This window comes from Eretmochelys imbricata, chromosome 3 (assembly GCF_965152235.1).
Source record: "Eretmochelys imbricata isolate rEreImb1 chromosome 3, rEreImb1.hap1, whole genome shotgun sequence".
NCBI lineage: Eukaryota > Metazoa > Chordata > Testudines > Cheloniidae > Eretmochelys > Eretmochelys imbricata.
In genome coordinates, this window is record NC_135574.1 from 184,254,646 (window position 1) to 184,326,734 (window position 72,089).

Consider the following 72,089-nt stretch of genomic DNA (forward strand, 5'->3'; position numbering starts at 1 on the left):
TCCTCCAAATGTCATTCATTCGGAGGCTCTGCTGGTCATTTGGCAGAGATCCGTTCGTGAAAATAGCTCAAGATGAAACATTCCAGATCAAAGCTTGGCACCAATGTCTCCAGGAATCGTCCCCCGAATGTCATTCGGAAGCCCTGCAGGTCATTTGGCAGCGATCCGTTGGTGAAAATATCATGTAGAAAAGCATTCCATGTCCCTGCTAGGGATGACTTTGCCCAAGGCAACTCGGACGCCTTGCTGCGCATTTGGGAGAGATCCATTCATGACAATTGCTAAACGTGAGCCATGAACTCCAGATCCCTACTTGGCACATATTTCTGCTGGAATCGTCCTCCAAATGGCTTTCGGGTGCACCACGGGCCATTTGGCAGAGATCCGTTCGTGAAAATAGCTAAACATGAGACAATCATTCTGGATCTCAGCTAGGACTAATTTCTCCTGGCATCGTCCTCCAAATGCCGTTCGGATGCAGTGCTGGGAAGTTGGCAGCGAACCCTTCTTGAACTTTGCGAAACATGAGCTCTTCAGTCCAGATCACTGCTTGGCAGGAATGTCTCATGGAATCGTCCTCCAAATGTCGTTACGATGCACTGCTTACCATTTCCAGAGATCCAGCCAGGACAATTCCTAAAAATGAACTATTCAGTCCAGGTCACAGCTAGACACGAATATGCCCTGGCATCGTCCTCCAAGAGCCAGTCGGATACGCTGCTGGGCATTGGGCAGCTATCCAGTCCTGAAAAATATTATTCACCTAGAAAAGCATTCCATGTCCCTGCTAGGGACGACTTTGTCCTAGAATCGACCTCCAAGTGCAAATCGGAGGCATTGCTGGTATTTGGCAGAGACCCTTCCTGAAAATTGCTAAACATGAGACATTCACTTCACATCACTGCTAGCCACCAATTTCTCCTGGAAGCATTCTCCAAATGCCTTTCGGATGCACTGCTTGCCATTTGGCAGAGCAGGAAAGAATTTTGCTTGCTTAATCTAGTTCGAGGACCGACCACTCCTAAATAATCAGGATAGTAGCCCAATGGCGCGAATATGAAGAGTCCCTGACAATTTGTCACAAGCACGGGTCACTAAGGATTTTCTCTTTCTTTGTAAGTTCCACGGAACCGATCTTTCCCTAATGCTCAGGACCTCTTTTAAACTGTTTTAAAATGAAAAGGCTCCGAGAAACGAGTCACCCGCAGGCATCACAAACGAGTTTTGTTTTGTTTGTAACGTTCATGATGCCCTCTCTTCCAAATGACCAAGAGAAGCCTAGTGGCTTTTAGATGACGAGTCCGGGACAAAGTTTGTCTCAAGTGCTGTTCATTAATGACTTTCTCTCTAGTTCTCATTTTCCCTAACCGCTCTACTGCAAATGACAGTAAGGACAGACTCCTAAATGCTTTAAAAAAGGAGGCTTTCAGAAGTATTTGCCAAACCCCTAGTGGTCAAGAATGAGTTTAACCTTTCTTTAGGACAGGATCCTAAAAGCTGTAATGTGAAGATTCCGCGACAAATTTGTCCCCCGCTAAGGTGAGCGAAGCGTTTTGCTTTGTTATTCATCTGCACGGAGCGAGCCTTCCAAATGAGGCCAGACTCCAAGCTGTCTTAAGTTGAAGATTCCATAAGAAATGGCTCACAAGCACCGATCAGTAATGAGTTTCGCTTTCTTTTCAATGTCACCATGCGCTCCCTTCCAGATGATCTGGATAGACTCATAATGGCTTGAAGACTTGGATTCCGTGAGAAATTTCACAAAGCACTGATCACTACTGACTTTCTCTTGGTTTATCACTTTCACTGACCGATAAAGCCCATCTCTTCAGGACCCTCTCGTAACGCCTTTTAAATGAGGAGTCACAGATAACTTTTCCTCCGGCAATGATAAGTAATCAGGTTCTCTTTCTTTGCAGCTTTCTATGCCGAAGAATCAGGAGAGTAGTATGATGGCTTTAAGATGAAGGCTGCATGAAACATTTGAGGATGAGAAAAGAGTTTTGCCTTCTTTGTAATTCTCACCAGCCGATCTCTTCTTAACGATGAGGACAGACTCTCAAGGGCTGTAAGATGACGATTAAATGAGAAATTTGTCATAAGCATTCATTAATACTTCCTTTCCCTTTGTTTCTAATTTTCTCCAACCAATCGAGCCCACAAGCTCAGGACAGGATCCGGACAGCTTGAAAATGAAGATTCCATGAGAATTTTGTGCCCAGCCTTGATTAGGGCTGAGTTTTCCTTTCTTTGTACTTTTTACGAGCCCACGTCTTCTAATGGCACAAGACAGTTGGAGTTAAGCTGTGGGTAGGACGCCACGTCCTCAGGGTTATGGCTAGGCCACTTACAAGTGTGGTTCCTGTGTGCAGGCCACATGCAGTTAGAGTTAGGGAAGGGCAGAGCTCCCAGCCCTAGGTTAGCGTTCTCAGCGCTAGGGTTAGGGTTCATACGGGTAGGAATCCCGATCCTAGTGTTTCCTCGACCACAGGAAACGTAAGCCTCCGTGCAAGTGGCCTTCCCGTGGGAACCCTAATCCTAGGGTTCGGGCCTTACCCATAGACACCCTAAGGCAAGGATCCCCATCTGTAGGACCTCTATGCCTAAAGTGAGCTGGCCTAACCATTGGAACCCTTACTTCACCTGGCCTATGCCTAGAACCCTAACCCTAACGCCAAGTGGCCTACCCATAAGCATCCTAATGCTAGGGCGGGAATCCCTTCCCACAGCAAGCCTATTTCAGCGTGGCTAACCCATAGGAACCATAACCCAACTCCCCTTGGTCTAGCAATGGGAACCCTACCCCTTAGTCCAAAGGGCCTAGCTCGGGAAACCCTGACGCTGACGCCAAGTGGGCTAAGGAGCCCTAACGCCTATCCCTAACTCCAACTGACCTACTCAGAGGAACTTTAACCCAATTGGCGGGGAGCCCTACCTTTTGCAAGCCTAACTCTCCCCAAAATTAGCAAATTTCTCCTGCAATCATCCTCCAAATGTAATTCCGATGCACTGCTGGCCATTTGGGAGAGATCCCTTCTTGAAAAATGCTCTCCAGGAGACATTAGTTCCAGGTAACAGCAAGGCACGAATGTCTCCAGGGATCGTTCTCTAAATGCTATCACGATGCACCGCTGGTGATTTGGCAGAGATCCGTTCATGACAAGTCCTAGGCTTGAGACATTCACTCCAGATCACAGCTAGCTACTCATTGCTCCTCAAATCATCTTTCAAAATGCATTCGGATGAAAGCCTGGCATTACCGTTAACGAAAAATGCTGTTCATTTGACATTCCTTCCAGGTTACTGCTAGGGACGAAATTCTCGGGAATCTTCCTCAAGAAGTCAGAGGGATGCACTGCCGGCTACCTGGCAGAGAGCCCTTTCAGAAAATTGCTACAAATGAAAAATGCATTCCAGATCACAGCTAGGTGCAAATTTCTCCCGCAATCATCCTCCAAATGTCATTCATTCGGAGGCTCTGCTGGTCATTTGGCAGAGATCCGTTCGTGAAAATAGCTCAAGATGAAACATTCCAGATCAAAGCTTGGCACCAATGTCTCCAGGAATCGTCCCCCGAATGTCATTCGGAAGCCCTACAGGTCATTTGGCAGCGATCCGTTGGTGAAAATATCATGTAGAAAAGCATTCCATGTCCCTGCTAGGGATGACTTTGCCCAAGGCAACTCGGACGCCTTGCTGCGCATTTGGGAGAGATCCATTCATGACAATTGCTAAACGTGAGCCATGAACTCCAGATCCCTACTTGGCACATATTTCTGCTGGAATCGTCCTCCAAATGGCTTTCGGGTGCACCACGGGCCATTTGGCAGAGATCCGTTCGTGAAAATAGCTAAACATGAGACAATCATTCTGGATCTCAGCTAGGACTAATTTCTCCTGGCATCGTCCTCCAAATGCCGTTCGGATGCAGTGCTGGGAAGTTGGCAGCGAACCCTTCTTGAACGTTGCTAAACATGAGCTCTTCAGTCCAGATCACTGCTTGGCAGGAATGTCTCATGGAATCGTCCTCCAAATGTCGTTACGATGCACTGCTTACCATTTCCAGAGATCCAGCCAGGACAATTCCTAAAAACGAACTATTCAGTCCAGGTCACAGCTAGACACGAATATGCCCTGGCATCGTCCTCCAAGAGCCAGTCGGATACGCTGCTGGGCATTGGGCAGCTATCCATTCCTGAAAAATATTATTCACCTAGAAAAGCATTCCATGTCCCTGCTAGGGACGACTTTGTCCTAGAATCGACCTCCAAGTGCAAATCGGAGGCATTGCTGGTATTTGGCAGAGACCCTTCCTGAAAATTGCTAAACATGAGACATTCACTTCACATCACTGCTAGCCACCAATTTCTCCTGGAAGCATTCTCCAAATGCCTTTCGGATGCACTGCTTGCCATTTGGCAGAGCAGGAAAGAATTTTGCTTGCTTAATCTAGTTCGAGGACCGACCACTCCTAAATAATCAGGATAGTAGCCCAATGGCGCGAATATGAAGAGTCCCTGACAATTTGTCACAAGCACGGGTCACTAAGGATTTTCTCTTTCTTTGTAAGTTCCACGGAACCGATCTTTCCCTAATGCTCAGGACCTCTTTTAAACTGTTTGAAAATGAAAAGGCTCCGAGAAACGAGTCACCCGCAGGGATCACGAACGAGTTTTGTTTTGTTTGTAACGTTCATGATGCCCTCTCTTCCAAATGACCAAGAGAAACCTAGTGGCTTTTAGATGACGAGTCCGGGACAAAGTTTGTCTCAAGTGCTGTTCATTAATGACTTTCTCTCTAGTTCTCATTTTCCCTAACCGCTCTACTGCAAATGACAGTAAGGACAGACTCCTAAATGCTTTAAAAAAGGAGGCTTTCAGAAGTATTTGCCAAACCCCTAGTGGTCAAGAATGAGTTTAACCTTTCTTTAGGACAGGATCCTAAAAGCTGTAATGTGAAGATTCCGCGACAAATTTATCCCCCGCTAAGGTGAGCGAAGCGTTTTGCTTTGTTATTCATCTGCACGGAGCGAGCCTTCCAAATGAGGCCAGACTCCAAACTGTCTGAAGTTGAAGATTCCATAAGAAATGGCTCACAAGCACCGATCAGTAATGAGTTTCGCTTTCTTTTCAATGTCACCATGCGCTCCCTTCCAGATGATCTGGATAGACTCATAATGGCTTGAAGACTTGGATTCCGTGAGAAATTTCACAAAGCACTGATCACTACTGACTTTCTCTTGGTTTATCACTTTCACTGACCGATAAAGCCCATCTCTTCAGGACCCTCTCGTAACGCCTTTTAAATGAAGAGTCACAGATAACTTTTCCTCCAGCAATGATAAGTAATCAGGTTCTCTTTCTTTGCAGCTTTCTATGCCGAAGAATCAGGAGAGTAGTATGATGGCTTTAAGATGAAGGCTGCATGAAACATTTGAGGATGAGAAAAGAGTTTTGCCTTCTTTGTAATTCTCACCAGCCGATCTCTTCTTAACGATGAGGACAGACTCTCAAGGGCTGTAAGATGACGATTAAATGAGAAATTTGTCATAAGCATTCATTAATACTTCCTTTCCCTTTGTTTCTAATTTTCTCCAACCAATCGAGCCCACAAGCTCAGGACAGGATCCGGACAGCTTGAAAATGAAGATTCCATGAGAATTTTGTGCCCAGCCTTGATTAGGGCTGAGTTTTCCTTTCTTTGTACTTTTTACGAGCCCACGTCTTCTAATGGCACAAGACAGTTAGAGTTAAGCTGTGGGTAGGACGCCACGTCCTCAGGGTTATGGCTAGGCCACTTACAAGTGTGGTTCCTGTGTGCAGGCCACATGCAGTTAGAGTTAGGGAAGGGCAGAGCTCCCAGCCCTAGGTTAGCGTTCTCAGCGCTAGGGTTAGGGTTCATACGGGTAGGAATCCCGATCCTAGTGTTTCCTCGACCACAGGAAACGTAAGCCTCCGTGCAAGTGGCCTTCCCGTGGGAACCCTAATCCTAGGGTTCGGGCCTTACCCATAGACACCCTAAGGCAAGGATCCCCATCTGTAGGACCTCTATGCCTAAAGTGAGCTGGCCTAACCATTGGAACCCTTACTTCAACTGGCCTATGCCTAGAACACTAACCCTAACGCCAAGTGGCCTACCCGTAAGCATCCTAATGCTAGGGCGGGAATCCCTTCCCACAGCAAGCCTATTTCAGCGTGGCTAACCCATAGGAACCATAACCCAACTCCCCTTGGTCTAGCAATGGGAACCCTACCCCTCAGTCCAAAGGGCCTAGCTCGGGAAACCCTGACGCTGACGCCAAGTGGGCTAAGGAGCCCTAACGCCTATCCCTAACTCCAACTGACCTACTCAGAGGAACTTTAACCCAATTGGCGGGGAGCCCTACCTTTTGCAAGCCTAACTCTCCCCAAAATTAGCAAATTTCTCCTGCAATCATCCTCCAAATGTAATTCCGATGCACTGCTGGCCATTTGGGAGAGATCCCTTCTTGAAAAATGCTCTCCAGGAGACATTAGTTCCAGGTAACAGCAAGGCACGAATGTCTCCAGGGATCGTTCTCTAAATGCTATCACGATGCACCGCTGGTGATTTGGCAGAGATCCGTTCATGACAAGTCCTAGGCTTGAGACATTCACTCCAGATCACAGCTAGCTACTCATTGCTCCTCAAATCATCTTTCAAAATGCATTCGGATGAAAGCCTGGCATTACCGTTAACGAAAAATGCTGTTCATTTGACATTCCTTCCAGGTTACTGCTAGGGACGAAATTCTCGGGAATCTTCCTCAAGAAGTCAGAGGGATGCACTGCCGGCTACCTGGCAGAGAGCCCTTTCAGAAAATTGCTACAAATGAAAAATGCATTCCAGATCACAGCTAGGTGCAAATTTCTCCCGCAATCATCCTCCAAATGTCATTCATTCGGAGGCTCTGCTGGTCATTTGGCAGAGATCCATTCGTGAAAATAGCTCAAGATGAAACATTCCAGATCAAAGCTTGGCACCAATGTCTCCAGGAATCGTCCCCCGAATGTCATTCGGAAGCCCTGCAGGTCATTTGGCAGCGATCCGTTGGTGAAAATATCATGTAGAAAAGCATTCCATGTCCCTACTAGGGATGACTTTGCCCAAGGCAACTCGGACGCCTTGCTGCGCATTTGGGAGAGATCCATTCATGACAATTGCTAAACGTGAGCCATGAACTCCAGATCCCTACTTGGCACATATTTCTGCTGGAATCGTCCTCCAAATGGCTTTCGGGTGCACCACGGGCCATTTGGCAGAGATCCGTTTGTGAAAATAGCTAAACATGAGACAATCATTCTGGATCTCAGCTAGGACTAATTTCTCCTGGCATCGTCCTCCAAATGCCGTTCGGATGCAGTGCTGGGAAGTTGGCAGCGAACCCTTCTTGAACTTTGCGAAACATGAGCTCTTCAGTCCAGATCACTGCTTGGCAGGAATGTCTCATGGAATCGTCCTCCAAATGTCGTTACGATGCACTGCTTACCATTTCCAGAGATCCAGCCAGGACAATTCCTAAAAACGAACTATTCAGTCCAGGTCACAGCTAGACACGAATATGCCCTGGCATCGTCCTCCAAGAGCCAGTCGGATACGCTGCTGGGCATTGGGCAGCTATCCAGTCCTGAAAAATATTATTCACCTAGAAAAGCATTCCATGTCCCTGCTAGGGACGACTTTGTCCTAGAATCGACCTCCAAGTGCAAATCGGAGGCATTGCTGGTATTTGGCAGAGACCCTTCCTGAAAATTGCTAAACATGAGACATTCACTTCACATCACTGCTAGCCACCAATTTCTCCTGGAAGCATTCTCCAAATGCCTTTCGGATGCACTGCTTGCCATTTGGCAGAGCAGGAAAGAATTTTGCTTGCTTAATCTAGTTCGAGGACCGACCACTCCTAAATAATCAGGATAGTAGCCCAATGGCGCGAATATGAAGAGTCCCTGACAATTTGTCACAAGCACGGGTCACTAAGGATTTTCTCTTTCTTTGTAAGTTCCACGGAACCGATCTTTCCCGAATGCTCAGGACCTCTTTTAAACTGTTTGAAAATGAAAAGGCTCCGAGAAACGAGTCACCCGCAGGGATCACTAACGAGTTTTGTTTTGTTTGTAACGTTCATGATGCCCTCTCTTCCAAATGACCAAGAGAAACCTAGCGGCTTTTAGATGACGAGTCCGGGACAAAGTTTGTCTCAAGTGCTGTTCATTAATGACTTTCTCTCTAGTTCTCATTTTCCCTAACCGCTCTACTGCAAATGACAGTAAGGACAGACTCCTAAATGCTTTAAAAAAGGAGGCTTTCAGAAGTATTTGCCAAACCCCTAGTGGTCAAGAATGAGTTTAACCTTTCTTTAGGACAGGATCCTAAAAGCTGTAATGTGAAGATTCCGCAACAAATTTATCCCCCGCGAAGGTGAGCGAAGCGTTTTGCTTTGTTATTCATCTGCACGGAGCGAGCCTTCCAAATGAGGCCAGACTCCAAACTGTCTTAAGTTGAAGATTCCATAAGAAATGGCTCACAAGCACCGATCAGTAATGAGTTTCGCTTTCTTTTCAATGTCACCATGCGCTCCCTTCCAGATGATCTGGATAGACTCATAATGGCTTGAAGACTTGGATTCTGTGAGAAATTTCACAAAGCACTGATCACTACTGACTTTCTCTTGGTTTATCACTTTCACTGACCGATAAAGCCCATCTCTTCAGGACCCTCTCGTAACGCCTTTTAAATGAGGAGTCACAGATAACTTTTCCTCCAGCAATGATAAGTAATCAGGTTCTCTTTCTTTGCAGCTTTCTATGCCGAAGAATCAGGAGAGTAGTATGATGGCTTTAAGATGAAGGCTGCATGAAACATTTGAGGATGAGAAAAGAGTTTTGCCTTCTTTGTAATTCTCACCAGCCGATCTCTTCTTAACGATGAGGACAGACTCTCAAGGGCTGTAAGATGACGATTAAATGAGAAATTTGTCATAAGCATTCATTAATACTTCCTTTCCCTTTGTTTCTAATTTTCTCCAACCAATCGAGCCCACAAGCTCAGGACAGGATCCGGACAGCTTGAAAATGAAGATTCCATGAGAATTTTGTGCCCAGCCTTGATTAGGGCTGAGTTTTCCTTTCTTTGTACTTTTTACGAGCCCACGTCTTCTAATGGCACAAGACAGTTGGAGTTAAGCTGTGGGTAGGACGCCACGTCCTCAGGGTTATGGCTAGGCCACTTACAAGTGTGGTTCCTGTGTGCAGGCCACATGCAGGTAGAGTTAGGGAAGGGCAGAGCTCCCAGCCCTAGGTTAGCGTTCTCAGTGCTAGGGTTAGGGTTCATACGGGTAGGAATCCCGATCCTAGTGTTTCCTCGACCACAGGAAACGTAAGCCTCCGTGCAAGTGGCCTTCCCGTGGGAACCCTAATCCTAGGGTTCGGGCCTTACCCATAGACACCCTAAGGCAAGGATCCCCATCTGTAGGACCTCTATGCCTAAAGTGAGCTGGCCTAACCATTGGAACCCTTACTTCAACTGGCCTATGCCTAGAACCCTAACCCTAACGCCAAGTGGCCTACCCGTAAGCATCCTAATGCTAGGGCGGGAATCCCTTCCCACAGCAAGCCTATTTCAGCGTGGCTAACCCATAGGAACCATAACCCAACTCCCCTTGGTCTAGCAATGGGAACCCTACCCCTTAGTCCAAAGGGCCTAGCTTGGGAAACCCTGACGCTGACGCGAAGTGGGCTAAGGAGCCCTAACGCCTATCCCTAACTCCAACTGACCTACTCAGAGGAACTTTAACCCAATTGGCGGGGAGCCCTACCTTTTGCAAGCCTAACTCTCCCCAAAATTAGCAAATTTCTCCTGCAATCATCCTCCAAATGTAATTCCGATGCACTGCTGGCCATTTGGGAGACATCCCTTCTTGAAAAATGCTCTCCAGGAGACATTAGTTCCAGGTAACAGCAAGGCACGAATGTCCCCAGGGATCGTTCTCTAAATGCTATCACGATGCACCGCTGCTGATTTGGCAGAGATCCGTTCATGACAAGTCCTAGGCTTGAGACATTCACTCCAGATCACAGCTAGCTACTCATTGCTCCTCAAATCATCTTTCAAAATGCATTCGGGTGAAAGCCTGGCATTACAGTTAACGAAAAATGCTGTTCATTTGACATTCCTTCCAGGTTACTGCTAGGGACGAAATTCTCGGGAATCTTCCTCAAGAAGTCAGAGGGATGCACTGCCGGCTACCTGGCAGAGAGCCCTTTCAGAGAATTGCTACAAATGAAAAATGCATTCCAGATCACAGCTAGGTGCAAATTTCTCCCGCAATCATCCTCCAAATGTCATTCATTCGGAGGCTCTGCTGGTCATTTGGCAGAGATCCGTTCGTGAAAATAGCTCAAGATGAAACATTCCACATCAAAGCTTGGCACCAATGTCTCCAGGAATCGTCCCCCGAATGTCATTCGGAAGCCCTGCAGGTCATTTGGCAGCGATCCGTTGGTGAAAATATCATGTAGAAAAGCATTCCATGTCCCTGCTAGGGATGACTTTGCCCAAGGCAACTCGGACGCCTTGCTGCGCATTTGGGAGAGATCCATTCATGACAATTGCTAAACGTGAGCCATGAACTCCAGATCCCTACTTGGCACATATTTCTGCTGGAATCGTCCTCCAAATGGCTTTCGGGTGCACCACGGGCCATTTGGCAGAGATCCGTTCGTGAAAATAGCTAAACATGAGACAATCATTCTGGATCTCAGCTAGGACTAATTTCTCCTGGCATCGTCCTCCAAATGCCGTTCGGATGCAGTGCTGGGAAGTCGGCAGCGAACTCTTCTTGAACGTTGCTAAACATGAGCTCTTCAGTCCAGATCACTGCTTGGCAGGAATGTCTCATGGAATCGTCCTCCAAATGTCGTTACGATGCACTGCTTACCATTTCCAGAGATCCAGCCAGGACAATTCCTAAAAACGAACTATTCAGTCCAGGTCACAGCTAGACACGAATATGCCCTGGCATCGTCCTCCAAGAGCCAGTCGGATACGCTGCTGGGCATTGGGCAGCTATCCAGTCCTGAAAAATATTATTCACCTAGAAAAGCATTCCATGTCCCTGCTAGGGACGACTTTGTCCTAGAATCGACCTCCAAGTGCAAATCGGAGGCATTGCTGGTATTTGGCAGAGAGCCTTCCTGAAAATTGCTAAACATGAGACATTCACTTCACATCACTGCTAGCCACCAATTTCTCCTGGAATCATTCTCCAAATGCCTTTCGGATGCACTGCTTGCCATTTGGCAGAGCAGGAAAGAATTTTGCTTGCTTAATCTAGTTCGAGGACCGACCACTCCTAAATAATCAGGATAGTAGCCCAATGGCGCGAATATGAAGAGTCCCTGACAATTTGTCACAAGCACGGGTCACTAAGGATTTTCTCTTTCTTTGTAAGTTCCACGGAACCGATCTTTCCCTAATGCTCAGGACCTCTTTTAAACTGTTTGAAAATGAAAAGGCTCCGAGAAACGAGTCACCCGCAGGGATCACTAACGAGTTTTGTTTTGTTTGTAACGTTCATGATGCCCTCTCTTCCAAATGACCAAGAGAAACCTAGTGGCTTTTAGATGACGAGTCCGGGACAAAGTTTGTCTCAAGTGCTGTTCATTAATGACTTTCTCTCTAGTTCTCATTTTCCCTAACCGCTCTACTGCAAATGACAGTAAGGACAGACTCCTAAATGCTTTAAAAAAGGAGGCTTTCAGAAGTATTTGCCAAACCCCTAGTGGTCAAGAATGAGTTTAACCTTTCTTTAGGACAGGATCCTAAAAGCTGTAATGTGAAGATTCCGCGACAAATTTATCCCCCGCTAAGGTGAGCGAAGCGTTTTGCTTTGTTATTCATCTGCACGGAGCGAGCCTTCCAAATGAGGCCAGACTCCAAACTGTCTAAAGTTGAAGATTCCATAAGAAATGGCTCACAAGCACCGATCAGTAATGAGTTTCGCTTTCTTTTCAATGTCACCATGCGCTCCCTTCCAGATGATCTGGATAGACTCATAATGGCTTGAAGACTTGGATTCCGTGAGAAATTTCACAAAGCACTGATCACTACTGACTTTCTCTTGGTTTATCACTTTCACTGACCGATAAAGCCCATCTCTTCAGGACCCTCTCGTAACGCCTTTTAAATGAAGAGTCCCAGATAACTTTTCCTCCAGCAATGATAAGTAATCAGGTTCTCTTTCTTTGCAGCTTTCTATGCCGAAGAATCAGGAGAGTAGTATGATGGCTTTAAGATGAAGGCTGCATGAAACATTTGAGGATGAGAAAAGAGTTTTGCCTTCTTTGTAATTCTCACCAGCCGATCTCTTCTTAACGATGAGGACAGACTCTCAAGGGCTGTAAGATGACGATTAAATGAGAAATTTGTCATAAGCATTCATTAATACTTCCTTTCCCTTTGTTTCTAATTTTCTCCAACCAATCGAGCCCACAAGCTCAGGACAGGATCCGGACAGCTTGAAAATGAAGATTCCATGAGAATTTTGTGCCCAGCCTTGATTAGGGCTGAGTTTTCCTTTCTTTGTACTTTTTACGAGCCCACGTCTTCTAATGGCACAAGACAGTTGGAGTTAAGCTGTGGGTAGGACGCCACGTCCTCAGGGTTATGGCTAGGCCACTTACAAGTGTGGTTCCTGTGTGCAGGCCACATGCAGTTAGAGTTAGGGAAGGGCAGAGCTCCCAGCCCTAGGTTAGCGTTCTCAGCACTAGGGTTAGGGTTCATACGGGTAGGAATCCCGATCCTAGTGTTTCCTCGACCACAGGAAACGTAAGCCTCCGTGCAAGTGGCCTTCCCGTGGGAACCCTAATCCTAGGGTTCGGGCCTTACCCATAGACACCCTAAGGCAAGGATCCCCATCTGTAGGACCTCTATGCCTAAAGTGAGCTGGCCTAACCATTGGAACCCTTACTTCAACTGGCCTATGCCTAGAACCCTAACCCTAACGCCAAGTGGCCTACCCGTAAGCATCCTAATGCTAGGGCGGGAATCCCTTCCCACAGCAAGCCTATTTCAGCGTGGCTAACCCATAGGAACCATAACCCAACTCCCCTTGGTCTAGCAATGGGAACCCTACCCCTTAGTCCAAAGGGCCTAGCTCGGGAAACCCTGACGCTGACGCCAAGTGGGCTAAGGAGCCCTAACGCCTATCCCTAACTCCAACTGACCTACTCAGAGGAACTTTAACCCAATTGGCGGGGAGCCCTACCTTTTGCAAGCCTAACCCTCCCCAAAATTAGCAAATTTCTCCTGCAATCATCCTCCAAATGTAATTCCTATGCACTGCTGGCCATTTGGGAGACATCCCTTCTTGAAAAATGCTCTCCAGGAGACATTAGTTCCAGGTAACAGCAAGGCACGAATGTCTCCAGGGATCGTTCTCTAAATGCTATCACGATGCACCGCTGGTGATTTGGCAGAGATCCGTTCATGACAAGTCCTAGGCTTGAGACATTCACTCCAGATCACAGCTAGCTACTCATTGCTCCTCAAATCATCTTTCAAAATGCATTCGGATGAAAGCCTGGCATTACCGTTAACGAAAAATGCTGTTCATTTGACATTCCTTCCAGGTTACTGCTAGGGACGAAATTCTCGGGAATCTTCCTCAAGAAGTCAGAGGGATGCACTGCCGGCTACCTGGCAGAGAGCCCTTTCAGAAAATTGCTACAAATGAAAAATGCATTCCAGATCACAGCTAGGTGCAAATTTCTCCCGCAATCATCCTCCAAATGTCATTCATTCGGAGGCTCTGCTGGTCATTTGGCAGAGATCCGTTCGTGAAAATAGCTCAAGATGAAACATTCCAGATCAAAGCTTGGCACCAATGTCTCCAGGAATCGTCCCCCGAATGTCATTCGGAAGCCCTGCAGGTCATTTGGCAGCGATCCGTTGGTGAAAATATCATGTAGAAAAGCATTCCATGTCCCTGCTAGGGATGACTTTGCCCAAGGCAACTCGGACGCCTTGCTGCGCATTTGGGAGAGATCCATTCATGACAATTGCTAAACGTGAGCCATGAACTCCAGATCCCTACTTGGCACATATTTCTGCTGGAATCGTCCTCCAAATGGCTTTCGGGTGCACCACGGGCCATTTGGCAGAGATCCGTTCGTGAAAATAGCTAAACATGAGACAATCATTCTGGATCTCAGCTAGGACTAATTTCTCCTGGCATCGTCCTCCAAATGCCGTTCGGATGCAGTGCTGGGAAGTTGGCAGCGAACCCTTCTTGAACGTTGCTAAACATGAGCTCTTCAGTCCAGATCACTGCTTGGCAGGAATGTCTCATGGAATCGTCCTCCAAATGTCATTACGATGCACTGCTTACCATTTCCAGAGATCCAGCCAGGACAATTCCTAAAAACGAACTATTCAGTCCAGGTCACAGCTAGACACGAATATGCCCTGGCATCGTCCTCCAAGAGCCAGTCGGATACGCTGCTGGGCATTGGGCAGCTATCCAGTCCTGAAAAATATTATTCACCTAGAAAAGCATTCCATGTCCCTGCTAGGGACGACTTTGTCCTAGAATCGACCTCCAAGTGCAAATCGGAGGCATTGCTGGTATTTGGCAGAGAGCCTTCCTGAAAATTGCTAAACATGAGACATTCACTTCACATCACTGCTAGCCACCAATTTCTCCTGGAATCATTCTCCAAATGCCTTTCGGATGCACTGCTTGCCATTTGGCAGAGCAGGAAAGAATTTTGCTTGCTTAATCTAGTTCGAGGACCGACCACTCCTAAATAATCAGGATAGTAGCCCAATGGCGCGAATATGAAGAGTCCCTGACAATTTGTCACAAGCACGGGTCACTAAGGATTTTCTCTTTCTTTGTAAGTTCCACGGAACCGATCTTTCCCAAATGCTCAGGACCTCTTTTAAACTGTTTGAAAATGAAAAGGCTCCGAGAAACGAGTCACCCGCAGGGATCACTAACGAGTTTTGTTTTGTTTGTAACGTTCATGATCCCCTCTCTTCCAAATGACCAAGAGAAACCTAGTGGCTTTTAGATGACGAGTCCGGGACAAAGTTTGTCTCAAGTGCTGTTCATTAATGACTTTCTCTCTAGTTCTCATTTTCCCTAACCGCTCTACTGCAAATGACAGTAAGGACAGACTCCTAAATGCTTTAAAAAAGGAGGCTTTCAGAAGTATTTGCCAAACCCCTAGTGGTCAAGAATGAGTTTAACCTTTCTTTAGGACAGGATCCTAAAAGCTGTAATGTGAAGATTCCGCGACAAATTGATCCCCCGCTAAGGTGAGCGAAGCGTTCTGCTTTGTTATTCATCTGCACGGAGCGAGCCTTCCAAATGAGGCCAGACTCCAAACTGTCTAAAGTTGAAGATTCCATAAGAAATGGCTCACAAGCACCGATCAGTAATGAGTTTCGCTTTCTTTTCAATGTCACCATGCGCTCCCTTCCAGATGATCTGGATAGACTCATAATGGCTTGAAGACTTGGATTCCGTGAGAAATTTCACAAAGCACTGATCACTACTGACTTTCTCTTGGTTTATCACTTTCACTGACCGATAAAGCCCATCTCTTCAGGACCCTCTCGTAACGCCTTTTAAATGAAGAGTCACAGATAACTTTTCCTCCAGCAATGATAAGTAATCAGGTTCTCTTTCTTTTCAGCTTTCTATGCCGAAGAATCAGGAGAGTAGTATGATGGCTTTAAGATGAAGCCTGCATGAAACATTTGAGGATGAGAAAAGAGTTTTGCCTTCTTTGTAATTCTCACCAGCCGATCTCTTCTTAACGATGAGGACAGACTCTCAAGGGCTGTAAGATGACGATTAAATGAGAAATTTGTCATAAGCATTCATTAATACTTCCTTTCCCTTTGTTTCTAATTTTCTCCAACCAATCGAGCCCACAAGCTCAGGACAGGATCCGGACAGCTTGAAAATGAAGATTCCATGAGAATTTTGTGCCCAGCCTTGATTAGGGCTGAGTTTTCCTTTCTTTGTACTTTTTACGAGCCCACGTCTTCTAATGGCACAAGACAGTTGGAGTTAAGCTGTGGGTAGGACGCCACGTCCTCAGGGTTATGGCTAGGCCACTTACAAGTGTGGTTCCTGTGTGCAGGCCACATGCAGTTAGAGTTAGGGAAGGGCAGAGCTCCCAGCCCTAGGTTAGCGTTCTCAGCGCTAGGGTTAGGGTTCATACGGGTAGGAATCCCGATCCTAGTGTTTCCTCGACCACAGGAAACGTAAGCCTCCGTGCAAGTGGCCTTCCCGTGGGAACCCTAATCCTAGGGTTCGGGCCTTACCCATAGACACCCTAAGGCAAGGATCCCCATCTGTAGGACCTCTATGCCTAAAGTGAGCTGGCCTAACCATTGGAACCCTTACTTCAACTGGCCTATGCCTAGAACCCTAACCCTAACGCCAAGTGGCCTACCCGTAAGCATCCTAATGCTAGGGCGGGAATCCCTTCCCACAGCAAGCCTATTTCAGCGTGGCTAACCCATAGGAACCATAACCCAACTCCCCTTGCTCTAGCAATGGGAACCCTTCCCCTTAGTCCAAACGGCCTAGCTTGGGAAACCCTGACGCTGACGCCAAGTGGGCTAAGGAGCCCTAACGCCTATCCCTAACTCCAACTGACCTACTCAGAGGAACTTTAACCCAATTGGCGGGGAGCCCTACCTTTTGCAAGCCTAACTCTCCCCAAAATTAGCAAATTTCTCCTGCAATCATCCTCCAAATGTAATTCCGATGCACTGCTGGCCATTTGGGAGAGATCCCTTCTTGAAAAATGCTCTCCAGGAGACATTAGTTCCAGGTAACAGCAAGGCACGAATGTCTCCAGGGATCGTTCTCTAAATGCTATCACGATGCACCGCTGGTGATTTGGCAGAGATCCGTTCATGACAAGTCCTAGGCTTGAGACATTCACTCCAGATCACAGCTAGCTACTCATTGCTCCTCAAATCATCTTTCAAAATGCATTCGGATGAAAGCCTGGCATTACCGTTAACGAAAAATGCTGTTCATTTGACATTCCTTCCAGGTTACTGCTAGGGACGAAATTCTCGGGAATCTTCCTCAAGAAGTCAGAGGGATGCACTGCCGGCTACCTGGCAGAGAGCCCTTTCAGAAAATTGCTACAAATGAAAAATGCATTCCAGATCACAGCTAGGTGCAAATTTCTCCCGCAATCATCCTCCAAATGTCATTCATTCGGAGGCTCTGCTGGTCATTTGGCAGAGATCCGTTCGTGAAAATAGCTCAAGATGAAACATTCCAGATCAAAGCTTGGCACCAATGTCTCCAGGAATCGTCCCCCGAATGTCATTCGGAAGCCCTGCAGGTCATTTGGCAGCGATCCGTTGGTGAAAATATCATGTAGAAAAGCATTCCATGTCCCTGCTAGGGATGACTTTGCCCAAGGCAACTCGGACGCCTTGCTGCGCATTTGGGAGAGATCCATTCATGACAATTGCTAAACGTGAGCCATGAACTCCAGATCCCTACTTGGCACATATTTCTGCTGGAATCGTCCTCCAAATGGCTTTCGGGTGCACCACGGGCCATTTGGCAGAGATCCGTTCGTGAAAATAGCTAAACATGAGACAATCATTCTGGATCTCAGCTAGGACTAATTTCTCCTGGCATCGTCCTCCAAATGCCGTTCGGATGCAGTGCTGGGAAGTTGGCAGCGAACCCTTCTTGAACGTTGCTAAACATGAGCTCTTCAGTCCAGATCACTGCTTGGCAGGAATGTCTCATGGAATCGTCCTCCAAATGTCGTTACGATGCACTGCTTACCATTTCCAGAGATCCAGCCAGGACAATTCCTAAAAACGAACTATTCAGTCCAGGTCACAGCTAGACACGAATATGCCCTGGCATCGTCCTCCAAGAGCCAGTCAGATACGCTGCTGGGCATTGGGCAGCTATCCATTCCTGAAAAATATTATTCACCTAGAAAAGCATTCCATGTCCCTGCTAGGGACGACTTTGTCCTAGAATCGACCTCCAAGTGCAAATCGGAGGCATTGCTGGTATTTGGCAGAGAGCCTTCCTGAAAATTGCTAAACATGAGACATTCACTTCACATCACTGCTAGCCACCAATTTCTCCTGGAATCATTCTCCAAATGCCTTTCGGATGCACTGCTTGCCATTTGGCAGAGCAGGAAAGAATTTTGCTTGCTTAATCTAGTTCGAGGACCGACCACTCCTAAATAATCAGGATAGTAGCCCAATGGCGCGAATATGAAGAGTCCCTGACAATTTGTCACAAGCACGGGTCACTAAGGATTTTCTCTTTCTTTGTAAGTTCCACGGAACCGATCTTTCCCTAATGCTCAGGACCTCTTTTAAACTGTTTGAAAATGAAAAGGCTCCGAGAAACGAGTCACCCGCAGGGATCACTAACGAGTTTTGTTTTGTTTGTAACGTTCATGATGCCCTCTCTTCCAAATGACCAAGAGAAACCTAGTGGCTTTTAGATGACGAGTCCGGGACAAAGTTTGTCTCAAGTGCTGTTCATTAATGACTTTCTCTCTAGTTCTCATTTTCCCTAACCGCTCTACTGCAAATGACAGTAAGGACAGACTCCTAAATGCTTTAAAAAAGGAGGCTTTCAGAAGTATTTGCCAAACCCCTAGTGGTCAAGAATGAGTTTAACCTTTCTTTAGGACAGGATCCTAAAAGCTGTAATGTGAAGATTCCGCGACAAATTTATCCCCCGCTAAGGTGAGCGAAGCGTTTTGCTTTGTTATTCATCTGCACGGAGCGAGCCTTCCAAATGAGGCCAGACTCCAAACTGTCTTCAGTTGAAGATTCCATAAGAAATGGCTCACAAGCACCGATCAGTAATGAGTTTCGCTTTCTTTTCAATGTCACCATGCGCTCCCTTCCAGATGATCTGGATAGACTCATAATGGCTTGAAGACTTGGATTCCGTGAGAAATTTCACAAAGCACTGATCACTACTGACTTTCTCTTGGTTTATCACTTTCACTGACCGATAAAGCCCATCTCTTCAGGACCCTCTCGTAACGCCTTTTAAATGAAGAGTCACAGATAACTTTTCCTCCAGCAATGATAAGTAATCAGGTTCTCTTTCTTTGCAGCTTTCTATGCCGAAGAATCAGGAGAGTAGTATGATGGCTTTAAGATGAAGCCTGCATGAAACACTTGAGGATGAGAAAAGAGTTTTGCCTTCTTTGTAATTCTCACCAGCCGATCTCTTCTTAACGATGAGGACAGACTCTCAAGGGCTGTAAGATGACGATTAAATGAGAAATTTGTCATAAGCATTCATTAATACTTCCTTTCCCTTTGTTTCTAATTTTCTCCAACCAATCGAGCCCACAAGCTCAGGACAGGATCCGGACAGCTTGAAAATGAAGATTCCATGAGAATTTTGTGCCCAGCCTTGATTAGGGCTGAGTTTTCCTTTCTTTGGACTTTTTACGAGCCCACGTCTTCTAATGGCACAAGACAGTTGGAGTTAAGCTGTGGGTAGGACGCCACGTCCTCAGGGTTATGGCTAGGCCACTTACAAGTGTGGTTCCTGTGTGCAGGCCACATGCAGTTAGAGTTAGGGAAGGGCAGAGCTCCCAGCCCTAGGTTAGCGTTCTCAGCGCTAGGGTTAGGGTTCATACGGGTAGGAATCCCGATCCTAGTGTTTCCTCGACCACAGGAAACGTAAGCCTCCGTGCAAGTGGCCTTCCCGTGGGAACCCTAATCCTAGGGTTCGGGCCTTACCCATAGACACCCTAAGGCAAGGATCCCCATCTGTAGGACCTCTATGCCTAAAGTGAGCTGGCCTAACCATTGGAACCCTTACTTCAACTGGCCTATGCCTAGAACCCTAACCCTAACGCCAAGTGGCCTACCCGTAAGCATCCTAATGCTAGGGCGGGAATCCCTTCCCACAGCAAGCCTATTTCAGCGTGGCTAACCCATAGGAACCATAACCCAACTCCCCTTGGTCTAGCAATGGGAACCCTACCCCTTAGTCCAAAGGGCCTAGCTTGGGAAACCCTGACGCTGACGCCAAGTGGGCTAAGGAGCCCTAACGCCTATCCCTAACTCCAACTGACCTACTCAGAAGAACTTTAACCCAATTGGCGGGGAGCCCTACCTTTTGCAAGCCTAACTCTCCCCAAAATTAGCAAATTTCTCCTGCAATCATCCTCCAAATGTAATTCCGATGCACTGCTGGCCATTTGGGAGAGATCCCTTCTTGAAAAATGCTCTCCAGGAGACATTAGTTCCAGGTAACAGCAAGGCACGAATGTCTCCAGGGATCGTTCTCTAAATGCTATCACGATGCACCGCTGGTGATTTGGCAGAGATCCGTTCATGACAAGTCCTAGGCTTGAGACATTCACTCCAGATCACAGCTAGCTACTCATTGCTCCTCAAATCATCTTTCAAAATGCATTCGGATGAAAGCCTGGCATTACCGTTAACGAAAAATGCTGTTCATTTGACATTCCTTCCAGGTTACTGCTAGGGACGGAATTCTCGGGAATCTTCCTCAAGAAGTCAGAGGGATGCACTGCCAGCTACCTGGCAGAGAGCCCTTTCAGAAAATTGCTACAAATGAAAAATGCATTCCAGATCACAGCTAGGTGCAAATTTCTCCCGCAATCATCCTCCAAATGTCATTCATTCGGAGGCTCTGCTGGTCATTTGGCAGAGATCCGTTCGTGAAAATAGCTCAAGATGAAACATTCCAGATCAAAGCTTGGCACCAATGTCTCCAGGAATCGTCCCCCGAATGTCATTCGGAAGCCCTGCAGGTCATTTGGCAGCGATCCGTTGGTGAAAATATCATGTAGAAAAGCATTCCATGTCCCTGCTAGGGATGACTTTGCCCAAGGCAACTCGGACGCCTTGCTGCGCATTTGGGAGAGATCCATTCATGACAATTGCTAAACGTGAGCCATGAACTCCAGATCCCTACTTGGCACATATTTCTGCTGGAATCGTCCTCCAAATGGCTTTCGGGTGCACCACGGGCCATTTGGCAGAGATCCGTTCGTGAAAATAGCTAAACATGAGACAATCATTCTGGATCTCAGCTAGGACTAATTTCTCCTGGCATCGTCCTCCAAATGCCGTTCGGATGCAGTGCTGGGAAGTTGGCAGCGAACCCTTCTTGAACGTTGCTAAACATGAGCTCTTCAGTCCAGATCACTGCTTGGCAGGAATGTCTCATGGAATCGTCCTCCAAATGTCGTTACGATGCACTGCTTACCATTTCCAGAGATCCAGCCAGGACAATTCCTAAAAACGAACTATTCAGTCCAGGTCACAGCTAGACACGAATATGCCCTGGCATCGTCCTCCAAGAGCCAGTCGGATACGCTGCTGGGCATTGGGCAGCTATCCATTCCTGAAAAATATTATTCACCTAGAAAAGCATTCCATGTCCCTGCTAGGGACGACTTTGTCCTAGAATCGACCTCCAAGTGCAAATCGGAGGCATTGCTGGTATTTGGCAGAGAGCCTTCCTGAAAATTGCTAAACATGAGACATTCACTTCACATCACTGCTAGCCACCAATTTCTCCTGGAATCATTCTCCAAATGCCTTTCGGATGCACTGCTTGCCATTTGGCAGAGCAGGAAAGAATTTTGCTTGCTTAATCTAGTTCGAGGACCGACCACTCCTAAATAATCAGGATAGTAGCCCAATGGCGCGAATATGAAGAGTCCCTGACAATTTGTCACAAGCACGGGTCACTAAGGATTTTCTCTTTCTTTGTAAGTTCCACGGAACCGATCTTTCCCTAATGCTCAGGACCTCTTTTAAACTGTTTGAAAATGAAAAGGCTCCGAGAAACGAGTCACCCGCAGGGATCACTAACGAGTTTTGTTTTGTTTGTAACGTTCATGATGCCCTCTCTTCCAAATGACCAAGAGAAACCTAGTGGCTTTTAGATGACGAGTCCGGGACAAAGTTTGTCTCAAGTGCTGTTCATTAATGACTTTCTCTCTAGTTCTCATTTTCCCTAACCGCTCTACTGCAAATGACAGTAAGGACAGACTCCTAAATGCTTTAAAAAAGGAGGCTTTCAGAAGTATTTGCCAAACCCCTAGTGGTCAAGAATGAGTTTAACCTTTCTTTAGGACAGGATCCTAAAAGCTGTAATGTGAAGATTCCGCGACAAATTTATCCCCCGCTAAGGTGAGCGAAGCGTTTTGCTTTGTTATTCATCTGCACGGAGCGAGCCTTCCAAATGAGGCCAGACTCCAAACTGTCTTAAGTTGAAGATTCCATAAGAAATGGCTCACAAGCACCGATCAGTAATGAGTTTCGCTTTCTTTTCAATGTCACCATGCGCTCCCTTCCAGATGATCTGGATAGACTCATAATGGCTTGAAGACTTGGATTCCGTGAGAAATTTCACAAAGCACTGATCACTACTGACTTTCTCTTGGTTTATCACTTTCACTGACCGATAAAGCCCATCTCTTCAGGACCCTCTCATAACGCCTTTTAAATGAAGGCTGAGGGGAGGTATGATTGCTCTCTATAAATATATCAGAGGGATAAATACCAGAGAGGGAGAGGAATTATTTAAACTCAGTACCAATGTGGACACAAGAACAAATGGATATAAACTGGCCACTAGGAAATTTAGATTAGAAATTAGACGAAGGTTTCTAACCATCAGAGGAGTGAAGTTTTGGAATAGCCTTCCGAGGGAAGTAGTGGGGGCAAAAGATCTATCTTGCTTTAAGATTAAACTCGATAAGTTTATGGAGGAGATGGTATGATGGGATAACATGGTTTTGGTAATTAAATATTCATGGTAAATAGGCCCAATGGCCTGTGACGGGTTTTAGATGGGGTAAGATCCAAGTTACCTGGGAAAGAATTTTCTGGGAAAGAATTTTCTGTAGTATCTGGCTGATGAATCTTGCCCATATGCTCAGGGTTTAGCTGATCGCCATATTTGGGGTCGGGAAGGAATTTTCCTCCAGGGCAGATTGGAAGAGGCCCTGGAGGTTTTTCGCCTTCCTCTGTAGCATAGGGCACTGGTCACTTGCTGGAGGATTCTCTGCTCCTTGAGGTCTTTAAACTACAATTTGAGGACTTCAATAGCACAGATATAGGTGTGAGGTTTTTTTTGTAGGAGTGGTGGGTGAAATTCTGTGGCCTGCGTTGTGCAGGAGGTCAGACTAGATGATCATAATGGTCCCTTCTGACCTAAATAACTATGAACTATAAGAGTCACAGATAACTTTTCCTCCAGCAATGATAAGTAATCAGGTTCTCTTTCTTTGCAGCTTTCTATGCCGAAGAATCAGGAGAGTAGTATGATGGCTTTAAGATGAAGCCTGCATGAAACACTTGAGGATGAGAAAAGAGTTTTGCCTTCTTTGTAATTCTCACCAGCCGATCTCTTCTTAACGATGAGGACAGACTCTCAAGGGCTGTAAGATGACGATTAAATGAGAAATTTGTCATAAGCATTCATTAATACTTCCTTTCCCTTTGTTTCTAATTTTCTCCAACCAATCGAGCCCACAAGCTCAGGACAGGATCCGGACAGCTTGAAAATGAAGATTCCCTGAGAATTTTGTGCCCAGCCTTGATTAGGGCTGAGTTTTCCTTTCTTTGTACTTTTTACGAGCCCACGTCTTCTAATGGCACAAGACAGTTGGAGTTAAGCTGTGGGTAGGACGCCACGTCCTCAGGGTTATGGCTAGGCCACTTACAAGTGTGGTTCCTGTGTGCAGGCCACATGCAGTTAGAGTTAGGGAAGGGCAGAGCTCCCAGCCCTAGGTTAGCGTTCTCAGCGCTAGGGTTAGGGTTCATACGGGTAGGAATCCCGATCCTAGTGTTTCCTCGACCACAGGAAACGTAAGCCTCCGTGCAAGTGGCCTTCCCGTGGGAACCCTAATCCTAGGGTTCGGGCCTTACCCATAGACACCCTAAGGCAAGGATCCCCATCTGTAGGACCTCTATGCCTAAAGTGAGCTGGCCTAACCATTGGAACCCTTACTTCAACTGGCCTATGCCTAGAACCCTAACCCTAACGCCAAGTGGCCTACCCGTAAGCATCCTAATGCTAGGGCGGGAATCCCTTCCCACAGCAAGCCTATTTCAGCGTGGCTAACCCATAGGAACCATAACCCAACTCCCCTTGGTCTAGCAATGGGAACCCTACCCCTTAGTCCAAAGGGCCTAGCTTGGGAAACCCTGACGCTGACGCCAAGTGGGCTAAGGAGCCCTAACGCCTATCCCTAACTCCAACTGACCTACTCAGAAGAACTTTAACCCAATTGGCGGGGAGCCCTACCTTTTGCAAGCCTAACTCTCCCCAAAATTAGCAAATTTCTCCTGCAATCATCCTCCAAATGTAATTCCGATGCACTGCTGGCCATTTGGGAGAGATCCCTTCTTGAAAAATGCTCTCCAGGAGACATTAGTTCCAGGTAACAGCAAGGCACGAATGTCTCCAGGGATCGTTCTCTAAATGCTATCACGATGCACCGCTGGTGATTTGGCAGAGATCCGTTCATGACAAGTCCTAGGCTTGAGACATTCACTCCAGATCACAGCTAGCTACTCATTGCTCCTCAAATCATCTTTCAAAATGCATTCGGATGAAAGCCTGGCATTACCGTTAACGAAAAATGCTGTTCATTTGACATTCCTTCCAGGTTACTGCTAGGGACGGAATTCTCGGGAATCTTCCTCAAGAAGTCAGAGGGATGCACTGCCAGCTACCTGGCAGAGAGCCCTTTCAGAAAATTGCTACAAATGAAAAATGCATTCCAGATCACAGCTAGGTGCAAATTTCTCCCGCAATCATCCTCCAAATGTCATTCATTCGGAGGCTCTGCTGGTCATTTGGCAGAGATCCGTTCGTGAAAATAGCTCAAGATGAAACATTCCAGATCAAAGCTTGGCACCAATGTCTCCAGGAATCGTCCCCCGAATGTCATTCGGAAGCCCTGCAGGTCATTTGGCAGCGATCCGTTGGTGAAAATATCATGTAGAAAAGCATTCCATGTCCCTGCTAGGGATGACTTTGCCCAAGGCAACTCGGACGCCTTGCTGCGCATTTGGGAGAGATCCATTCATGACAATTGCTAAACGTGAGCCATGAACTCCAGATCCCTACTTGGCACATATTTCTGCTGGAATCGTCCTCCAAATGGCTTTCGGGTGCACCACGGGCCATTTGGCAGAGATCCGTTCGTGAAAATAGCTAAACATGAGACAATCATTCTGGATCTCAGCTAGGACTAATTTCTCCTGGCATCGTCCTCCAAATGCCGTTCGGATGCAGTGCTGGGAAGTTGGCAGCGAACCCTTCTTGAACGTTGCTAAACATGAGCTCTTCAGTCCAGATCACTGCTTGGCAGGAATGTCTCATGGAATCGTCCTCCAAATGTCGTTACGATGCACTGCTTACCATTTCCAGAGATCCAGCCAGGACAATTCCTAAAAACGAACTATTCAGTCCAGGTCACAGCTAGACACGAATATGCCCTGGCATCGTCCTCCAAGAGCCAGTCGGATACGCTGCTGGGCATTGGGCAGCTATCCAGTCCTGAAAAATATTATTCACCTAGAAAAGCATTCCATGTCCCTGCTAGGGACGACTTTGTCCTAGAATCGACCTCCAAGTGCAAATCGGAGGCATTGCTGGTATTTGGCAGAGAGCCTTCCTGAAAATTGCTAAACATGAGACATTCACTTCACATCACTGCTAGCCACCAATTTCTCCTGGAATCATTCTCCAAATGCCTTTCGGATGCACTGCTTGCCATTTGGCAGAGCAGGAAAGAATTTTGCTTGCTTAATCTAGTTCGAGGACCGACCACTCCTAAATAATCAGGATAGTAGCCCAATGGCGCGAATATGAAGAGTCCCTGACAATTTGTCACAAGCACGGGTCACTAAGGATTTTCTCTTTCTTTGTAAGTTCCACGGAACCGATCTTTCCCTAATGCTCAGGACCTCTTTTAAACTGTTTGAAAATGAAAAGGCTCCGAGAAACGAGTCACCCGCAGGGATCACTAACGAGTTTTGTTTTGTTTGTAACGTTCATGATGCCCTCTCTTCCAAATGACCAAGAGAAACCTAGTGGCTTTTAGATGACGAGTCCGGGACAAAGTTTGTCTCAAGTGCTGTTCATTAATGACTTTCTCTCTAGTTCTCATTTTCCCTAACCGCTCTACTGCAAATGACAGTAAGGACAGACTCCTAAATGCTTTAAAAAAGGAGGCTTTCAGAAGTATTTGCCAAACCCCTAGTGGTCAAGAATGAGTTTAACCTTTCTTTAGGACAGGATCCTAAAAGCTGTAATGTGAAGATTCCGCGACAAATTTATCCCCCGCTAAGGTGAGCGAAGCGTTTTGCTTTGTTATTCATCTGCACGGAGCGAGCCTTCCAAATGAGGCCAGACTCCAAACTGTCTTAAGTTGAAGATTCCATAAGAAATGGCTCACAAGCACCGATCAGTAATGAGTTTCGCTTTCTTTTCAATGTCACCATGCGCTCCCTTCCAGATGATCTGGATAGACTCATAATGGCTTGAAGACTTGGATTCCGTGAGAAATTTCACAAAGCACTGATCACTACTGACTTTCTCTTGGTTTATCACTTTCACTGACCGATAAAGCCCATCTCTTCAGGACCCTCTCATAACGCCTTTTAAATGAAGGCTGAGGGGAGGTATGATTGCTCTCTATAAATATATCAGAGGGATAAATACCAGAGAGGGAGAGGAATTATTTAAACTCAGTACCAATGTGGACACAAGAACAAATGGATATAAACTGGCCACTAGGAAATTTAGATTAGAAATTAGACGAAGGTTTCTAACCATCAGAGGAGTGAAGTTTTGGAATAGCCTTCCGAGGGAAGTAGTGGGGGCAAAAGATCTATCTTGCTTTAAGATTAAACTCGATAAGTTTATGGAGGAGATGGTATGATGGGATAACATGGTTTTGGTAATTAAATATTCATGGTAAATAGGCCCAATGGCCTGTGACGGGTTTTAGATGGGGTAAGATCCAAGTTACCTGGGAAAGAATTTTCTGGGAAAGAATTTTCTGTAGTATCTGGCTGATGAATCTTGCCCATATGCTCAGGGTTTAGCTGATCGCCATATTTGGGGTCGGGAAGGAATTTTCCTCCAGGGCAGATTGGAAGAGGCCCTGGAGGTTTTTCGCCTTCCTCTGTAGCATAGGGCACTGGTCACTTGCTGGAGGATTCTCTGCTCCTTGAGGTCTTTAAACTACAATTTGAGGACTTCAATAGCACAGATATAGGTGTGAGGTTTTTTTTGTAGGAGTGGTGGGTGAAATTCTGTGGCCTGCGTTGTGCAGGAGGTCAGACTAGATGATCATAATGGTCCCTTCTGACCTAAATAACTATGAACTATAAGAGTCACAGATAACTTTTCCTCCAGCAATGATAAGTAATCAGGTTCTCTTTCTTTGCAGCTTTCTATGCCGAAGAATCAGGAGAGTAGTATGATGGCTTTAAGATGAAGCCTGCATGAAACACTTGAGGATGAGAAAAGAGTTTTGCCTTCTTTGTAATTCTCACCAGCCGATCTCTTCTTAACGATGAGGACAGACTCTCAAGGGCTGTAAGATGACGATTAAATGAGAAATTTGTCATAAGCATTCATTAATACTTCCTTTCCCTTTGTTTCTAATTTTCTCCAACCAATCGAGCCCACAAGCTCAGGACAGGATCCGGACAGCTTGAAAATGAAGATTCCCTGAGAATTTTGTGCCCAGCCTTGATTAGGGCTGAGTTTTCCTTTCTTTGTACTTTTTACGAGCCCACGTCTTCTAATGGCACAAGACAGTTGGAGTTAAGCTGTGGGTAGGACGCCACGTCCTCAGGGTTATGGCTAGGCCACTTACAAGTGTGGTTCCTGTGTGCAGGCCACATGCAGTTAGAGTTAGGGAAGGGCAGAGCTCCCAGCCCTAGGTTAGCGTTCTCAGCGCTAGGGTTAGGGTTCATACGGGTAGGAATCCCGATCCTAGTGTTTCCTCGACCACAGGAAACGTAAGCCTCCGTGCAAGTGGCCTTCCCGTGGGAACCCTAATCCTAGGGTTCGGGCCTTACCCATAGACACCCTAAGGCAAGGATCCCCATCTGTAGGACCTCTATGCCTAAAGTGAGCTGGCCTAACCATTGGAACCCTTACTTCAACTGGCCTATGCCTAGAACCCTAACCCTAACGCCAAGTGGCCTACCCGTAAGCATCCTAATGCTAGGGCGGGAATCCCTTCCCACAGCAAGCCTATTTCAGCGTGGCTAACCCATAGGAACCATAACCCAACTCCCCTTGGTCTAGCAATGGGAACCCTACCCCTTAGTCCAAAGGGCCTAGCTTGGGAAACCCTGACGCTGACGCCAAGTGGGCTAAGGAGCCCTAACGCCTATCCCTAACTCCAACTGACCTACTCAGAAGAACTTTAACCCAATTGGCGGGGAGCCCTACCTTTTGCAAGCCTAACTCTCCCCAAAATTAGCAAATTTCTCCTGCAATCATCCTCCAAATGTAATTCCGATGCACTGCTGGCCATTTGGGAGAGATCCCTTCTTGAAAAATGCTCTCCAGGAGACATTAGTTCCAGGTAACAGCAAGGCACGAATGTCTCCAGGGATCGTTCTCTAAATGCTATCACGATGCACCGCTGGTGATTTGGCAGAGATCCGTTCATGACAAGTCCTAGGCTTGAGACATTCACTCCAGATCACAGCTAGCTACTCATTGCTCCTCAAATCATCTTTCAAAATGCATTCGGATGAAAGCCTGGCATTACCGTTAACGAAAAATGCTGTTCATTTGACATTCCTTCCAGGTTACTGCTAGGGACGGAATTCTCGGGAATCTTCCTCAAGAAGTCAGAGGGATGCACTGCCAGCTACCTGGCAGAGAGCCCTTTCAGAAAATTGCTACAAATGAAAAATGCATTCCAGATCACAGCTAGGTGCAAATTTCTCCCGCAATCATCCTCCAAATGTCATTCATTCGGAGGCTCTGCTGGTCATTTGGCAGAGATCCGTTCGTGAAAATAGCTCAAGATGAAACATTCCAGATCAAAGCTTGGCACCAATGTCTCCAGGAATCGTCCCCCGAATGTCATTCGGAAGCCCTGCAGGTCATTTGGCAGCGATCCGTTGGTGAAAATATCATGTAGAAAAGCATTCCATGTCCCTGCTAGGGATGACTTTGCCCAAGGCAACTCGGACGCCTTGCTGCGCATTTGGGAGAGATCCATTCATGACAATTGCTAAACGTGAGCCATGAACTCCAGATCCCTACTTGGCACATATTTCTGCTGGAATCGTCCTCCAAATGGCTTTCGGGTGCACCACGGGCCATTTGGCAGAGATCCGTTCGTGAAAATAGCTAAACATGAGACAATCATTCTGGATCTCAGCTAGGACTAATTTCTCCTGGCATCGTCCTCCAAATGCCGTTCGGATGCAGTGCTGGGAAGTTGGCAGCGAACCCTTCTTGAACGTTGCTAAACATGAGCTCTTCAGTCCAGATCACTGCTTGGCAGGAATGTCTCATGGAATCGTCCTCCAAATGTCGTTACGATGCACTGCTTACCATTTCCAGAGATCCAGCCAGGACAATTCCTAAAAACGAACTATTCACTCCAGGTCACAGCTAGACACGAATATGCCCTGGCATCGTCCTCCAAGAGCCAGTCGGATACGCTGCTGGGCATTGGGCAGCTATCCATTCCTGAAAAATATTATTCACCTAGAAAAGCATTCCATGTCCCTGCTAGGGACGACTTTGTCCTAGAATCGACCTCCAAGTGCAAATCGGAGGCATTGCTGGTATTTGGCAGAGAGCCTTCCTGAAAATTGCTAAACATGAGACATTCACTTCACATCACTGCTAGCCACCAATTTCTCCTGGAATCATTCTCCAAATGCCTTTCGGATGCACTGCTTGCCATTTGGCAGAGCAGGAAAGAATTTTGCTTGCTTAATCTAGTTCGAGGACCGACCACTCCTAAATAATCAGGATAGTAGCCCAATGGCGCGAATATGAAGAGTCCCTGACAATTTGTCACAAGCACGGGTCACTAAGGATTTTCTCTTTCTTTGTAAGTTCCACGGAACCGATCTTTCCCTAATGCTCAGGACCTCTTTTAAACTGTTTGAAAATGAAAAGGCTCCGAGAAACGAGTCACCCGCAGGGATCACTAACGAGTTTTGTTTTGTTTGTAACGTTCATGATGCCCTCTCTTCCAAATGACCAAGAGAAACCTAGTGGCTTTTAGATGACGAGTCCGGGACAAAGTTTGTCTCAAGTGCTGTTCATTAATGACTTTCTCTCTAGTTCTCATTTTCCCTAACCGCTCTACTGCAAATGACAGTAAGGACAGACTCCTAAATGCTTTAAAAAAGGAGGCTTTCAGAAGTATTTGCCAAACCCCTAGTGGTCAAGAATGAGTTTAACCTTTCTTTAGGACAGGATCCTAAAAGCTGTAATGTGAAGATTCCGTGACAAATTTATCCCCCGCTAAGGTGAGCGAAGCGTTTTGCTTTGTTATTCATCTGCACGGAGCGAGCCTTCCAAATGAGGCCAGACTCCAAACTGTCTTAAGTTGAAGATTCCATAAGAAATGGCTCACAAGCACCGATCAGTAATGAGTTTCGCTTTCTTTTCAATGTCACCATGCGCTCCCTTCCAGATGATCTGGATAGACTCATAATGGCTTGAAGACTTGGATTCCGTGAGAAATTTCACAAAGCACTGATCACTACTGACTTTCTCTTGGTTTATCACTTTCACTGACCGATAAAGCCCATCTCTTCAGGACCCTCTCATAACGCCTTTTAAATGAAGGCTGAGGGGAGGTATGATTGCTCTCTATAAATATATCAGAGGGATAAATACCAGAGAGGGAGAGGAATTATTTAAACTCAGTACCAATGTGGACACAAGAACAAATGGATATAAACTGGCCACTAGGAAATTTAGATTAGAAATTAGACGAAGGTTTCTAACCATCAGAGGAGTGAAGTTTTGGAATAGCCTTCCGAGGGAAGTAGTGGGGGCAAAAGATCTATCTTGCTTTAAGATTAAACTCGATAAGTTTATGGAGGAGATGGTATGATGGGATAACATGGTTTTGGTAATTAAATATTCATGGTAAATAGGCCCAATGGCCTGTGACGGGTTTTAGATGGGGTAAGATCCAAGTTACCTGGGAAAGAATTTTCTGGGAAAGAATTTTCTGTAGTATCTGGCTGATGAATCTTGCCCATATGCTCAGGGTTTAGCTGATCGCCATATTTGGGGTCGGGAAGGAATTTTCCTCCAGGGCAGATTGGAAGAGGCCCTGGAGGTTTTTCGCCTTCCTCTGTAGCATAGGGCACTGGTCACTTGCTGGAGGATTCTCTGCTCCTTGAGGTCTTTAAACTACAATTTGAGGACTTCAATAGCACAGATATAGGTGTGAGGTTTTTTTTGTAGGAGTGGTGGGTGAAATTCTGTGGCCTGCGTTGTGCAGGAGGTCAGACTAGATGATCATAATGGTCCCTTCTGACCTAAATAACTATGAACTATAAGAGTCACAGATAACTTTTCCTCCAGCAATGATAAGTAATCAGGTTCTCTTTCTTTGCAGCTTTCTATGCCGAAGAATCAGGAGAGTAGTATGATGGCTTTAAGATGAAGCCTGCATGAAACACTTGAGGATGAGAAAAGAGTTTTGCCTTCTTTGTAATTCTCACCAGCCGATCTCTTCTTAACGATGAGGACAGACTCTCAAGGGCTGTAAGATGACGATTAAATGAGAAATTTGTCATAAGCATTCATTAATACTTCCTTTCCCTTTGTTTCTAATTTTCTCCAACCAATCGAGCCCACAAGCTCAGGACAGGATCCGGACAGCTTGAAAATGAAGATTCCATGAGAATTTTGTGCCCAGCCTTGATTAGGGCTGAGTTTTCCTTTCTTTGTACTTTTTACGAGCCCACGTCTTCTAATGGCACAAGACAGTTGGAGTTAAGCTGTGGGTAGGACGCCACGTCCTCAGGGTTATGGCTAGGCCACTTACAAGTGTGGTTCCTGTGTGCAGGCCACATGCAGTTAGAGTTAGGGAAGGGCAGAGCTCCCAGCCCTAGGTTAGCGTTCTCAGCGCTAGGGTTAGGGTTCATACGGGTAGGAATCCCGATCCTAGTGTTTCCTCGACCACAGGAAACGTAAGCCTCCGTGCAAGTGGCCTTCCCGTGGGAACCCTAATCCTAGGGTTCGGGCCTTACCCATAGACACCCTAAGGCAAGGATCCCCATCTGTAGGACCTCTATGCCTAAAGTGAGCTGGCCTAACCATTGGAACCCTTACTTCAACAGGCCTATGCCTAGAACCCTAACCCTAACGCCAAGTGGCCTACCCGTAAGCATCCTAATGCTAGGGCGGGAATCCCTTCCCACAGCAAGCCTATTTCAGCGTGGCTAACCCATAGGAACCATAACCCAACTCCCCTTGGTCTAGCAATGGGAACCCTACCCCTTAGTCCAAAGGGCCTAGCTCGGGAAACCCTGACGCTGACGCCAAGTGGGCTAAGGAGCCCTAACGCCTATCCCTAACTCCAACTGACCTACTCAGAGGAACTTTAACCCAATTGGCGGGGAGCCCTACCTTTTGCAAGCCTAACTCTCCCCAAAATTAGCAAATTTCTCCTGCAATCATCCTCCAAATGTAATTCCGATGCACTGCTGGCCATTTGGGAGAGATCCCTTCTTGAAAAATGCTCTCCAGGAGACATTAGTTCCAGGTAACAGCAAGGCAGGAATGTCTCCAGGGATCGTTCTCTAAATGCTATCACGATGCACCGCTGGTGATTTGGCAGAGATCCGTTCATGACAAGTCCTAGGCTTGAGACATTCACTCCAGATCACAGCTAGCTACTCATTGCTCCTCAAATCATCTTTAAAAATGCATTCGGATGAAAGCCTGGCATTACCGTTAACGAAAAATGCTGTTCATTTGACATTCCTTCCAGGTTACTGCTAGGGACGAAATTCTCGGGAATCTTCCTCAAGAAGTCAGAGGGATGCACTGCCAGCTACCTGGCAGAGAGCCCTTTCAGAAAATTGCTACAAATGAAAAATGCATTCCAGATCACAGCTAGGTGCAAATTCCTCCCGCAATCATCCTCCAAATGTCATTCATTCGGAGGCTCTGCTGGTCATTTGGCAGAGATCCGTTCGTGAAAATAGCTCAAGATGAAACATTCCACATCAAAGCTTGGCACCAATGTCTCCAGGAATCGTCCCCCGAATGTCATTCGGAAGCCCTGCAGGTCATTTGGCAGCGATCCGTTGGTGAAAATATCATGTAGAAAAGCATTCCATGTCCCTGCTAGGGATGACTTTGCCCAAGGCAACTCGGACGCCTTGCTGCGCATTTGGGAGAGATCCATTCATGACAATTGCTAAACGTGAGCCATGAACTCCAGCTCCCTACTTGGCACATATTTCTGCTGGAATCGTCCTCCAAATGGCTTTCGGGTGCACCACGGGCCATTTGGCAGAGATCCGTTCGTGAAAATAGCTAAACATGAGACAATCATTCTGGATCTCAGCTAGGACTAATTTCTCCTGGCATCGTCCTCCAAATGCCGTTCGGATGCAGTGCTGGGAAGTTGGCAGCGAACCCTTCTTGAACGTTGCTAAACATGAGCTCTTCAGTCCAGATCACTGCTTGGCAGGAATGTCTCATGGAATCGTCCTCCAAATGTCGTTACGATGCACTGCTTACCATTTCCAGAGATCCAGCCAGGACAATTCCTAAAAACGAACTATTCAGTCCAGGTCACAGCTAGACACGAATATGCCCTGGCATCGTCCTCCAAGAGCCAGTCGGATACGCTGCTGGGCATTGGGCAGCTATCCATTCCTGAAAAATATTATTCACCTAGAAAAGCATTCCATGTCCCTGCTAGGGACGACTTTGTCCTAGAATCGACCTCCAAGTGCAAATCGGAGGCATTGCTGGTATTTGGCAGAGAGCCTTCCTGAAAATTGCTAAACATGAGACATTCACTTCACATCACTGCTAGCCACCAATTTCTCCTGGAATCATTCTCCAAATGCCTTTCGGATGCACTGCTTGCCATTTGGCAGAGCAGGAAAGAATTTTGCTTGCTTAATCTAGTTCGAGGACCGACCACTCCTAAATAATCAGGATAGTAGCCCAATGGCGCGAATATGAAGAGTCCCTGACAATTTGTCACAAGCACGGGTCACTAAGGATTTTCTCTTTCTTTGTAAGTTCCACGGAACCGATCTTTCCCTAATGCTCAGGACCTCTTTTAAACTGTTTGAAAATGAAAAGGCTCCGAGAAATGAGTCACCCGCAGGGATCACGAACGAGTTTTGTTTTGTTTGTAACGTTCATGATGCCCTCTCTTCCAAATGACCAAGAGAAACCTAGTGGCTTTTAGATGACGAGTCCGGGACAAAGTTTGTCTCAAGTGCTGTTCATTAATGACTTTCTCTCTAGTTCTCATTTTCCCTAACCGCTCTACTGCAAATGACAGTAAGGACAGACTCCTAAATGCGTTAAAAAAGGAGGTTTTCAGAAGTATTTGCCAAACCCCTAGTGGTCAAGAATGAGTTTAACCTTTCTTTAGGACAGGATCCTAAAAGCTGTAATGTGAAGATTCCGCGACAAATTTATCCCCCGCTAAGGTGAGCGAAGCGTTTTGCTTTGTTATTCATCTGCACGGAGCGAGCCTTCCAAATGAGGCCAGACTCCAAACTGTCTGAAGTTGAAGATTCCATAAGAAATGGCTCACAAGCACCGATCAGTAATGAGTTTCGCTTTCTTTTCAATGTCACCATGCGCTCCCTTCCAGATGATCTGGATAGACTCATAATGGCTTGAAGACTTGGATTCCGTGAGAAATTTCACAAAGCACTGATCACTACTGACTTTCTCTCGGTTTATTAGTGTCACTGACCGATAAAGCCCATCTCTTCAGGACCCTCCCGTAACGCCTTTTAAATGAAGAGTCACAGATAACTTTTCCTCCAGCAATGATAAGTAATCAGGTTCTCTTTCTTTGCAGCTTTCTATGCCGAAGAATCAGGAGAGTAGTATGATGGCTTTAAGATGAAGCTTGCATGAAACATTTGAGGATGAGAAAAGAGTTTTGCCTTCTTTGTAATTCTCACCAGCCGATCTCTTCTTAACGATGAGGACAGACTCTCAAGGGCTGTAAGATGACGATTAAATGAGAAATTTGTCATAAGCATTCATTAATACTTCCTTTCCCTTTGTTTCTAATTTTCTCCAACCAATCGAGCCCACAAGCTCAGGACAGGATCCGGACAGCTTGAAAATGAAGATTCCATGAGAATTTTGTGCCCAGCCTTGATTAGGGCTGAGTTTTCCTTTCTTTGTACTTTTTACGAGCCCACGTCTTCTAATGGCACAAGACAGTTGGAGTTAAGCTGTGGGTAGGACGCCACGTCCTCAGGGTTATGGCTAGGCCACTTACAAGTGTGGTTCCTGTGTGCAGGCCACATGCAGTTAGAGTTAGGGAAGGGCAGAGCTCCCAGCCCTAGGTTAGCGTTCTCAGCGCTAGGGTTAGGGTTCATACGGGTAGGAATCCCGATCCTAGTGTTTCCTCGACCACAGGAAACGTAAGCCTCCGTGCAAGTGGCCTTCCCGTGGGAACCCTAATCCTAGGGTTCGGGCCTTACCCATAGACACCCTAAGGCAAGGATCCCCATCTGTAGGACCTCTATGCCTAAAGTGAGCTGGCCTAACCATTGGAACCCTTACTTCAACAGGCCTATGCCTAGAACCCTAACCCTAACGCCAAGTGGCCTACCCGTAAGCATCCTAATGCTAGGGCGGGAATCCCTTCCCACAGCAAGCCTATTTCAGCGTGGCTAACCCATAGGAACCATAACCCAACTCCCCTTGGTCTAGCAATGGGAACCCTACCCCTTAGTCCAAAGGGCCTAGCTCGGGAAACCCTGACGCTGACGCCAAGTGGGCTAAGGAGCCCTAACGCCTATCCCTAACTCCAACTGACCTACTCAGAGGAACTTTAACCCAATTGGCGGGGAGCCCTACCTTTTGCAAGCCTAACTCTCCCCAAAATTAGCAAATTTCTCCTGCAATCATCCTCCAAATGTAATTCCGATGCACTGCTGGCCATTTGGGAGAGATCCCTTCTTGAAAAATGCTCTCCAGGAGACATTAGTTCCAGGTAACAGCAAGGCAGGAATGTCTCCAGGGATCGTTCTCTAAATGCTATCACGATGCACCGCTGGTGATTTGGCAGAGATCCGTTCATGACAAGTCCTAGGCTTGAGACATTCACTCCAGATCACAGCTAGCTACTCATTGCTCCTCAAATCATCTTTCAAAATGCATTCGGATGAAAGCCTGGCATTACCGTTAACGAAAAATGCTGTTCATTTGACATTCCTTCCAGGTTACTGCTAGGGACGAAATTCTCGGGAATCTTCCTCAAGAAGTCAGAGGGATGCACTGCCAGCTACCTGGCAGAGAGCCCTTTCAGAAAATTGCTACAAATGAAAAATGCATTCCAGATCACAGCTAGGTGCAAATTCCTCCCGCAATCATCCTCCAAATGTCATTCATTCGGAGGCTCTGCTGGTCATTTGGCAGAGATCCGTTCGTGAAAATAGCTCAAGATGAAACATTCCAGATCAAAGCTTGGCACCAATGTCTCCAGGAATCGTCCCCCGAATGTCATTCGGAAGCCCTGCAGGTCATTTGGCAGCGATCCGTTGGTGAAAATATCATGTAGAAAAGCATTCCATGTCCCTGCTAGGGATGACTTTGCCCAAGGCAACTCGGACGCCTTGCTGCGCATTTGGGAGAGATCCATTCATGACAATTGCTAAACGTGAGCCATGAACTCCAGCTCCCTACTTGGCACATATTTCTGCTGGAATCGTCCTCCAAATGGCTTTCGGGTGCACCACGGGCCATTTGGCAGAGATCCGTTCGTGAAAATAGCTAAACATGAGACAATCATTCTGGATCTCAGCTAGGACTAATTTCTCCTGGCATCGTCCTCCAAATGCCGTTCGGATGCAGTGCTGGGAAGTTGGCAGCGAACCCTTCTTGAACGTTGCTAAACATGAGCTCTTCAGTCCAGATCACTGCTTGGCAGGAATGTCTCATGGAATCGTCCTCCAAATGTCGTTACGATGCACTGCTTACCATTTCCAGAGATCCAGCCAGGACAATTCCTAAAAACGAACTATTCAGTCCAGGTCACAGCTAGACACGAATATGCCCTGGCATCGTCCTCCAAGAGCCAGTCGGATACGCTGCTGGGCATTGGGCAGCTATCCAGTCCTGAAAAATATTATTCACCTAGAAAAGCATTCCATGTCCCTGCTAGGGACGACTTTGTCCTAGAATCGACCTCCAAGTGCAAATCGGAGGCATTGCTGGTATTTGGCAGAGAGCCTTCCTGAAAATTGCTAAACATGAGACATTCACTTCACATCACTGCTAGCCACCAATTTCTCCTGGAATCATTCTCCAAATGCCTTTCGGATGCACTGCTTGCCATTTGGCAGAGCAGGAAAGAATTTTGCTTGCTTAATCTAGTTCGAGGACCGACCACTCCTAAATAATCAGGATAGTAGCCCAATGGCGCGAATATGAAGAGTCCCTGACAATTTGTCACAAGCACGGGTCACTAAGGATTTTCTCTTTCTTTGTAAGTTCCACGGAACCGATCTTTCCCTAATGCTCAGGACCTCTTTTAAACTGTTTGAAAATGAAAAGGCTCCGAGAAACGAGTCACCCGCAGGGATCACGAACGAGTTTTGTTTTGTTTGTAACGTTCATGATGCCCTCTCTTCCAAATGACCAAGAGAAACCTAGTGGCTTTTAGATGACGAGTCCGGGACAAAGTTTGTCTCAAGTGCTGTTCATTAATGACTTTCTCTCTAGTTCTCATTTTCCCTAACCGCTCTACTGCAAATGACAGTAAGGACAGACTCCTAAATGCGTTAAAAAAGGAGGTTTTCAGAAGTATTTGCCAAACCCCTAGTGGTCAAGAATGAGTTTAACCTTTCTTTAGGACAGGATCCTAAAAGCTGTAATGTGAAGATTCCGCCACAAATTTATCCCCCGCTAAGGTGAGCGAAGCGTTTTGCTTTGTTATTCATCTGCACGGAGCGAGCCTTCCAAATGAGGCCAGACTCCAACTGTCTGAAGTTGAAGATTCCATAAGAAATGGCTCACAAGCACCGATCAGTAATGAGTTTCGCTTTCTTTTCAATGTCACCATGCGCTCCCTTCCAGATGATCTGGATAGACTCATAATGGCTTGAAGACTTGGATTCCGTGAGAAATTTCACAAAGCACTGATCACTACTGACTTTCTCTCGGTTTATTAGTGTCACTGACCGATAAAGCCCATCTCTTCAGGACCCTCCCGTAACGCCTTTTAAATGAAGAGTCACAGATAACTTTTCCTCCAGCAATGATAAGTAATCAGGTTCTCTTTCTTTGCAGCTTTCTATGCCGAAGAATCAGGAGAGTAGTATGATGGCTTTAAGATGAAGCTTGCATGAAACATTTGAGGATGAGAAAAGAGTTTTGCCTTCTTTGTAATTCTCACCAGCCGATCTCTTCTTAACGATGAGGACAGACTCTCAAGGGCTGTAAGATGACGATTAAATGAGAAATTTGTCATAAGCATTCATTAATACTTCCTTTCCCTTTGTTTCTAATTTTCTCCAACCAATCGAGCCCACAAGCTCAGGACAGGATCCGGACAGCTTGAAAATGAAGATTCCATGAGAATTTTGTGCCCAGCCTTGATTAGGGCTGAGTTTTCCTTTCTTTGTACTTTTTACGAGCCCACGTCTTCTAATGGCACAAGACAGTTGGAGTTAAGCTGTGGGTAGGACGCCACGTCCTCAGGGTTATGGCTAGGCCACTTACAAGTGTGGTTCCTGTGTGCAGGCCACATGCAGTTAGAGTTAGGGAAGGGCAGAGCTCCCAGCCCTAGGTTAGCGTTCTCAGCGCTAGGGTTAGGGTTCATACGGGTAGGAATCCCGATCCTAGTGTTTCCTCGACCACAGGAAACGTAAGCCTCCGTGCAAGTGGCCTTCCTGTGGGAACCCTAATCCTAGGGTTCGGGCCTTACCCATAGACACCCTAAGGCAAGGATCCCCATCTGTAGGACCTCTATGCCTAAAGTGAGCTGGCCTAACCATTGGAACCCTTACTTCAACTGGCCTATGCCTAGAACCCTAACCCTAACGCCAAGTGGCCTACCCGTAAGCATCCTAATGCTAGGGCGGGAATCCCTTCCCACAGCAAGCCTATTTCAGCGTGGCTAACCCATAGGAACCATAACCCAACTCCCCTTGGTCTAGCAATGGGAACCCTACCCCTTAGTCCAAAGGGCCTAGCTTGGGAAACCCTGACGCTGACGCCAAGTGGGCTAAGGAGCCCTAACGCCTATCCCTAACTCCAACTGACCTACTCAGAGGAACTTTAACCCAATTGGCGGGGAGCCCTACCTTTTGAAGCCTAACTCTCCCCAAAATTAGCAAATTTCTCCTGCAATCATCCTCCAAATGTAATTCCGATGCACTGCTGGCCATTTGGGAGAGATCCCTTCTTGAAAAATGCTCTCCAGGAGACATTAGTTCCAGGTAACAGCAAGGCACGAATGTCTCCAGGGATCGTTCTCTAAATGCTATCACGATGCACCGCTGGTGATTTGGCAGAGATCCGTTCATGACAAGTCCTAGGCTTGAGACATTCACTCCAGATCACAGCTAGCTACTCATTGCTCCTCAAATCATCTTTCAAAATGCATTCGGATGAAAGCCTGGCATTACCGTTAACGAAAAATGCTGTTCATTTGACATTCCTTCCAGGTTACTGCTAGGGACGAAATTCTCGGGAATCTTCCTCAAGAAGTCAGAGGGATGCACTGCCAGCTACCTGGCAGAGAGCCCTTTCAGAAAATTGCTACAAATGAAAAATGCATTCCAGATCACAGCTAGGTGCAAATTTCTCCCGCAATCATCCTCCAAATGTCATTCATTCGGAGGCTCTGCTGGTCATTTGGCAGAGATCCGTTTGTGAAAATAGCTCAAGATGAAACATTCCAGATCAAAGCTTGGCACCAATGTCTCCAGGAATCGTCCCCCGAATGTCATTCGGAAGCCCTGCAGGTCATTTGGCAGCGATCCGTTGGTGAAAATATCATGTAGAAAAGCATTCCATGTCCCTGCTAGGGATGACTTTGCCCAAGGCAACTCGGACGCCTTGCTGCGCATTTGGGAGAGATCCATTCATGACAATTGCTAAACGTGAGCCATGAACTCCAGCTCCCTACTTGGCACATATTTCTGCTGGAATCGTCCTCCAAATGGCTTTCGGGTGCACCACGGGCCATTTGGCAGAGATCCGTTCGTGAAAATAGCTAAACATGAGACAATCATTCTGGATCTCAGCTAGGACTAATTTCTCCTGGCATCGTCCTCCAAATGCCGTTCGGATGCAGTGCTGGGAAGTTGGCAGCGAACCCTTCTTGAACGTTGCTAAACATGAGCTCTTCAGTCCAGATCACTGCTTGGCAGGAATGTCTCATGGAATCGTCCTCCAAATGTCGTTACGATGCACTGCTTACCATTTCCAGAGATCCAGCCAGGACAATTCCTAAAAACGAACTATTCAGTCCAGGTCACAGCTAGACACGAATATGCCCTGGCATCGTCCTCCAAGAGCCAGTCGGATACGCTGCTGGGCATTGGGCAGCTATCCAGTCCTGAAAAATATTATTCACCTAGAAAAGCATTCCATGTCCCTGCTAGGGACGACTTTGTCCTAGAATCGACCTCCAAGTGCAAATCGGAGGCATTGCTGGTATTTGGCAGAGAGCCTTCCTGAAAATTGCTAAACATGAGACATTCACTTCACATCACTGCTAGCCACCAATTTCTCCTGGAATCATTCTCCAAATGCCTTTCGGATGCACTGCTTGCCATTTGGCAGAGCAGGAAAGAATTTTGCTTGCTTAATCTAGTTCGAGGACCGACCACTCCTAAATAATCAGGATAGTAGCCCAATGGCGCGAATATGAAGAGTCCCTGACAATTTGTCACAAGCACGGGTCACTAAGGATTTTCTCTTTCTTTGTAAGTTCCACGGAACCGATCTTTCCCTAATGCTCAGGACCTCTTTTAAACTGTTTGAAAATGAAAAGGCTCCGAGAAACGAGTCACCCGCAGGGATCACGAACGAGTTTTGTTTTGTTTGTAACGTTCATGATGCCCTCTCTTCCAAATGACCAAGAGAAACCTAGTGGCTTTTAGATGACGAGTCCGGGACAAAGTTTGTCTCAAGTGCTGTTCATTAATGACTTTCTCTCTAGTTCTCATTTTCCCTAACCGCTCTACTGCAAATGACAGTAAGGACAGACTCCTAAATGCTTTAAAAAAGGAGGCTTTCAGAAGTATTTGCCAAACCCCTAGTGGTCAAGAATGAGTTTAACCTTTCTTTAGGACAGGATCCTAAAAGCTGTAATGTGAAGATTCCGCGACAAATTTATCCCCCGCTAAGGTGAGCGAAGCGTTTTGCTTTGTTATTCATCTGCACGGAGCGAGCCTTCCAAATGAGGCCAGACTCCAAACTGTCTTAAGTTGAAGATTCCATAAGAAATGGCTCACAAGCACCAATCAGTAATGAGTTTCGCTTTCTTTTCAATGTCACCATGCGCTCCCTTCCAGATGATCTGGATAGACTCATAATGGCTTGAAGACTTGGATTCCGTGAGAAATTTCACAAAGCACTGATCACTACTGACTTTCTCTTGGTTTATCACTTTCACTGACCGATAAAGCCCATCTCTTCAGGACCCTCTCGTAACGCCTTTTAAATGAAGAGTCACAGATAACTTTTCCTCCGGCAATGATAAGTAATCAGGTTCTCTTTCTTTGCAGCTTTCTATGCCGAAGAATCAGGAGAGTAGTATGATGGCTTTAAGATGAAGGCTGCATGAAACATTTGAGGATGAGAAAAGAGTTTTGCCTTCTTTGTAATTCTCACCAGCCGATCTCTTCTTAACGATGAGGACAGACTCTCAAGGGCTGTAAGATGACGATTAAATGAGAAATTTGTCATAAGCATTCATTAATACTTCCTTTCCCTTTGTTTCTAATTTTCTCCAACCAATCGAGCCCACAAGCTCAGGACAGGATCCGGACAGCTTGAAAATGAAGATTCCATGAGAATTTTGTGCCCAGCCTTGATTAGGGCTGAGTTTTCCTTTCTTTGTACTTTTTACGAGCCCACGTCTTCTAATGGCACAAGACAGTTGGAGTTAAGCTGTGGGTAGGACGCCACGTCCTCAGGGTTATGGCTAGGCCACTTACAAGTGTGGTTCCTGTGTGCAGGCCACATGCAGTTAGAGTTAGGGAAGGGCAGAGCTCCCAGCCCTAGGTTAGCGTTCTCAGCGCTAGGGTTAGGGTTCATACGGGTAGGAATCCCGATCCTAGTGTTTCCTCGACCACAGGAAACGTAAGCCTCCGTGCAAGTGGCCTTCCCGTGGGAACCCTAATCCTAGGGTTCGGGCCTTACCCATAGACACCCTAAGGCAAGGATCCCCATCTGTAGGACCTCTATGCCTAAAGTGAGCTGGCCTAACCATTGGAACCCTTACTTCACCTGGCCTATGCCTAGAACCCTAACCCTAACGCCAAGTGGCCTACCCATAAGCATCCTAATGCTAGGGCGGGAATCCCTTCCCACAGCAAGCCTATTTCAGCGTGGCTAACCCATAGGAACCATAACCCAACTCCCCTTGGTCTAGCAATGGGAACCCTACCCCTTAGTCCAAAGGGCCTAGCTCGGGAAACCCTGACGCTGACGCCAAGTGGGTTAAGGAGCCCTAACGCCTATCCCTAACTCCAACTGACCTACTCAGAGGAACTTTAACCCAATTGGCGGGGAGCCCTACCTTTTGCAAGCCTAACTCTCCCCAAAATTAGCAAATTTCTCCTGCAATCATCCTCCAAATGTAATTCCGATGCACTGCTGGCCATTTGGGAGAGATCCCTTCTTGAAAAATGCTCTCCAGGAGACATTAGTTCCAGGTAACAGCAAGGCACGAATGTCTCCAGGGATCGTTCTCTAAATGCTATCACGATGCACCGCTGGTGATTTGGCAGAGATCCGTTCATGACAAGTCCTAGGCTTGAGACATTCACTCCAGATCACAGCTAGCTACTCATTGCTCCTCAAATCATCTTTCAAAATGCATTCGGATGAAAGCCTGGCATTACCGTTAACGAAAAATGCTGTTCATTTGACATTCCTTCCAGGTTACTGCTAGGGACGAAATTCTCGGGAATCTTCCTGAAGAAGTCAGAGGGATGCACTGCCGGCTACCTGGCAGAGAGCCCTTTCAGAAAATTGCTACAAATGAAAAATGCATTCCAGATCACAGCTAGGTGCAAATTTCTCCCGCAATCATCCTCCAAATGTCATTCATTCGGAGGCTCTGCTGGTCATTTGGCAGAGATCCGTTCGTGAAAATAGCTCAAGATGAAACATTCCAGATCAAAGCTTGGCACCAATGTCTCCAGGAATCGTCCCCCGAATGTCATTCGGAAGCCCTGCAGGTCATTTGGCAGCGATCCGTTGGTGAAAATATCATGTAGAAAAGCATTCCATGTCCCTGCTAGGGATGACTTTGCCCAAGGCAACTCGGACGCCTTGCTGCGCATTTGGGAGAGATCCATTCATGACAATTGCTAAACGTGAGCCATGAACTCCAGATCCCTACTTGGCACATATTTCTGCTGGAATCGTCCTCCAAATGGCTTTCGGGTGCACCACGGGCCATTTGGCAGAGATCCGTTCGTGAAAATAGCTAAACATGAGACAATCATTCTGGATCTCAGCTAGGACTAATTTCTCCTGGCATCGTCCTCCAAATGCCGTTCGGATGCAGTGCTGGGAAGTTGGCAGCGAACCCTTCTTGAACGTTGCTAAACATGAGCTCTTCAGTCCAGATCACTGCTTGGCAGGAATGTCTCATGGAATCGTCCTCCAAATGTCGTTACGATGCACTGCTTACCATTTCCAGAGATCCAGCCAGGACAATTCCTAAAAACGAACTATTCACTCCAGGTCACAGCTAGACACGAATATGCCCTGGCATCGTCCTCCAAGAGCCAGTCGGATACGCTGCTGGGCATTGGGCAGCTATCCAGTCCTGAAAAATATTATTCACCTAGAAAAGCATTCCATGTCCCTGCTAGGGACGACTTTGTCCTAGAATCGACCTCCAAGTGCAAATCGGAGGCATTGCTGGTATTTGGCAGAGAGCCTTCCTGAAAATTGCTAAACATGAGACATTCACTTCACATCACTGCTAGCCACCAATTTCTCCTGGAAGCATTCTCCAAATGCCTTTCGGATGCACTGCTTGCCATTTGGCAGAGCAGGAAAGAATTTTGCTTGCTTAATCTAGTTCGAGGACCGACCACTCCTAAATAATCAGGATAGTAGCCCAATGGCGCGAATATGAAGAGTCCCTGACAATTTGTCACAAGCACGGGTCACTAAGGATTTTCTCTTTCTTTGTAAGTTCCACGGAACCGATCTTTCCCTAATGCTCAGGACCTCTTTTAAACTGTTTGAAAATGAAAAGGCTCCGAGAAACGAGTCACCCGCAGGGATCACGAACGAGTTTTGTTTTGTTTGTAACGTTCATGATGCCCTCTCTTCCAAATGACCAAGAGAAACCTAGTGGCTTTTAGATGACGAGTCCGGGACAAAGTTTGTCTCAAGTGCTGTTCATTAATGACTTTCTCTCTAGTTCTCATTTTCCCTAACCGCTCTACTGCAAATGACAGTAAGGACAGACTCCTAAATGCTTTAAAAAAGGAGGCTTTCAGAAGTATTTGCCAAACCCCTAGTGGTCAAGAATGAGTTTAACCTTTCTTTAGGACAGGATCCTAAAAGCTGTAATGTGAAGATTCCGCGACAAATTTATCCCCCGCTAAGGTGAGCGAAGCGTTTTGCTTTGTTATTCATCTGCACGGAGCGAGCCTTCCAAATGAGGCCAGACTCCAAACTGTCTTCAGTTGAAGATTCCATAAGAAATGGCTCACAAGCACCGATCAGTAATGAGTTTCGCTTTCTTTTCAATGTCACCATGCGCTCCCTTCCAGATGATCTGGATAGACTCATAATGGCTTGAAGACTTGGATTCCGTGAGAAATTTCACAAAGCACTGATCACTACTGACTTTCTCTTGGTTTATCACTTTCACTGACCGATAAAGCCCATCTCTTCAGGACCCTCTCGTAACGCCTTTTAAATGAAGAGTCACAGATAACTTTTCCTCCAGCAATGATAAGTAATCAGGTTCTCTTTCTTTGCAGCTTTCTATGCCGAAGAATCAGGAGAGTAGTATGATGGCTTTAAGATGAAGGCTGCATGAAACATTTGAGGATGAGAAAAGAGTTTTGCCTTCTTTGTAATTCTCACCAGCCGATCTCTTCTTAACGATGAGGACAGACTCTCAAGGGCTGTAAGATGACGATTAAATGAGAAATTTGTCATAAGCATTCATTAATACTTCCTTTCCCTTTGTTTCTAATTTTCTCCAACCAATCGAGCCCACAAGCTCAGGACAGGATCCGGACAGCTTGAAAATGAAGATTCCATGAGAATTTTGTGCCCAGCCTTGATTAGGGCTGAGTTTTCCTTTCTTTGTACTTTTTACGAGCCCACGTCTTCTAATGGCACAAGACAGTTGGAGTTAAGCTGTGGGTAGGACGCCACGTCCTCAGGGTTATGGCTAGGCCACTTACAAGTGTGGTTCCTGTGTGCAGGCCACATGCAGTTAGAGTTAGGGAAGGGCAGAGCTCCCAGCCCTAGGTTAGCGTTCTCAGCGCTAGGGTTAGGGTTCATACGGGTAGGAATCCCGATCCTAGTGTTTCCTCGACCACAGGAAACGTAAGCCTCCGTGCAAGTGGCCTTCCCGTGGGAACCCTAATCCTAGGGTTCGGGCCTTACCCATAGACACCCTAAGGCAAGGATCCCCATCTGTAGGACCTCTATGCCTAAAGTGAGCTGGCCTAACCATTGGAACCCTTACTTCAACTGGCCTATGCCTAGAACCCTAACCCTAACGCCAAGTGGCCTACCCGTAAGCATCCTAATGCTAGGGCGGGAATCCCTTCCCACAGCAAGCCTATTTCAGCGTGGCTAACCCATAGGAACCATAACCCAACTCCCCTTGGTCTAGCAATGGGAACCCTACCCCTTAGTCCAAAGGGCCTAGCTCGGGAAACCCTGACGCTGACGCCAAGTGGGCTAAGGAGCCCTAACGCCTATCCCTAACTCCAACTGACCTACTCAGAGGAATTTTAACCCAATTGGCGGGGAGCCCTACCTTTTGCAAGCCTAACTCTCCCCAAATTTAGCAAATTTCTCCTGCAATCATCCTCCAAATGTAATTCCGATGCACTGCTGGCCATTTGGGAGAGATCCCTTCTTGAAAAATGCTCTCCAGGAGACATTAGTTCCAGGTAACAGCAAGGCACGAATGTCTCCAGGGATCGTTCTCTAAATGCTATCACGATGCACCGCTGGTGATTTGGCAGAGATCCGTTCATGACAAGTCCTAGGCTTGAGACATTCACTCCAGATCACAGCTAGCTACTCATTGCTCCTCAAATCATCTTTCAAAATGCATTCGGATGAAAGCCTGGCATTACCGTTAACGAAAAATGCTGTTCATTTGACATTCCTTCCAGGTTACTGCTAGGGACGAAATTCTCGGGAATCTTCCTCAAGAAGTCAGAGGGATGCACTGCCGGCTACCTGGCAGAGAGCCCTTTCAGAAAATTGCTACAAATGAAAAATGCATTCCAGATCACAGCTAGGTGCAAATTTCTCCCGCAATCATCCTCCAAATGTCATTCATTCGGAGGCTCTGCTGGTCATTTGGCAGAGATCCGTTCGTGAAAATAGCTCAAGATGAAACATTCCAGATCAAAGCTTGGCACCAATGTCTCCAGGAATCGTCCCCCGAATGTCATTCGGAAGCCCTGCAGGTCATTTGGCAGCGATCCGTTGGTGAAAATATCATGTAGAAAAGCATTCCATGTCCCTGCTAGGGATGACTTTGCCCAAGGCAACTCGGACGCCTTGCTGCGCATTTGGGAGAGATCCATTCATGACAATTGCTAAACGTGAGCCATGAACTCCAGATCCCTACTTGGCACATATTTCTGCTGGAATCGTCCTCCAAATGGCTTTCGGGTGCACCACGGGCCATTTGGCAGAGATCCGTTCGTGAAAATAGCTAAACATGAGACAATCATTCTGGATCTCAGCTAGGACTAATTTCTCCTGGCATCGTCCTCCAAATGCCGTTCGGATGCAGTGCTGGGAAGTTGGCAGCGAACCCTTCTTGAACTTTGCGAAACATGAGCTCTTCAGTCCAGATCACTGCTTGGCAGGAATGTCTCATGGAATCGTCCTCCAAATGTCGTTACGATGCACTGCTTACCATTTCCAGAGATCCAGCCAGGACAATTCCTAAAAACGAACTATTCACTCCAGGTCACAGCTAGACACGAATATGCCCTGGCATCGTCCTCCAAGAGCCAGTCGGATACGCTGCTGGGCATTGGGCAGCTATCCAGTCCTGAAAAATATTATTCACCTAGAAAAGCATTCCATGTCCCTGCTAGGGACGACTTTGTCCTAGAATCGACCTCCAAGTGCAAATCGGAGGCATTGCTGGTATTTGGCAGAGAGCCTTCCTGAAAATTGCTAAACATGAGACATTCACTTCACATCACTGCTAGCCACCAATTTCTCCTGGAAGCATTCTCCAAATGCCTTTCGGATGCACTGCTTGCCATTTGGCAGAGCAGGAAAGAATTTTGCTTGCTTAATCTAGTTCGAGGACCGACCACTCCTAAATAATCAGGATAGTAGCCCAATGGCGCGAATATGAAGAGTCCCTGACAATTTGTCACAAGCACGGGTCACTAAGGATTTTCTCTTTCTTTGTAAGTTCCACGGAACCGATCTTTCCCTAATGCTCAGGACCTCTTTTAAACTGTTTGAAAATGAAAAGGCTCCGAGAAACGAGTCACCCGCAGGGATCACGAACGAGTTTTGTTTTGTTTGTAACGTTCATGATGCCCTCTCTTCCAAATGACCAAGAGAAACCTAGTGGCTTTTAGATGACGAGTCCGGGACAAAGTTTGTCTCAAGTGCTGTTCATTAATGACTTTCTCTCTAGTTCTCATTTTCCCTAACCGCTCTACTGCAAATGACAGTAAGGACAGACTCCTAAATGCTTTAAAAAAGGAGGCTTTCAGAAGTATTTGCCAAACCCCTAGTGGTCAAGAATGAGTTTAACCTTTCTTTAGGACAGGATCCTAAAAGCTGTAATGTGAAGATTCCGCGACAAATTTATCCCCCGCTAAGGTGAGCGAAGCGTTTTGCTTTGTTATTCATCTGCACGGAGCGAGCCTTCCAAATGAGGCCAGACTCCAAACTGTCTTCAGTTGAAGATTCCATAAGAAATGGCTCACAAGCACCGATCAGTAATGAGTTTCGCTTTCTTTTCAATGTCACCATGCGCTCCCTTCCAGATGATCTGGATAGACTCATAATGGCTTGAAGACTTGGATTCCGTGAGAAATTTCACAAAGCACTGATCACTACTGACTTTCTCTTGGTTTATCACTTTCACTGACCGATAAAGCCCATCTCTTCAGGACCCTCTCGTAACGCCTTTTAAATGAAGAGTCACAGATAACTTTTCCTCCAGCAATGATAAGTAATCAGGTTCTCTTTCTTTGCAGCTTTCTATGCCGAAGAATCAGGAGAGTAGTATGATGGCTTTAAGATGAAGGCTGCATGAAACATTTGAGGATGAGAAAAGAGTTTTGCCTTCTTTGTAATTCTCACCAGCCGATCTCTTCTTAACGATGAGGACAGACTCTCAAGGGCTGTAAGATGACGATTAAATGAGAAATTTGTCATAAGCATTCATTAATACTTCCTTTCCCTTTGTTTCTAATTTTCTCCAACCAATCGAGCCCACAAGCTCAGGACAGGATCCGGACAGCTTGAAAATGAAGATTCCATGAGAATTTTGTGCCCAGCCTTGATTAGGGCTGAGTTTTCCTTTCTTTGTACTTTTTACGAGCCCACGTCTTCTAATGGCACAAGACAGTTGGAGTTAAGCTGTGGGTAGGACGCCACGTCCTCAGGGTTATGGCTAGGCCACTTACAAGTGTGGTTCCTGTGTGCAGGCCACATGCAGTTAGAGTTAGGGAAGGGCAGAGCTCCCAGCCCTAGGTTAGCGTTCTCAGCGCTAGGGTTAGGGTTCATACGGGTAGGAATCCCGATCCTAGTGTTTCCTCGACCACAGGAAACGTAAGCCTCCGTGCAAGTGGCCTTCCCGTGGGAACCCTAATCCTAGGGTTCGGGCCTTACCCATAGACACCCTAAGGCAAGGATCCCCATCTGTAGGACCTCTATGCCTAAAGTGAGCTGGCCTAACCATTGGAACCCTTACTTCAACTGGCCTATGCCTAGAACCCTAACCCTAACGCCAAGTGGCCTACCCGTAAGCATCCTAATGCTAGGGCGGGAATCCCTTCCCACAGCAAGCCTATTTCAGCGTGGCTAACCCATAGGAACCATAACCCAACTCCCCTTGGTCTAGCAATGGGAACCCTACCCCTTAGTCCAAAGGGCCTAGCTCGGGAAACCCTGACGCTGACGCCAAGTGGGCTAAGGAGCCCTAACGCCTATCCCTAACTCCAACTGACCTACTCAGAGGAATTTTAACCCAATTGGCGGGGAGCCCTACCTTTTGCAAGCCTAACTCTCCCCAAATTTAGCAAATTTCTCCTGCAATCATCCTCCAAATGTAATTCCGATGCACTGCTGGCCATTTGGGAGAGATCCCTTCTTGAAAAATGCTCTCCAGGAGACATTAGTTCCAGGTAACAGCAAGGCACGAATGTCTCCAGGGATCGTTCTCTAAATGCTATCACGATGCACCGCTGGTGATTTGGCAGAGATCCGTTCATGACAAGTCCTAGGCTTGAGACATTCACTCCAGATCACAGCTAGCTACTCATTGCTCCTCAAATCATCTTTCAAAATGCATTCGGATGAAAGCCTGGCATTACCGTTAACGAAAAATGCTGTTCATTTGACATTCCTTCCAGGTTACTGCTAGGGACGAAATTCTCGGGAATCTTCCTCAAGAAGTCAGAGGGATGCACTGCCGGCTACCTGGCAGAGAGCCCTTTCAGAAAATTGCTACAAATGAAAAATGCATTCCAGATCACAGCTAGGTGCAAATTTCTCCCGCAATCATCCTCCAAATGTCATTCATTCGGAGGCTCTGCTGGTCATTTGGCAGAGATCCGTTCGTGAAAATAGCTCAAGATGAAACATTCCAGATCAAAGCTTGGCACCAATGTCTCCAGGAATCGTCCCCCGAATGTCATTCGGAAGCCCTGCAGGTCATTTGGCAGCGATCCGTTGGTGAAAATATCATGTAGAAAAGCATTCCATGTCCCTGCTAGGGATGACTTTGCCCAAGGCAACTCGGACGCCTTGCTGCGCATTTGGGAGAGATCCATTCATGACAATTGCTAAACGTGAGCCATGAACTCCAGATCCCTACTTGGCACATATTTCTGCTGGAATCGTCCTCCAAATGGCTTTCGGGTGCACCACGGGCCATTTGGCAGAGATCCGTTCGTGAAAATAGCTAAACATGAGACAATCATTCTGGATCTCAGCTAGGACTAATTTCTCCTGGCATCGTCCTCCAAATGCCGTTCGGATGCAGTGCTGGGAAGTTGGCAGCGAACCCTTCTTGAACTTTGCGAAACATGAGCTCTTCAGTCCAGATCACTGCTTGGCAGGAATGTCTCATGGAATCGTCCTCCAAATGTCGTTACGATGCACTGCTTACCATTTCCAGAGATCCAGCCAGGACAATTCCTAAAAACGAACTATTCACTCCAGGTCACAGCTAGACACGAATATGCCCTGGCATCGTCCTCCAAGAGCCAGTCGGATACGCTGCTGGGCATTGGGCAGCTATCCAGTCCTGAAAAATATTATTCACCTAGAAAAGCATTCCATGTCCCTGCTAGGGACGACTTTGTCCTAGAATCGACCTCCAAGTGCAAATCGGAGGCATTGCTGGTATTTGGCAGAGAGCCTTCCTGAAAATTGCTAAACATGAGACATTCACTTCACATCACTGCTAGCCACCAATTTCTCCTGGAAGCATTCTCCAAATGCCTTTCGGATGCACTGCTTGCCATTTGGCAGAGCAGGAAAGAATTTTGCTTGCTTAATCTAGTTCGAGGACCGACCACTCCTAAATAATCAGGATAGTAGCCCAATGGCGCGAATATGAAGAGTCCCTGACAATTTGTCACAAGCACGGGTCACTAAGGATTTTCTCTTTCTTTGTAAGTTCCACGGAACCGATCTTTCCCTAATGCTCAGGACCTCTTTTAAACTGTTTGAAAATGAAAAGGCTCCGAGAAACGAGTCACCCGCAGGGATCACGAACGAGTTTTGTTTTGTTTGTAACGTTCATGATGCCCTCTCTTCCAAATGACCAAGAGAAACCTAGTGGCTTTTAGATGACGAGTCCGGGACAAAGTTTGTCTCAAGTGCTGTTCATTAATGACTTTCTCTCTAGTTCTCATTTTCCCTAACCGCTCTACTGCAAATGACAGTAAGGACAGACTCCTAAATGCTTTAAAAAAGGAGGCTTTCAGAAGTATTTGCCAAACCCCTAGTGGTCAAGAATGAGTTTAACCTTTCTTTAGGACAGGATCCTAAAAGCTGTAATGTGAAGATTCCGCGACAAATTTATCCCCCGCTAAGGTGAGCGAAGCGTTTTGCTTTGTTATTCATCTGCACGGAGCGAGCCTTCCAAATGAGGCCAGACTCCAAACTGTCTTCAGTTGAAGATTCCATAAGAAATGGCTCACAAGCACCGATCAGTAATGAGTTTCGCTTTCTTTTCAATGTCACCATGCGCTCCCTTCCAGATGATCTGGATAGACTCATAATGGCTTGAAGACTTGGATTCCGTGAGAAATTTCACAAAGCACTGATCACTACTGACTTTCTCTTGGTTTATCACTTTCACTGACCGATAAAGCCCATCTCTTCAGGACCCTCTCGTAACGCCTTTTAAATGAAGAGTCACAGATAACTTTTCCTCCAGCAATGATAAGTAATCAGGTTCTCTTTCTTTGCAGCTTTCTATGCCGAAGAATCAGGAGAGTAGTATGATGGCTTTAAGATGAAGCTTGCATGAAACATTTGAGGATGAGAAAAGAGTTTTGCCTTCTTTGTAATTCTCACCAGCCGATCTCTTCTTAACGATGAGGACAGACTCTCAAGGGCTGTAAGATGACGATTAAATGAGAAATTTGTCATAAGCATTCATTAATACTTCCTTTCCCTTTGTTTCTAATTTTCTCCAACCAATCGAGCCCACAAGCTCAGGACAGGATCCGGACAGCTTGAAAATGAAGATTCCATGAGAATTTTGTGCCCAGCCTTGATTAGGGCTGAGTTTTCCTTTCTTTGTACTTTTTACGAGCCCACGTCTTCTAATGGCACAAGACAGTTGGAGTTAAGCTGTGGGTAGGACGCCACGTCCTCAGGGTTATGGCTAGGCCACTTACAAGTGTGGTTCCTGTGTGCAGGCCACATGCAGTTAGAGTTAGGGAAGGGCAGAGCTCCCAGCCCTAGGTTAGCGTTCTCAGCGCTAGGGTTAGGGTTCATACGGGTAGGAATCCCGATCCTAGTGTTTCCTCGACCACAGGAAACGTAAGCCTCCGTGCAAGTGGCCTTCCCGTGGGAACCCTAATCCTAGGGTTCGGGCCTTACCCATAGACACCCTAAGGAAAGGATCCCCATCTGTAGGACCTCTATGCCTAAAGTGAGCTGGCCTAACCATTGGAACCCTTACTTCAACTGGCCTATGCCTAGAACCCTAACCCTAACGCCAAGTGGCCTACCCGTAAGCATCCTAATGCTAGGGCGGGAATCCCTTCCCACAGCAAGCCTATTTCAGCGTGGCTAACCCATAGGAACCATAACCCAACTCCCCTTGGTCTAGCAATGGGAACCCTACCCCTCAGTCCAAAGGGCCTAGCTCGGGAAACCCTGACGCTGACGCCAAGTGGGCTAAGGAGCCCTAACGCCTATCCCTAACTCCAACTGACCTACTCAGAGGAACTTTAACCCAATTGGCGGGGAGCCCTACCTTTTGCAAGCCTAACTCTCCCCAAAATTAGCAAATTTCTCCTGCAATCATCCTCCAAATGTAATTCCGATGCACTGCTGGCCATTTGGGAGAGATCCCTTCTTGAAAAATGCTCTCCAGGAGACATTAGTTCCAGGTAACAGCAAGGCACGAATGTCTCCAGGGATCGTTCTCTAAATGCTATCACGATGCACCGCTGGTGATTTGGCAGAGATCCGTTCATGACAAGTCCTAGGCTTGAGACATTCACTCCAGATCACAGCTAGCTACTCATTGCTCCTCAAATCATCTTTCAAAATGCATTCGGATGAAAGCCTGGCATTACCGTTAACGAAAAATGCTGTTCATTTGACATTCCTTCCAGGTTACTGCTAGGGACGAAATTCTCGGGAATCTTCCTCAAGAAGTCAGAGGGATGCACTGCCGGCTACCTGGCAGAGAGCCCTTTCAGAAAATTGCTACAAATGAAAAATGCATTCCAGATCACAGCTAGGTGCAAATTTCTCCCGCAATCATCCTCCAAATGTCATTCATTCGGAGGCTCTGCTGGTCATTTGGCAGAGATCCATTCGTGAAAATAGCTCAAGATGAAACATTCCAGATCAAAGCTTGGCACCAATGTCTCCAGGAATCGTCCCCCGAATGTCATTCGGAAGCCCTGCAGGTCATTTGGCAGCGATCCGTTGGTGAAAATATCATGTAGAAAAGCATTCCATGTCCCTACTAGGGATGACTTTGCCCAAGGCAACTCGGACGCCTTGCTGCGCATTTGGGAGAGATCCATTCATGACAATTGCTAAACGTGAGCCATGAACTCCAGATCCCTACTTGGCACATATTTCTGCTGGAATCGTCCTCCAAATGGCTTTCGGGTGCACCACGGGCCATTTGGCAGAGATCCGTTTGTGAAAATAGCTAAACATGAGACAATCATTCTGGATCTCAGCTAGGACTAATTTCTCCTGGCATCGTCCTCCAAATGCCGTTCGGATGCAGTGCTGGGAAGTTGGCAGCGAACCCTTCTTGAACTTTGCGAAACATGAGCTCTTCAGTCCAGATCACTGCTTGGCAGGAATGTCTCATGGAATCGTCCTCCAAATGTCGTTACGATGCACTGCTTACCATTTCCAGAGATCCAGCCAGGACAATTCCTAAAAACGAACTATTCACTCCAGGTCACAGCTAGACACGAATATGCCCTGGCATCGTCCTCCAAGAGCCAGTCGGATACGCTGCTGGGCATTGGGCAGCTATCCAGTCCTGAAAAATATTATTCACCTAGAAAAGCATTCCATGTCCCTGCTAGGGACGACTTTGTCCTAGAATCGACCTCCAAGTGCAAATCGGAGGCATTGCTGGTATTTGGCAGAGACCCTTCCTGAAAATTGCTAAACATGAGACATTCACTTCACATCACTGCTAGCCACCAATTTCTCCTGGAAGCATTCTCCAAATGCCTTTCGGATGCACTGCTTGCCATTTGGCAGAGCAGGAAAGAATTTTGCTTGCTTAATCTAGTTCGAGGACCGACCACTCCTAAATAATCAGGATAGTAGCCCAATGGCGCGAATATGAAGAGTCCCTGACAATTTGTCACAAGCACGGGTCACTAAGGATTTTCTCTTTCTTTGTAAGTTCCACGGAACCGATCTTTCCCTAATGCTCAGGACCTCTTTTAAACTGTTTGAAAATGAAAAGGCTCCGAGAAACGAGTCACCCGCAGGGATCACTAACGAGTTTTGTTTTGTTTGTAACGTTCATGATGCCCTCTCTTCCAAATGACCAAGAGAAACCTAGTGGCTTTTAGATGACGAGTCCGGGACAAAGTTTGTCTCAAGTGCTGTTCATTAATGACTTTCTCTCTAGTTCTCATTTTCCCTAACCGCTCTACTGCAAATGACAGTAAGGACAGACTCCTAAATGCTTTAAAAAAGGAGGCTTTCAGAAGTATTTGCCAAACCCCTAGTGGTCAAGAATGAGTTTAACCTTTCTTTAGGACAGGATCCTAAAAGCTGTAATGTGAAGATTCCGCGACAAATTTATCCCCCGCTAAGGTGAGCGAAGCGTTTTGCTTTGTTATTCATCTGCACGGAGCGAGCCTTCCAAATGAGGCCAGACTCCAAACTGTCTTCAGTTGAAGATTCCATAAGAAATGGCTCACAAGCACCGATCAGTAATGAGTTTCGCTTTCTTTTCAATGTCACCATGCGCTCCCTTCCAGATGATCTGGATAGACTCATAATGGCTTGAAGACTTGGATTCCATGAGAAATTTCACAAAGCACTGATCACTACTGACTTTCTCTTGGTTTATCACTTTCACTGACCGATAAAGCCCATCTCTTCAGGACCCTCTCGTAACGCCTTTTAAATGAAGAGTCACAGATAACTTTTCCTCCAGCAATGATAAGTAATCAGGTTCTCTTTCTTTGCAGCTTTCTATGCCGAAGAATCAGGAGAGTAGTATGATGGCTTTAAGATGAAGGCTGCATGAAACATTTGAGGATGAGAAAAGAGTTTTGCCTTCTTTGTAATTCTCACCAGCCGATCTCTTCTTAACGATGAGGACAGACTCTCAAGGGCTGTAAGATGACGATTAAATGAGAAATTTGTCATAAGCATTCATTAATACTTCCTTTCCCTTTGTTTCTAATTTTCTCCAACCAATCGAGCCCACAAGCTCAGGACAGGATCCGGACAGCTTGAAAATGAAGATTCCATGAGAATTTTGTGCCCAGCCTTGATTAGGGCTGAGTTTTCCTTTCTTTGTACTTTTTACGAGCCCACGTCTTCTAATGGCACAAGACAGTTGGAGTTAAGCTGTGGGTAGGACGCCACGTCCTCAGGGTTATGGCTAGGCCACTTACAAGTGTGGTTCCTGTGTGCAGGCCACATGCAGTTAGAGTTAGGGAAGGGCAGAGCTCCCAGCCCTAGGTTAGCGTTCTCAGCGCTAGGGTTAGGGTTCATACGGGTAGGAATCCCGATCCTAGTGTTTCCTCGACCACAGGAAACGTAAGCCTCCGTGCAAGTGGCCTTCCCGTGGGAACCCTAATCCTAGGGTTCGGGCCTTACCCATAGACACCCTAAGGCAAGGATCCCCATCTGTAGGACCTCTATGCCTAAAGTGAGCTGGCCTAACCATTGGAACCCTTACTTCAACTGGCCTATGCCTAGAACCCTAACCCTAACGCCAAGTGGCCTACCCGTAAGCATCCTAATGCTAGGGCGGGAATCCCTTCCCACAGCAAGCCTATTTCAGCGTGGCTAACCCATAGGAACCATAACCCAACTCCCCTTGGTCTAGCAATGGGAACCCTACCCCTTAGTCCAAAGGGCCTAGCTCGGGAAACCCTGACGCTGACGCCAAGTGGGCTAAGGAGCCCTAACGCCTATCCCTAACTCCAACTGACCTACTCAGAGGAACTTTAACCCAATTGGCGGGGAGCCCTACCTTTTGCAAGCCTAACTCTCCCCAAATTTAGCAAATTTCTCCTGCAATCATCCTCCAAATGTAATTCCGATGCACTGCTGGCCATTTGGGAGAGATCCCTTCTTGAAAAATGCTCTCCAGGAGACATTAGTTCCAGGTAACAGCAAGGCACGAATGTCTCCAGGGATCGTTCTCTAAATGCTATCACGATGCACCGCTGGTGATTTGGCAGAGATCCGTTCATGACAAGTCCTAGGCTTGAGACATTCACTCCAGATCACAGCTAGCTACTCATTGCTCCTCAAATCATCTTTCAAAATGCATTCGGATGAAAGCCTGGCATTACCGTTAACGAAAAATGCTGTTCATTTGACATTCCTTCCAGGTTACTGCTAGGGACGAAATTCTCGGGAATCTTCCTCAAGAAGTCAGAGGGATGCACTGCCGGCTACCTGGCAGAGAGCCCTTTCAGAAAATTGCTACAAATGAAAAATGCATTCCAGATCACAGCTAGGTGCAAATTTCTCCCGCAATCATCCTCCAAATGTCATTCATTCGGAGGCTCTGCTGGTCATTTGGCAGAGATCCATTCGTGAAAATAGCTCAAGATGAAACATTCCAGATCAAAGCTTGGCACCAATGTCTCCAGGAATCGTCCCCCGAATGTCATTCGGAAGCCCTGCAGGTCATTTGGCAGCGATCCGTTGGTGAAAATATCATGTAGAAAAGCATTCCATGTCCCTACTAGGGATGACTTTGCCCAAGGCAACTCGGACGCCTTGCTGCGCATTTGGGAGAGATCCATTCATGACAATTGCTAAACGTGAGCCATGAACTCCAGATCCCTACTTGGCACATATTTCTGCTGGAATCGTCCTCCAAATGGCTTTCGGGTGCACCACGGGCCATTTGGCAGAGATCCGTTTGTGAAAATAGCTAAACATGAGACAATCATTCTGGATCTCAGCTAGGACTAATTTCTCCTGGCATCGTCCTCCAAATGCCGTTCGGATGCAGTGCTGGGAAGTTGGCAGCGAACCCTTCTTGAACGTTGCGAAACATGAGCTCTTCAGTCCAGATCACTGCTTGGCAGGAATGTCTCATGGAATCGTCCTCCAAATGTCGTTACGATGCACTGCTTACCATTTCCAGAGATCCAGCCAGGACAATTCCTAAAAACGAACTATTCAGTCCAGGTCACAGCTAGACACGAATATGCCCTGGCATCGTCCTCCAAGAGCCAGTCGGATACGCTGCTGGGCATTGGGCAGCTATCCAGTCCTGAAAAATATTATTCACCTAGAAAAGCATTCCATGTCCCTGCTAGGGACGACTTTGTCCTAGAATCGACCTCCAAGTGCAAATCGGAGGCATTGCTGGTATTTGGCAGAGACCCTTCCTGAAAATTGCTAAACATGAGACATTCACTTCACATCACTGCTAGCCACCAATTTCTCCTGGAAGCATTCTCCAAATGCCTTTCGGATGCACTGCTTGCCATTTGGCAGAGCAGGAAAGAATTTTGCTTGCTTAATCTAGTTCGAGGACCGACCACTCCTAAATAATCAGGATAGTAGCCCAATGGCGCGAATATGAAGAGTCCCTGACAATTTGTCACAAGCACGGGTCACTAAGGATTTTCTCTTTCTTTGTAAGTTCCACGGAACCGATCTTTCCCTAATGCTCAGGACCTCTTTTAAACTGTTTGAAAATGAAAAGGCTCCGAGAAACGAGTCACCCGCAGGGATCACGAACGAGTTTTGTTTTGTTTGTAACGTTCATGATGCCCTCTCTTCCAAATGACCAAGAGAAACCTAGTGGCTTTTAGATGACGAGTCCGGGACAAAGTTTGTCTCAAGTGCTGTTCATTAATGACTTTCTCTCTAGTTCTCATTTTCCCTAACCGCTCTACTGCAAATGACAGTAAGGACAGACTCCTAAATGCTTTAAAAAAGGAGGCTTTCAGAAGTATTTGCCAAACCCCTAGTGGTCAAGAATGAGTTTAACCTTTCTTTAGGACAGGATCCTAAAAGCTGTAATGTGAAGATTCCGCGACAAATTTATCCCCCGCTAAGGTGAGCGAAGCGTTTTGCTTTGTTATTCATCTGCACGGAGCGAGCCTTCCAAATGAGGCCAGACTCCAAACTGTCTTCAGTTGAAGATTCCATAAGAAATGGCTCACAAGCACCGATCAGTAATGAGTTTCGCTTTCTTTTCAATGTCACCATGCGCTCCCTTCCAGATGATCTGGATAGACTCATAATGGCTTGAAGACTTGGATTCCATGAGAAATTTCACAAAGCACTGATCACTACTGACTTTCTCTTGGTTTATCACTTTCACTGACCGATAAAGCCCATCTCTTCAGGACCCTCTCGTAACGCCTTTTAAATGAAGAGTCACAGATAACTTTTCCTCCAGCAATGATAAGTAATCAGGTTCTCTTTCTTTGCAGCTTTCTATGCCGAAGAATCAGGAGAGTAGTATGATGGCTTTAAGATGAAGGCTGCATGAAACATTTGAGGATGAGAAAAGAGTTTTGCCTTCTTTGTAATTCTCACCAGCCGATCTCTTCTTAACGATGAGGACAGACTCTCAAGGGCTGTAAGATGACGATTAAATGAGAAATTTGTCATAAGCATTCATTAATACTTCCTTTCCCTTTGTTTCTAATTTTCTCCAACCAATCGAGCCCACAAGCTCAGGACAGGATCCGGACAGCTTGAAAATGAAGATTCCATGAGAATTTTGTGCCCAGCCTTGATTAGGGCTGAGTTTTCCTTTCTTTGTACTTTTTACGAGCCCACGTCTTCTAATGGCACAAGACAGTTGGAGTTAAGCTGTGGGTAGGACGCCACGTCCTCAGGGTTATGGCTAGGCCACTTACAAGTGTGGTTCCTGTGTGCAGGCCACATGCAGTTAGAGTTAGGGAAGGGCAGAGCTCCCAGCCCTAGGTTAGCGTTCTCAGCGCTAGGGTTAGGGTTCATACGGGTAGGAATCCCGATCCTAGTGTTTCCTCGACCACAGGAAACGTAAGCCTCCGTGCAAGTGGCCTTCCCGTGGGAACCCTAATCCTAGGGTTCGGGCCTTACCCATAGACACCCTAAGGCAAGGATCCCCATCTGTAGGACCTCTATGCCTAAAGTGAGCTGGCCTAACCATTGGAACCCTTACTTCAACTGGCCTATGCCTAGAACCCTAACCCTAACGCCAAGTGGCCTACCCGTAAGCATCCTAATGCTAGGGCGGGAATCCCTTCCCACAGCAAGCCTATTTCAGCGTGGCTAACCCATAGGAACCATAACCCAACTCCCCTTGGTCTAGCAATGGGAACCCTACCCCTCAGTCCAAAGGGCCTAGCTCGGGAAACCCTGACGCTGACGCCAAGTGGGCTAAGGAGCCCTAACGCCTATCCCTAACTCCAACTGACCTACTCAGAGGAACTTTAACCCAATTGGCGGGGAGCCCTACCTTTTGCAAGCCTAACTCTCCCCAAAATTAGCAAATTTCTCCTGCAATCATCCTCCAAATGTAATTCCGATGCACTGCTGGCCATTTGGGAGAGATCCCTTCTTGAAAAATGCTCTCCAGGAGACATTAGTTCCAGGTAACAGCAAGGCACGAATGTCTCCAGGGATCGTTCTCTAAATGCTATCACGATGCACCGCTGGTGATTTGGCAGAGATCCGTTCATGACAAGTCCTAGGCTTGAGACATTCACTCCAGATCACAGCTAGCTACTCATTGCTCCTCAAATCATCTTTCAAAATGCATTCGGATGAAAGCCTGGCATTACCGTTAACGAAAAATGCTGTTCATTTGACATTCCTTCCAGGTTACTGCTAGGGACGAAATTCTCGGGAATCTTCCTCAAGAAGTCAGAGGGATGCACTGCCGGCTACCTGGCAGAGAGCCCTTTCAGAGAATTGCTACAAATGAAAAATGCATTCCAGATCACAGCTAGGTGCAAATTTCTCCCGCAATCATCCTCCAAATGTCATTCATTCGGAGGCTCTGCTGGTCATTTGGCAGAGATCCATTCGTGAAAATAGCTCAAGATGAAACATTCCAGATCAAAGCTTGGCACCAATGTCTCCAGGAATCGTCCCCCGAATGTCATTCGGAAGCCCTGCAGGTCATTTGGCAGCGATCCGTTGGTGAAAATATCATGTAGAAAAGCATTCCATGTCCCTACTAGGGATGACTTTGCCCAAGGCAACTCGGACGCCTTGCTGCGCATTTGGGAGAGATCCATTCATGACAATTGCTAAACGTGAGCCATGAACTCCAGATCCCTACTTGGCACATATTTCTGCTGGAATCGTCCTCCAAATGGCTTTCGGGTGCACCACGGGCCATTTGGCAGAGATCCGTTTGTGAAAATAGCTAAACATGAGACAATCATTCTGGATCTCAGCTAGGACTAATTTCTCCTGGCATCGTCCTCCAAATGCCGTTCGGATGCAGTGCTGGGAAGTTGGCAGCGAACCCTTCTTGAACGTTGCGAAACATGAGCTCTTCAGTCCAGATCACTGCTTGGCAGGAATGTCTCATGGAATCGTCCTCCAAATGTCGTTACGATGCACTGCTTACCATTTCCAGAGATCCAGCCAGGACAATTCCTAAAAACGAACTATTCAGTCCAGGTCACAGCTAGACACGAATATGCCCTGGCATCGTCCTCCAAGAGCCAGTCGGATACGCTGCTGGGCATTGGGCAGCTATCCAGTCCTGAAAAATATTATTCACCTAGAAAAGCATTCCATGTCCCTGCTAGGGACGACTTTCTCCTAGAATCGACCTCCAAGTGCAAATCGGAGGCATTGCTGGTATTTGGCAGAGACCCTTCCTGAAAATTGCTAAACATGAGACATTCACTTCACATCACTGCTAGCCACCAATTTCTCCTGGAAGCATTCTCCAAATGCCTTTCGGATGCACTGCTTGCCATTTGGCAGAGCAGGAAAGAATTTTGCTTGCTTAATCTAGTTCGAGGACCGACCACTCCTAAATAATCAGGATAGTAGCCCAATGGCGCGAATATGAAGAGTCCCTGACAATTTGTCACAAGCACGGGTCACTAAGGATTTTCTCTTTCTTTGTAAGTTCCACGGAACCGATCTTTCCCTAATGCTCAGGACCTCTTTTAAACTGTTTGAAAATGAAAAGGCTCCGAGAAACGAGTCACCCGCAGGGATCACGAACGAGTTTTGTTTTGTTTGTAACGTTCATGATGCCCTCTCTTCCAAATGACCAAGAGAAACCTAGTGGCTTTTAGATGACGAGTCCGGGACAAAGTTTGTCTCAAGTGCTGTTCATTAATGACTTTCTCTCTAGTTCTCATTTTCCCTAACCGCTCTACTGCAAATGACAGTAAGGACAGACTCCTAAATGCTTTAAAAAAGGAGGCTTTCAGAAGTATTTGCCAAACCCCTAGTGGTCAAGAATGAGTTTAACCCTTCTTTAGGACAGGATCCTAAAAGCTGTAATGTGAAGATTCCGCGACAAATTTATCCCCCGCTAAGGTGAGCGAAGCGTTTTGCTTTGTTATTCATCTGCACGGAGCGAGCCTTCCAAATGAGGCCAGACTCCAAACTGTCTTCAGTTGAAGATTCCATAAGAAATGGCTCACAAGCACCGATCAGTAATGAGTTTCGCTTTCTTTTCAATGTCACCATGCGCTCCCTTCCAGATGATCTGGATAGACTCATAATGGCTTGAAGACTTGGATTCCGTGAGAAATTTCACAAAGCACTGATCACTACTGACTTTCTCTTGGTTTATCACTTTCACTGACCGATAAAGCCCATCTCTTCAGGACCCTCTCGTAACACCTTTTAAATGAAGAGTCACAGATAACTTTTCCTCCCGCAATGATAAGTAATCAGGTTCTCTTTCTTTGCAGCTTTCTATGCCGAAGAATCAGGAGAGTAGTATGATGGCTTTAAGATGAAGGCTGCATGAAACATTTGAGGATGAGAAAAGAGTTTTGCCTTCTTTGTAATTCTCACCAGCCGATCTCTTCTTAACGATGAGGACAGACTCTCAAGGGCTGTAAGATGACGATTAAATGAGAAATTTGTCATAAGCATTCATTAACACTTCCTTTCCCTTTGTTTCTAATTTTCTCCAACCAATCGAGCCCACAAGCTCAGGACAGGATCCGGACAGCTTGAAAATGAAGATTCCATGAGAATTTTGTGCCCAGCCCTGATTAGGGCTGAGTTTTCCTTTCTTTGTACTTTTTACGAGCCCACGTCTTCTAATGGCACAAGACAGTTGGAGTTAAGCTGTGGGTAGGACGCCACGTCCTCAGGGTTATGGCTAGGCCACTTACAAGTGTGGTTCCTGTGTGCAGGCCACATGCAGTTAGAGTTAGGGAAGGGCAGAGCTCCCAGCCCTAGGTTAGCGTTCTCAGCGCTAGGGTTAGGGTTCATACGGGTAGGAATCCCGATCCTAGTGTTTCCTCGACCACAGGAAACGTAAGCCTCCGTGCAAGTGGCCTTCCCGTGGGAACCCTAATCCTAGGGTTCGGGCCTTACCCATAGACACCCTAAGGCAAGGATCCCCATCTGTAGGACCTCTATGCCTAAAGTGAGCTGGCCTAAGCATTGGAACCCTTACTTCAACTGGCCTATGCCTAGAACCCTAACCCTAACGCCAAGTGGCCTACCCGTAAGCATCCTAATGCTAGGGCGGGAATCCCTTCCCACAGCAAGCCTATTTCAGCGTGGCTAACCCATAGGAACCATAACCCAACTCCCCTTGGTCTAGCAATGGGAACCCTACCCCTTAGTCCAAAGGGCCTAGCTCGGGAAACCCTGACGCTGACGCCAAGTGGGCTAAGGAGCCCTAACGCCTATCCCTAACTCCAACTGACCTACTCAGAGGAACTTTAACCCAATTGGCGGGGAGCCCTACCTTTTGCAAGCCTAACTCTCCCCAAAATTAGCAAATTTCTCCTGCAATCATCCTCCAAATGTAATTCCGATGCACTGCTGGCCATTTGGGAGACATCCCTTCTTGAAAAATGCTCTCCAGGAGACATTAGTTCCAGGTAACAGCAAGGCACGAATGTCTCCAGGGATCGTTCTCTAAATGCTATCACGATGCACCGCTGGTGATTTGGCAGAGATCTGTTCATGACAAGTCCTAGGCTTGAGACATTCACTCCAGATCACAGCTAGCTACTCATTGCTCCTCAAATCATCTTTCAAAATGCATTCGGATGAAAGCCTGGCATTACCGTTAACGAAAAATGCTGTTCATTTGACATTCCTTCCAGGTTACTGCTAGGGACGAAATTCTCGGGAATCTTCCTCAAGAAGTCAGAGGGATGCACTGCCGGCTACCTGGCAGAGAGCCCTTTCAGAGAATTGCTACAAATGAAAAATGCATTCCAGATCACAGCTAGGTGCAAATTTCTCCCGCAATCATCCTCCAAATGTCATTCATTCGGAGGCTCTGCTGGTCATTTGGCAGAGATCCATTCGTGAAAATAGCTCAAGATGAAACATTCCAGATCAAAGCTTGGCACCACTGTCTCCAGGAATCGTCCCCCGAATGTCATTCGGAAGCCCTGCAGGTCATTTGGCAGCGATCCGTTGGTGAAAATATCATGTAGAAAAGCATTCCATGTCCCTGCTAGGGATGACTTTGCCCAAGGCAACTCGGACGCCTTGCTGCGCATTTGGGAGAGATCCATTCATGACAATTGCTAAACGTGAGCCATGAACTCCAGATCCCTACTTGGCACATATTTCTGCTGGAATCGTCCTCCAAATGGCTTTCGGGTGCACCACGGGCCATTTGGCAGAGATCCGTTCGTGAAAATAGCTAAACATGAGACAATCATTCTGGATCTCAGCTAGGACTAATTTCTCCTGGCATCGTCCTCCAAATGCCGTTCGGATGCAGTGCTGGGAAGTTGGCAGCGAACCCTTCTTGAACGTTGCGAAACATGAGCTCTTCAGTCCAGATCACTGCTTGGCAGGAATGTCTCATGGAATCGTCCTCCAAATGTCGTTACGATGCACTGCTTACCATTTCCAGAGATCCAGCCAGGACAATTCCTAAAAACGAACTATTCAGTCCAGGTCACAGCTAGACACGAATATGCCCTGGCATCGTCCTCCAAGAGCCAGTCGGATACGCTGCTGGGCATTGGGCAGCTATCCATTCCTGAAAAATATTATTCACCTAGAAAAGCATTCCATGTCCCTGCTAGGGACGACTTTGTCCTAGAATCGACCTCCAAGTGCAAATCGGAGGCATTGCTGGTATTTGGCAGAGAGCCTTCCTGAAAATTGCTAAACATGAGACATTCACTTCACATCACTGCTAGCCACCAATTTCTCCTGGAAGCATTCTCCAAATGCCTTTCGGATGCACTGCTTGCCATTTGGCAGAGCAGGAAAGAATTTTGCTTGCTTAATCTAGTTCGAGGACCGACCACTCCTAAATAATCAGGATAGTAGCCCAATGGCGCGAATATGAAGAGTCCCTGACAATTTGTCACAAGCACGGGTCACTAAGGATTTTCTCTTTCTTTGTAAGTTCCACGGAACCGATCTTTCCCTAATGCTCAGGACCTCTTTTAAACTGTTTGAAAATGAAAAGGCTCCGAGAAACGAGTCACCCGCAGGGATCACTAACGAGTTTTGTTTTGTTTGTAACGTTCATGATGCCCTCTCTTCCAAATGACCAAGAGAAACCTAGTGGCTTTTAGATGACGAGTCCGGGACAAAGTTTGTCTCAAGTGCTGTTCATTAATGACTTTCTCTCTAGTTCTCATTTTCCCTAACCGCTCTACTGCAAATGACAGTAAGGACAGACTCCTAAATGCTTTAAAAAAGGAGGCTTTCGGAAGTATTTGCCAAACCCCTAGTGGTCAAGAATGAGCTTAACCTTTCTTTAGGACAGGATCCTAAAAGCTGTAATGTGAAGATTCCGCGACAAATTTATCCCCCGCTAAGGTGAGCGAAGCGTTTTGCTTTGTTATTCATCTGCACGGAGCGAGCCTTCCAAATGAGGCCAGACTCCAAACTGTCTTAAGTTGAAGATTCCATAAGAAATGGCTCACAAGCACCGATCAGTAATGAGTTTCGCTTTTTTTCAATGTCACCATGCGCTCCCTTCCAGATGATCTGGATAGACTCATAATGGCTTGAAGACTTGGATTCCGTGAGAAATTTCACAAAGCACTGATCACTACTGACTTTCTCTTGGTTTATCACTTTCACTGACCGATAAAGCCCATCTCTTCAGGACCCTCTCGTAACGCCTTTTAAATGAAGAGTCACAGATAACTTTTCCTCCAGCAATGATAAGTAATCAGGTTCTCTTTCTTTGCAGCTTTCTATGCCGAAGAATCAGGAGAGTAGTATGATGGCTTTAAGATGAAGGCTGCATGAAACATTTGAGGATGAGAAAAGAGTTTTGCCTTCTTTGTAATTCTCACCAGCCGATCTCTTCTTAACGATGAGGACAGACTCTCAAGGGCTGTAAGATGACGATTAAATGAGAAATTTGTCATAAGCATTCATTAACACTTCCTTTCCCTTTGTTTCTAATTTTCTCCAACCAATCGAGCCCACAAGCTCAGGACAGGATCCGGACAGCTTGAAAATGAAGATTCCATGAGAATTTTGTGCCCAGCCTTGATTAGGGCTGAGTTTTCCTTTCTTTGTACTTTTTACGAGCCCACGTCTTCTAATGGCACAAGACAGTTGGAGTTAAGCTGTGGGTAGGACGCCACGTCCTCAGGGTTATGGCTAGGCCACTTACAAGTGTGGTTCCTGTGTGCAGGCCACATGCAGTTAGAGTTAGGGAAGGGCAGAGCTCCCAGCCCTAGGTTAGCGTTCTCAGCGCTAGGGTTAGGGTTCATACGGGTAGGAATCCCGATCCTAGTGTTTCCTCGACCACAGGAAACGTAAGCCTCCGTGCAAGTGGCCTTCCCGTGGGAACCCTAGTCCTAGGGTTCGGGCCTTACCCATAGACACCCTAAGGCAAGGATCCCCATCTGTAGGACCTCTATGCCTAAAGTGAGCTGGCCTAACCATTGGAACCCTTACTTCAACTGGCCTATGCCTAGAACCCTAACCCTAACGCCAAGTGGCCTACCCGTAAGCATCCTAATGCTAGGGCGGGAATCCCTTCCCACAGCAAGCCTATTTCAGCGTGGCTAACCCATAGGAACCATAACCCAACTCCCCTTGGTCTAGCAATGGGAACCCTACCCCTTAGTCCAAAGGGCCTAGCTCGGGAAACCCTGACGCTGACGCCAAGTGGGCTAAGGAGCCCTAACGCCTATCCCTAACTCCAACTGACCTACTCAGAGGAACTTTAACCCAATTGGCGGGGAGCCCTACCTTTTGCAAGCCTAACTCTCCCCAAAATTAGCAAATTTCTCCTGCAATCATCCTCCAAATGTAATTCCGATGCACTGCTGGCCATTTGGGAGACATCCCTTCTTGAAAAATGCTCTCCAGGAGACATTAGTTCCAGGTAACAGCAAGGCACGAATGTCTCCAGGGATCGTTCTCTAAATGCTATCACGATGCACCGCTGGTGATTTGGCAGAGATCTGTTCATGACAAGTCCTAGGCTTGAGACATTCACTCCAGATCACAGCTAGCTACTCATTGCTCCTCAAATCATCTTTCAAAATGCATTCGGATGAAAGCCTGGCATTACCGTTAACGAAAAATGCTGTTCATTTGACATTCCTTCCAGGTTACTGCTAGGGACAAAATTCTCGGGAATCTTCCTCAAGAAGTCAGAGGGATGCACTGCCGGCTACCTGGCAGAGAGCCCATTCAGAGAATTGCTACAAATGAAAAATGCATTCCAGATCACAGCTAGGTGCAAATTTCTCCCGCAATCATCCTCCAAATGTCATTCATTCGGAGGCTCTGCTGGTCATTTGGCAGAGATCCATTCGTGAAAATAGCTCAAGATGAAACATTCCAGATCAAAGCTTGGCACCAATGTCTCCAGGAATCGTCCCCCGAATGTCATTCGGAAGCCCTGCAGGTCATTTGGCAGCGATCCGTTGGTGAAAATATCATGTAGAAAAGCATTCCATGTCCCTGCTAGGGATGACTTTGCCCAAGGCAACTCGGACGCCTTGCTGCGCATTTGGGAGAGATCCATCCTGAAAATTGCTAAACATGAGACATTCACTTCACATCACTGCTAGCCACCAATTTCTCCTGGAAGCATTCTCCAAATGCCTTTCGGATGCACTGCTTGCCATTTGGCAGAGCAGGAAAGAATTTTGCTTGCTTAATCTAGTTCGAGGACCGACCACTCCTAAATAATCAGGATAGTAGCCCAATGGCGCGAATATGAAGAGTCCCTGACAATTTGTCACAAGCACGGGTCACTAAGGATTTTCTCTTTCTTTGTAAGTTCCACGGAACCGATCTTTCCCTAATGCTCAGGACCTCTTTTAAACTGTTTGAAAATGAAAAGGCTCCGAGAAACGAGTCACCCGCAGGGATCACTAACGAGTTTTGTTTTGTTTGTAACGTTCATGATGCCCTCTCTTCCAAATGACCAAGACAAACCTAGTGGCTTTTAGATGACGAGTCCGGGACAAAGTTTGTCTCAAGTGCTGTTCATTAATGACTTTCTCTCTAGTTCTCATTTTCCCTAACCGCTCTACTGCAAATGACAGTAAGGACAGACTCCTAAATGTTTTAAAAAAGGAGGCTTTCGGAAGTATTTGCCAAACCCCTAGTGGTCAAGAATGAGTTTAACCTTTCTTTAGGACAGGATCCTAAAAGCTGTAATGTGAAGTTTCCGCGACAAATTGATCCCCCGCTAAGGTGAGCGAAGCGTTTTGCTTTGTTATTCATCTGCACGGAGCGAGCCTTCCAAATGAGGCCAGACTCCAAACTGTCTTAAGTTGAAGATTCCATAAGAAATGGCTCACAAGCACCGATCAGTAATGAGTTTCGCTTTCTTTTCAATGTCACCATGCGCTCCCTTCCAGATGATCTGGATAGACTCATAATGGCTTGAAGACTTGGATTCCGTGAGAAATTTCACAAAGCACTGATCACTACTGACTTTCTCTTGGTTTATCACTTTCACTGACCGATAAAGCCCATCTCTTCAGGACCCTCTCGTAACACCTTTTAAATGAAGAGTCACAGATAACTTTTCCTCCAGCAATGATAAGTAATCAGGTTCTCTTTCTTTGCAGCTTTCTATGCCGAAGAATCAGGAGAGTAGTATGATGGCTTTAAGATGAAGGCTGCATGAAACATTTGAGGATGAGAAAAGAGTTTTGCCTTCTTTGTAATTCTCACCAGCCGATCTCTTCTTAACGATGAGGACAGACTCTCAAGGGCTGTAAGATGACGATTAAATGAGAAATTTGTCATAAGCATTCATTAACACTTCCTTTCCCTTTGTTTCTAATTTTCTCCAACCAATCGAGCCCACAAGCTCAGGACAGGATCCGGACAGCTTGAAAATGAAGATTCCATGAGAATTTTGTGCCCAGCCTTGATTAGGGCTGAGTTTTCCTTTCTTTGTACTTTTTACGAGCCCACGTCTTCTAATGGCACAAGACAGTTGGAGTTAAGCTGTGGGTAGGACGCCACGTCCTCAGGGTTATGGCTAGGCCACTTACAAGTGTGGTTCCTGTGTGCAGGCCACATGCAGTTAGAGTTAGGGAAGGGCAGAGCTCCCAGCCCTAGGTTAGCGTTCTCAGCGCTAGGGTTAGGGTTCATACGGGTAGGAATCCCGATCCTAGTGTTTCCTCGACCACAGGAAACGTAAGCCTCCGTGCAAGTGGCCTTCCCGTGGGAACCCTAATCCTAGGGTTCGGGCCTTACCCATAGACACCCTAAGGCAAGGATCCCCATCTGTAGGACCTCTATGCCTAAAGTGAGCTGGCCTAAGCATTGGAACCCTTACTTCAACTGGCCTATGCCTAGAACCCTAACCCTAACGCCAAGTGGCCTACCCGTAAGCATCCTAATGCTAGGGCGGGAATCCCTTCCCACAGCAAGCCTATTTCAGCGTGGCTAACCCATAGGAACCATAACCCAACTCCCCTTGGTCTAGCAATGGGAACCCTACCCCTTAGTCCAAAGGGCCTAGCTCGGGAAACCCTGACGCTGACGCCAAGTGGGCTAAGGAGCCCTAACGCCTATCCCTAACTCCAACTGACCTACTCAGAGGAACTTTAACCCAATTGGCGGGGAGCCCTACCTTTTGCAAGCCTAACTCTCCCCAAAATTAGCAAATTTCTCCTGCAATCATCCTCCAAATGTAATTCCGATGCACTGCTGGCCATTTGGGAGAGATCCCTTCTTGAAAAATGCTCTCCAGGACACATTAGTTCCAGGTAACAGCAAGGCACGAATGTCTCCAGGGATCGTTCTCTAAATGCTATCACGATGCACCGCTGGTGATTTGGCAGAGATCCGTTCATGACAAGTCCTAGGCTTGAGACATTCACTCCAGATCACAGCTAGCTACTCATTGCTCCTCAAATCATCTTTCAAAATGCATTCGGATGAAAGCCTGGCATTACCGTTAACGAAAAATGCTGTTCATTTGACATTCCTTCCAGGTTACTGCTAGGGACGAAATTCTCGGGAATCTTCCTCAAGAAGTCAGAGGGATGCACTGCCGGCTACCTGGCAGAGAGCCCTTTCAGAAAATTGCTACAAATGAAAAATGCATTCCAGATCACAGCTAGGTGCAAATTTCTCCCGCAATCATCCTCCAAATGTCATTCATTCGGAGGCTCTGCTGGTCATTTGGCAGAGATCCGTTCGTGAAAATAGCTCAAGATGAAACATTCCAGATCAAAGCTTGGCACCAATGTCTCCAGGAATCATCCCCCGAATGTCATTCGGAAGCCCTGCAGGTCATTTGGCAGCGATCCGTTGGTGAAAATATCATGTAGAAAAGCATTCCATGTCCCTGCTAGGGATGACTTTGCCCAAGGCAACTCGGACGCCTTGCTGCGCATTTGGGAGAGATCCATTCATGACAATTGCTAAACGTGAGCCATGAACTCCAGATCCCTACTTGGCACATATTTCTGCTGGAATCGTCCTCCAAATGGCTTTCGGGTGCACCACGGGCCATTTGGCAGAGATCCGTTCGTGAAAATAGCTAAACATGAGACAATCATTCTGGATCTCAGCTAGGACTAATTTCTCCTGGCATCGTCCTCCAAATGCCGTTCGGATGCAGTGCTGGGAAGTTGGCAGCGAACCCTTCTTGAACGTTGCTAAACATGAGCTCTTCAGTCCAGATCACTGCTTGGCAGGAATGTCTCATGGAATCGTCCTCCAAATGTCGTTACGATGCACTGCTTACCATTTCCAGAGATCCAGCCAGGACAATTCCTAAAAACGAACTATTCAGTCCAGGTCACAGCTAGACACGAATATGCCCTGGCATCGTCCTCCAAGAGCCAGTCGGATACGCTGCTGGGCATTGGGCAGCTATCCAGTCCTGAAAAATATTATTCACCTAGAAAAGCATTCCATGTCCCTGCTTGGGACGACTTTGTCCTAGAATCGACCTCCAAGTGCAAATCGGAGGCATTGCTGGTATTTGGCAGAGACCCTTCCTGAAAATTGCTAAACATGAGACATTCACTTCACATCACTGCTAGCCACCAATTTCTCCTGGAAGCATTCTCCAAATGCCTTTCGGATGCACTGCTTGCCATTTGGCAGAGCAGGAAAGAATTTTGCTTGCTTAATCTAGTTCGAGGACCGACCACTCCTAAATAATCAGGATAGTAGCCCAATGGCGCGAATATGAAGAGTCCCTGACAATTTGTCACAAGCACGGGTCACTAAGGATTTTCTCTTTCTTTGTAAGTTCCACGGAACCGATCTTTCCCTAATGCTCAGGACCTCTTTTAAACTGTTTGAAAATGAAAAGGCTCCGAGAAACGAGTCACCCGCAGGGATCACGAACGAGTTTTGTTTTGTTTGTAACGTTCATGATGCCCTCTCTTCCAAATGACCAAGAGAAACCTAGTGGCTTTTAGATGACGAGTCCGGGACAAAGTTTGTCTCAAGTGCTGTTCATTAATGACTTTCTCTCTAGTTCTCATTTTCCCTAACCGCTCTACTGCAAATGACAGTAAGGACAGACTCCTAAATGCTTTAAAAAAGGAGGCTTTCGGAAGTATTTGCCAAACCCCTAGTGGTCAAGAATGAGTTTAACCTTTCTTTAGGACAGGATCCTAAAAGCTGTAATGTG